This window comes from Cetorhinus maximus, chromosome 8 (genome assembly GCF_964194155.1).
Source record: "Cetorhinus maximus chromosome 8, sCetMax3.hap1.1, whole genome shotgun sequence".
Taxonomy (NCBI): Eukaryota; Metazoa; Chordata; class Chondrichthyes; order Lamniformes; family Cetorhinidae; genus Cetorhinus; species Cetorhinus maximus.
Window position 1 is genome coordinate 4,625,290 of NC_135886.1, and position 72,089 is coordinate 4,697,378.

Below are 72,089 nucleotides of genomic sequence, written 5' to 3' on the forward strand. Positions count from 1 at the left end.
CCTACTGTCTGTCTTAAGCACCAATTATTCAAGAAGGTGCAATAGGCACCTCAAGCATCACCACAAAGGGAATTCGCTGAAAAGCTGAGTTGCATGGAGGGTGGCTCATCTTTCGGGCCATCTGCCATAGAGTTTGTGATTAAAAGCCAATCATTAGGAATTATTAGATAGAGTGCTAATTTGCCTTCCCCCTTTACCATTTAATTTGTGCCTAGCAGTGGAACATGGAGAAGAATATTGAAGGAGAGTGCTGCATGCAGAAGGAAAGTCAGACAGCTTCAAAGGTGGGCCTGCCACCCTCACCACCTGTTGAAACTCTTTCGAGTTACCAACAGTCACAGATTGCAACTCTTTCGAGTACAATCACAGTTCTTGGTTTCCGGGAGTGGGACATGAACCCACAACCCTCTGATTCAAAGGCGAGGGTGCTATGAACTGAGCCACAGCTGACACCTCCACCACCTGTTGAAACATGGACGGATCAAGATAGTTAGTGATTGGATTCATTACAGTTCAAAGACAGCTGAAAGACAAGCCCAGGCATGAAATAAAATGACTGGAGGGGAAGGCCCATATGAGGTCATGTGCCAAAAAGGAAACCAATAGGCGAGAACAAGAAACTTGGGAGAAATTTGTGTGTAAAGAGACTGTGATGTCTAGCCTTTAGTATTACAATACCCAAAGAGTAGCCTGGTTTAACACCTAGAGGGTACCCAAATCTGAAGAGTGAGTGACCAATTGATTGCACTCTTCTAGTGTAACTTCTCTTCACGCCCAGCTTAATAAAGGCAAAACAGGAAAACTGCCGGCACCTGAAGCTCACACTTAATTCAACGTCACGATTAGCAAATAATTTTTCCTCTTTTCGATTTTCCCAGGTGTGCTTCATGCCCACATAGCACCACGACCTACGACCTACATTCTGAACTTTGTCAGATTCCATTTTAAGTCCAGCTAGCTCCTAACTCTATGAAGTAAAACATGGAAATGGCTTTTCTTCATCGTGTCCCCCTCCTGTCCCCTCCCAGCTATTGAATCGCATGAGATCGCTGGGCTGTTTTAAGTGGAAGCCAATAAGAGTGAAGGAGAAAAGAACAGAAACAAGGGAACTGAGCGGAACAGGAAGCAAAACATTGTCTGCAGTTTTGGCTTGTTATCTGAGACCAAGGAGACGGTAATTTTATCCCTGTACACAAAGGACAAGTCAGTGTCAATCAGAAAGAACGCAGCATGACCGCTGTAGAAATGCTTAGCAGGGGAGAAGGGGAATGAATGGCTGTCGTATCTTAAACTTCTTCTGCCTAATTAGTCCTTTGATTATTGGCAACCGGAGGTACTTGATTCAGAAAAATATAACATCTGTGTGCATTACTGTATAACTCTATTATTTTATATGAGCAATGATGCATTTGCATGTAATTTAGTTAACTGGACAATACTTAGTTCATTGAATGTCGAAGTAGGATTTTAATTTTGATAGAATGTCAACACGATGGTACCAATATAGATACAACAGCTTTACAAACCATTTATAAAGGGGAAATTTTAAGCGGAAATTGGAAAATACAGTTACTGTAATTACATCAGTGATGATATTAACATTTGTCCTGTGATCTGTACATGATCCTCTGAATACAGCATACAGAACATCAATGAAGACATCCCACTAAGCATTACAAACGTAAGTACAGCCACTCCACTGGCTAATATGAAACAACAAAATTCTAGCCAAGGATAGGATGTTTGTGGATCTGAGTGAAGAAGTAATGATCATTGATGTGTACCACAGTCTGGGCGGGATGCTGACCGAGAGTCCTTGACCAGAGATTATGAATAGTTTGCTTTTCAATTCCCTGGACCACGGACATCTTACAATGGACCAGCTATTTGGTAATTGTTTAAGAGACATAAAGGTGAGAGTGACTGCCCTTGATATCGAGGCAGCATTTGACTGAGTGTGGCATCAAGGAGCCCGAGCAAAACTGGAGTCAATGGGAATCAGGGGAAAACTCTCCGCTGGTTGGAGTCATAACTAGCATAAAGGAAGATGGTTCTGGTTGTTGGAGGTCAATCATCTCTGTTCCAGGACATCACTGCAGGAGTTCCTCAGGGTAGTGTCCTAGGCCCAACCATCTTCAGCTGCTTCCTCAATGGCTTTCCTTCCATCATAAGGTCAGAAGTGGGGATGTTCACTGATGATTTCACAATGTTCAGCACCATTCACAACGACTCATACACTGAAGTAGTCCATGCCCAAATGCAACAAGACCTGGAAAATATCCAGGCTTGGGCTGACAAGTGGCAAGTAACATTTGCACCACATGAGTGCCAGGCAATGAACATCTCCAACAATAGAATCTAACCACCGCCCCTTGACATTCAATGGCATTACCATCACTGAATTCTCCCACTATCAACACCCTGGGGGTTACCATTGACCGGAAACTGAACTGGACTAGCCATATAAATATTGTGGCTACAAGAGCAGGTCAGAGGCTAGGAATCCTGCGGTGAATAACTCACCTCCTGACTCCCCAAAGCCTGTCCACCATCTACAAGGCACAAGTCAGGAGTGTGATGGAATACTCCCCACTTTCCAGAATGAGTGCAGCTCCAACAATACTCAAGAAGCTTGACATCATCCAGAGCAAAGCAGTCTGCTTGATTGGCACCCCATCCACAAACATTCCCTCATCCCACCACCGACGCACAGTGGCAGCAGTGTGTACCATCTACAAGATGCACTGCAGGATCTCACTAAGCCTCCTTTGACAGCACCTTCCAAACCCATGACCATTACCACCTAGAAGGACAAGGGCAACAGACACATAGGAACACCACCACCTGGAAGTTCCCCTCCAAGCCACTCACCATCCTGACTTGGAACTATATCACCGTTCTTTCACTGTTGCTGGGTCAAAATCCTGGAACTCCCTCCTTAACAGCGCTGCGGGTGTACCTACACCACATAGACTGCAGTGGTTCAAGAAGGCAGGATTGCAGAGCTTAGATCTGATCTGTTGGTTGTGGAATTGCTTAGCTCTGTCTATCACTTGCTGTTTATGCTATTTGGCACGCAAGTAGTCCTGTGCTGTAGCTTCACCAGATTGACACCTCGTTGTTAGGTATGCCTGGTGCTGCTCCTGGTATGCCCACCTGCACTCTTCATTGAACCAGGGTTGATCCCCTGGCTTGATGGTGATGGTAGAGTGGGGGACATGCTGGGCCTTCAGGTTACAGATTGTAGTTGACTACAATTCTTCTGCTGCTGATGGCCCGCAGTACCTCGGATGCCCAACCTTGAGTTTCTAGATCTGTTCAAAATGTATCCCGTCTAGCATGGTGGTAGTGTTACACTACACAATGGAGGGTAACCTCAAGGGAAGATGGGACTTTGTCTCCACAAGGAATCTGTGGTGGTCACTCCTACCAATACTGTCGTGGACAGGTGCATCTGCAGCAGGCAAATTGAAGATTGGTCAAGTATGATTTTCCCTCTTGTTGGTTGCCTCATAACCTGCCACAGACCACAGTCTAGCAGCTATGTCCTTTAGCACTTGGCCAACTCAGTCAGTAGTGGTGCTACTGAGCCACTCTTGGTAATGACATTGAAGTCCTCCACTCAGGGTACATTCTGCACTCTTGCCACCCTCAGTGCAACACTTGGGCCAGGATTTCCCGGTTGGCGAGTGGGGGGAGGGGGGGCGATGCCCGCTCGCTGATGCGTAAAATGAACTCCCGACATCATCGCGCCCCATTTAAATTTTCAGGTAGGCGGGGGCTCAGCAGAATCAGCTGCGCACCCGCCGATCTGTCAATGGCCAATTGAGGCCATTGACAGAGTCATTGAAGTAATTAATGGACCTGCCCACCCAACCTTAAGGCTGGCGGGAGGCCAGGAACCCTGGCAGGCATTAGAAAAAGCATAAAACCTCATCCACCGGCGGGCTGAGGTTTCATGTAGGTTTTAAAAAATGTAATTAAACTGAATTTATAAATGATGGACATGTCCCAACTCATGTGTCACATGACGGAACATGTCAGGGAAATTTTTTTTTCTATTTTTAATATTTTTGACGGTAGAGCCAATCTCCCTGAGGCTGCACTTAGCCTCAGAGAGATGAGTGCACTCTTTTGTGCGCATGCGCGAAAGATGCACTCTCGGGTTTAGGGATTCCCCCTCACCCGCACAGGGAGCGGATAGCACTTCTGTGCGGACGTCACACTGGGTGGGCCTTAATTAGCCCGCTCACATAAAATGGCGGAGCACCTCCAATTGGGGGCACCGATCAGAGGCGCGCCTCCGCGTTCCCGCTCTTCAACTTCCTCCCCCCCAAATGGGGGGGGGAAATTCTGCCCTTGGAGGAGTACTGATCCATCAGCTGACCTGGGGGTTGGGAGGCGGTGGGTAATCAGCAGGAAGTTTCCCTGCCCATGTTTGACCTGATGCCATGAGACTTCATGGGTTCCGGAGTCGATGTTGAGGACACCCAGGGCAACTCCCTCATGACCGTATACCACTTAGCTGCCCTATCTGCTGCCTCTGTCCAGTCGGTGGGACAGGACATACTCAGGGATGGCGATCGTGCTGTCTGGGACATTATCTCTAAGGTATGATTCCGTGAGGATGACTATGTCAGGCTGTTGCTTGACTAGTCTGTGGGACAGCTCTCCCAATTTTGGCTCAAGCCCCCGGATGTTAATAAGAAGGACTTTGCAGGATCGACAGGGCTGAGATTGCTGTTGTCATGGTAGCTCTTGTCTGCCATATCAGATGGTGGAATTTGAATTCAATAAAAATATGGAATTAAAGGTCTAATGATGACCATGAAACAATTGTTGATTGTTTAGGGAAGGGAATCTGCTGTCCCCACCTGGTCTGGCCTACATGTGACTCCAGACCCACAGCAATGTGGTTGACTTTTAAATGCCCTCTGAACTAGGGCAACTAGGGATGGGTAATAAATGCTGGCCTGGCCAATAACACCCACATCACATGAACGAATAAAAAAAAAATTGTCTTAGACAAGTTCAACAGAACCTCCTTGCTCTTGGACTCTGTGTCCCTATTAGTAAAATCTAGGATAGTGTAAGATTTATTAACCGGTCCTACCACCCTCAATGATTTATGTACATGTACACCCAGGTCCCTCTGCTCCTGCGCACCCTTTACAGTTGTGCCCTTTATTTTATATTGTCCCTCATCAAGAATGAGAGGGCACAGATTTGAAGTGATTTGCAAAAGAAGCAAATGTGACGTGAGAAAAAACTTTTTCATACGGTAAGTAGTTTGGGTCTGGAATGCACTGCTTGGAAGTGTGGTGGAGACAGGTTCAATCGAGGCATTCAAGAGAGTATTAGATGATTATTTGAATAGAAACAATGTGCACGGGTATGGGGAAGAGGCAGAGCAATGGCTCTAGGTCATAATGCATTTTTGGAGAGCCGGTGCAGACACGATGGGCCGAATGGCCTCCTTCTGTGCTGTTAAGCTTCTATGATTCTATGTTCTACCTACCAAAATGGATCTCTTCACATTTCTCTGCATTGAACTTCATCTGCCACCTGTCCACCCATTCCACCAGCTTGTCTAGTTCTTTTGAAGTACTATACTATCCCCTTCACAATTCACAATACTCCCAAGTTTCGTATCATCCGCAAATTTTGAAATTGTGACCTGTACACCAAGGTCTATGTCATTAATATGTATCAGAAAAAGCAAGGGTCTCAACACTGGCCTCTGGAGAACTCCACTACAAACCTTCCTCCAGTCCAAAAATCAACCATTAACCACTACTCTCTGTTTCCTGTCATTCAGCCAGTTTTGTATCCATGTTGCTACTGTCCCTTCTATTTCATGAGCTATAACTTTTCTCACAAGTCTGTTGTGCAGCACTGTATCGAATGCCTTTTGAAAGTTCATGTACACCACATCAACAGCATTACCCTCATCAGTCCTCTCTCTTACCTCTTCAAAATACTCCAGCAAGTTTGTTAAACATGATTTTCACTTAAGAAATCCATTGCTGGCTTTCCTTAATTAACCTGCATTTGTCCATGTGGCTATTAATTTTGCCCCAAATTATCGTTTCTAGAAATTTCCCCACCACCAAACTTAAAATAACTGGCTTGAAGTTGCTTCACACCCTTTTTTGGACAAGAGTGTAACCTTTGCAATTCTTCAGTCCTCTGGCTCTCTTACATCTAAGGAAGACTGAAAAATTATGGCCAGTGCCTCTGCAATTTCTACTCTCACTTCTCTTAGTATCCTTGGATGCATCTCATCCAGCTCTGGTGCCTTGTCTACTTTAAGTACAGACAGCATATCCAATACTTCCTCCTTATCAATTTTAAAACCCTTCTAGTGTCCAAATAACCTCCTCTTTCACCGTAGCCTGGGTAGCATCTTCTTCCTTGGTAAAGACAAATGCAAAGTAATCAATTCATACCTCAGCTATGCCCTCTTCCTCCATGAAGACCACTAGCCTTCCCCTCAATTATTTTAATATCCTTTCAATGCCAGCATGCGGCAGGAGGTTGTGAAGTGGCTGCCTGATGGTATACAGTCAGGATCCTGGGGGTTTGAATTGATATATGTCCTCAACATTAAAAGAAAGTGAGTGCACCCTGCATCCCATCATGTGGAAAGTAACCCAAACTTTTGAAGGCATTTTTTAAGGTGGGGTGGAAGGGGTTGGGATGATATCCATTGCCAAGGCCTCCTCTCTCCATGGACCAAAGAAGTGGGCCTTCCTTATGCTAACAAGACAGTAGCACCTCAGTTGAAGAGTCTTAAAATGTGGGTTTGTTGCCCTGAGACCAGCTCTGAGTTCTTGCTGTGTGCAGCAGCTGCATTGACCGTTTTTACTGCCGTAGCAGAGCTGGATGTCCCTCCCCTCCCCCTGCAGGAGCAGACTGCCTGCAGAGTTTGCTAATAGCATCAAATATCTACCACCAATATGTAAGCTTTTTGTACACTGAGGAGAATTGGCTAACTCCATAAGGAGTTATGCTGACCGGTAAATGCGTAATTTTGGTGCAATTTTGACATTAAATCCACAACACACAGGGCAAGTGTCAGCAAGACTCTGTTTTGTAAAGTTATTTGCATCAACGTGTACAGCAGTGGAAGATGGTATCATAAAGTTGGACCATCAGATATCTGCACTGCAGTCTTCCATTATACCTACAGCAACCATAGGGATTCAGCAGCTATGACTGCTGCAATATGTGGCCTAGTGGTAATGTCACTGGGCTAGGAATCCAGAGACCCAGACTAATGCAGAGACCCAGACTAAGAACCCAGACATGGGTTCAAATTCCATCATAGCAGTTGGTAGAATTTGAATTCAGTTAATAACTCTGGAATATAGAGCTAGGCTCAATAACGGTGACCATGAAACTATCTCCGATTGTTGCAAATGCCCATCTGGTTCACTAATGTCCTTTAGGGAAGGAAATCTGCCGTCCTTACCTGGTCTGGCCTGCATGTGACTCCAGACCCATAGTAATGTGGTTGACTGTTAACTGCCCTCTGAAATGACCTAGCAAGGTTAGTTCAAAAGTAATTAGGGATGAGCAACAAATGCTGGCCTTGTCAGTGATGCCCACATCCCATGAAAAAATAAAAAAACAGAAGATAGATGCAGTAGAAATGTTTCCAGTAGGTGCTTTCATGTCTGCTGTGGAGACATCAGCAATCTAACTCTAAAAGCAGTCATGGTTTTAACGTATTTAAATGGTTACAGGCAATCATGTGAAAGTGATTTGGAGACACAGAACAGTGGACATCATCAGGAAATAGCCTTCGGTGATGACATACAACTAAAGAGCAGTCACTTGCCATTGATGGCATTTGGAATTATGTGCCATCGTATTCCTCCTGCATTACCTTAAAAGTTAGAGTCCACAGGAACCTTAGTAATGGAGACCCGAGCCTCGGATCACTGTTGTAATGTAGGAAGTGGACTAACCAGTTTGCACACAGCAAGGTCCCACACCAGTAATAAGATAATGACCAGATCATTTATTTTAGTGTTATTGGCCAAGGGGTAAATATTAGCCAGGGCACTGGAGAGTACTCTCCTGCTCTGCTTCAAAATAGCACCATGAGCATAATGACATACAACCAAGAGCAGTCAGTTGTCATTCACTGGAGAGGCTAGACAGTACAGCAATCTCTTAGCACTGTGCTAGACTGTCAGTCTTGGTTTTGTGATCCAATCTCTCAACTTGGCCTTGACTCAACAACATTCTGACTCTGAGGCGAGAGTGCTACCAACTGAGCTACACCTGACAGTCATCTAGTGACAACGCACAGGTATACAAGGTGAAAATGCAACAAGACCACTAGTCCATCAGCAGATTTTGTTACAGGTGCACGCTTGCTAACATGAGCCTCCTTTTCCGAGGAAAAACTATTAAATGAAGAGAAATATAACCCTAAGAAATCTGAAGTAGAGTCCTCCAAGATGTGTGAGCCTGGGATTGAATAACGTCTCCTGCCAACATGATTCAGACACTCCAGTCTCCTGCCAGCTTCTGGTGGTTCTAATTCCACTGTGTAACATTTCTTGAAATGTGGCACTAACAGTTATTTACTTGATAGGCTTGTTCAAGTTGGCTTCGGGTCGTATAATGTGTTGAATGGAAATCTCAGCTGCTGCATTAAGGGCTGCTCTTCCTAAATTGATGCCGAGGTCTATTATTGAATTATGGATGGGGTGGGGTGGGGTGGGGGAAGAGAATGTAATGTATCACAATCACCAAGGGCTGGGGACTTGCTCAAATCTGCCCCCCTTGCAGTGTGTCTGTGGATGCATATTGTTTGGCATTTTATGCATCGACTGGCTGAAGAGTTCAATTAATGTAAAAGGAACTTGTGCAAATTGTTTATGGCAGTTTCTTTATTATCAGGAGTTTTCAGTGTGTATATATAGTCCGATTGCTGTAGTCACTAAGCACACTTTACAGCAGTGTGGGGTTGGTCCACTACAGTAATATGAGGTGATGCAGTGCATTGCCAGCATTGCGAGCCTCTACATCATCGATCTAAAATAAATAGACGTCAAATTAAAAAACACTATACTTTCCAGAAATGCGCTTTCTATTTTTTATTTTAACCTCGAGAGTCAGCTTCTAAATGTCAAAAGCCAACATGTATGACATCACTGGATGCATTAGAAGCGAAACCTATTGGCCACCAAGTTTATGCACCAATATAATGACTGCGTTAAAGGTGTTTTATTTAATATTCTCTTTGGATTTTGTGTGTGTCAGCAGTACTTTAACCAGGCTCCAAAAATAAAGAGAGCACTGACAGACTTCAGACTGAAAATCTAGAAGCTCGGTTATTTTTAGTGCATCAATTCCTCACCCACGTGTTGGTTTAAGTTGATTAGAATGTTTCACCAGGCGACTCTCGACTGGACCTGGCCAGTTGTTCTCCTCGGCCTCCTGACTGGGATAGCCTCCTCGGCTCCAATAGCAACGAAAGCGAGGGGGAGCTTGGAAGGGAGATGGGAGACTCTCCTCTCCAGGTCCTTGTATCCGATCTCTGGGAGGAAATTAGACCTCGGCTGGGACAGGGACTATTTCACTGGAATCAAGAGAGTGAGGAGGCTTTATTGCAATGTTGGCATCGGGTTTCACCTTCAAATCACGGCTGATGGACAAATTAATGGAGCACACACTGAAAACCAGTACAGTAGGTAGTCAGCAGCTCTTTTTGGATTCTAATCCAGTTACTGTTAACCAAATTGAATTCTTTGCAACTTTGTTAGACGAGCATCTATGGGCAAGTGCTGCACTGCACAGAGTTAATAAATGTACCTTGTGCAGGATTAAAAGAAACATCACCTCTCTTTGTTAGCTTACCTGGAAGGTGATAGAAAGTCATCCCAAATCATGCGGAATCTTATCCTGATTGAAGCGCCCCAATCTTTCAACAAGGAGTAATTTCTTTGAAAAATGCCAGTCTGAACCGGTGTTTTAACAGTCTGTAAGATAGGCATGATGGCATTACTACGACACAATTGCTTCCTTGTTTGATAACGCCACTTGAATGCCTCAGATCTTCGGGCAGTATATGTAATGTATATTTTTATATGTTGCTTATCTTTTGCTTTAAGATTTTGAATATTTAAATGCATTCAAGTGCCTGACTAGCCTTCAGCAGCTCTTGGAGTCTGTGCAAATAATGTTTCTTAACTACTAGAAATTGAATCAGAATTGCACTTAACAAATTTGCAATGTTAAACATCGTAAAGACAGTGAGGGAAACCTGCAGAAACAGTGTACTTGTTAACGTGTATTTTTTGAATACTTCTGCTACCCAATTGCTACACAGACCTTAAGTGGTTAAATACATGTTGTGGACAAAAAGGATTCCTTAAAAATAGAGAACGGAGCATGCCAGTTTGGCATTCCCCTTCTTGTTTCCGGGTAGACCTATTATTCTTGCATTTACTGAGAATAATTGTACACCCCCAACTTTTAAATTATCCATACATCTTGCAATGAAGACAGGTAATTAATGGAAATTGAAGAACTTTGGACAGGGGCTGACTTTCAAATAAAGCTTATTGTGTCTTGGCTGAAGTACAAGATCAGGTCAGCTGATGTTAAAAGGAATCAGGAACAGCAGTCAGTTTATTTGTGCTGCATTGCAGGCTCTCTTTTATTTAGACCAGCACCCCCCCTCCACCACTCCTCCAACCCCCAAACTCCCCATCCCCCAAGATGCTTAGTTAAAATTAGATTACATGTGCCATAGCATGACAGTAAGTCAGGTTACAGTTTGTGTGTGTGTATGTATGGGGAGGGGTGCTCTTTGCAAAAGACCTTACTTTCCTCTAGACAGTGAGGTAGAATAGTTCAACTTCTGCCAGTCATTGCGCATTTTATTTTCATGTTTCGCCAACAACCTGCGTTAATACAGATTCCTTTATTGATGCATTGAAATCTCCTAAAATAATTTTGGACTTTGGTATTTGTAGCATTTCAACAATTTTTAGCTTAGGGTTTTTTTTGTCAAAACAGCAGGAATCATTCCTGGTCTCCGACTGTAGTCGTATGTATGTATGAAATACTGACAATCCTGCAAAATGCATGGGCCTCCTAAGAAACACAGACATAGTGAGGCTGAAACAAATTTGCAGCTTGTGACAATTTGATTTAACTTTTGACATCTCACCTGATAAACACTGAACATAAATGCTTGTCATTTGTTTATTTATCATCTCTGCTCAGAATTTATTAGTGCTCACTCCTAGCAATACAAAAGCGGATGCTACTTTTAAAGTAGCATCAAGCAATGTTTGCATGATTACAGTAACATCGTGTTTATGCTACTGGATGAGTAACACTGAGGTTTGCACTGATAACCTTTTGAGCTCAAATCCATCTGCGGCAATTTGAGAATGTGATTTTTTAAAAAATCTGGAAATAAAGAGCTGGTGTCGGTAAAAGTGACCATGAGACTACCGGGTTCTCAGGGCAAAACCGAACTAGTTCACTAATGTCCTCTAGGGATGGAAGCCTGCCATCCTTGCTTGGTCTGGCCAACATGTGACTTCAATCCCATACCAACATGATGGACTCTATCTGTTCTCTAAAATACCCTAGCAAGCCACTTGGTTGTACCAAGCATCATGGAGGAATCTCAATAGCATCTTCTCAAGAAAGCTAGAGATTGGCAATAAATGTTGGCATTGGCAGTGGTGTCCACATCTCAAAGATGAACTTAAAAAATAGAGACACCACCTTGGCCCTACTCTTGAGCCTTTGCCTACTAAGCACATTACTTGGCCTAATTTTTAAAAAAAATCTCACTACAGCTGGCTGTCCAATTAAATGAGGCCGTCATCTTGACAAGGCTTGGCATACATTATTCAAAAAGTTGTCCTAGTTGAGCAGTAAACAATGGGTGATACTGAGTGCAGGGATTTGGTGATCGTGAACAATGTTTCATGGCTCTTCCATTGGAAGTGCTAAGAATATGATTGTTCCTGTTGAATGATCTCAGCATGAAATCCAAAAATTAATTAATTTACAGGTCAGTGGTTAGGAATTCTGCAGCGGGTAACTCACCTCCTGACTCTCCAAAGTTTGTTGACCATCTCCAAGACACAAGTGAGAAATGTGATGGAATACTCCCCACTTGCCTGGATGAGTGCAACTCCAACAACACTCAAGAAGCCTGACACTATCCAGGACAAAGCAGCCTGCTTGAGTGGCACCTCATCAACCACCTTAAACATTCACTCCCTCCACCACTGACACTCAGTGGCAGCAGTGTATACCATCTACAAGATGTACTGCAGCAACTCACCAAGGCTCCTGAGACAGCACCTTCCAAACCTGCGACCGCTACCAACTTGAAGGACAAGAGCAGCAGATGCAAGGGAACACCACCACCTACAAAGTCCCCTCCAATTCACACATCATTCTGACTTGGGAATATATCGCCGTTCCTTCACTGTTGCTGGGTCAAAATCCTGGAATTCCCTTCCTAACAGCACTGTGGGTGTACCTGTACCACTTGGACTGCAGCAGTTCAAGAAGGCAGCTCACCACCACCTTCTTGAGGGAAATTAGGGATGGGCAATAAATGCTGGCCTACCAACTGACACCCACACCTCACGAACAAAAAAAAAACTGTTTCGTGAATGAACTTTAATTGTGAGTTTGGCCAGCTATTTGACATCATACTGGGAAGCCACAAACATAGTCTCCAACAGGATTGTGGATAGTGGTCAACATCTTGTAGATGGTCCCGAACCTGCCCCATTAGGGAAACAATCACTCATTAGGATTTTGACCGGAGCATCCACTTAATTGGAATGGAGAAGGTTACGCACCCAATTAAGGGTGGCAAACAGGGCCTCAAAGCTGGAATGCCAATCGGAAGCCTTCAGCTTGCGAGGAGAAAAAATGTGCTGTAAAGGGTAAGTAAGTGAGAGGGCACTTCAACATGCAGATATCTTCTAAACCAACTTTTTTAAAAATTCAAATGAAAAAAAAGAAAAGGCAGCCAGGCCAGCACTGTGGGAATCCCAGTCAGACTCCTCTACCCCTGGTGAACAGGAGTCTTAATGAGACTAATTGGCTACCTGCCTCATGGGGACGGGTAGCTCTGCCAGGCCCCAAACCCACCTCATTAAAAATGGCTGGAAAGCGGGAATGGTCAGGAAACCGGCAGGCCAGCACTTTCAGTTCCCGTCTGCCTCTTCCCAACCTCAGCAGGGCCCAAGAATTCTGCCCTTTAATGTTTTCTTTGTTTAAGGAGAGCTGAGGGTGGCTGCTGAACTCCCACAGCTACCCCACCTGAGACTGGCTTGCTCAGCACAGGTTGGCTATGTGTGACTCAGTCCCACACTGGTCAATGCTTTGTCGCACTGAATCATCAGGAGAGGAGGTGATGTAATTTGCAAACAGTTCAGGATGGCAGATAGTCACAGATGGCAAACTGAAGAGTTCCTTTAAATGACAATCAGCAGTTATGCATTAGAACAAAAATATAAGGGCAATTTGGTGAGTGAAGCATGTCCTTCAGCCTAACCAGCATCTTATTGAATTTTGAAATGCTCCATCACCTTTGCCTTATCTGGTAGACCATTCCAAATATTTGTCACTCTGCCCAACTGATTTGATTTAAACTTGAGCAATATTTTGGGTTCACCTTATTGATAATTAGTGTGCCTCAATAAAGTGCCTCCCCTCAATCAACCACTGAAGCTTAAGCTTCTCTGATCTTCCTTCATAACTCAACCTGCTACAATTCTTGTCGCCCTACTCTATGTCCTTTCCAAAATCCATATCTAATGTGTCCTGACCAAAGCCATAGACAGGCCAGTGCTTTCAAATCTTTGATTAAAACACATCAAGAGAATAGCTGATACAAGTAGACAGGCAGGCATCTTATCAAGGCATTTGGCACCACGGATTACATGGGTTTACTCAGCATTATGACCCATTATGTAACTCATGGTGGTGGCTGCAGTGAGTTTTATGACAGGCACTGAACATCAAGATATAGAGGAAGGATTAGCAATAATAATGTAATTATTGAATAACTAGAGAAGGATAATCCACAGTTGATTATTGGGTAGTAACAGCACTGGAATGGGTTGAATAGCAAGCACTGGAGGTCTCAGCAATCTGAAGCCAGGGAACTATGGAATAACCTAAGAATGGGTAGTTCACCTTTGCATTTTTTTACCTTGTGCCAATTGCTTGACATTATGTTCATTCCCAATGGAGGTACATTTGACTTTGAGCCAGATCCAATATCATCCTTTTACACTAAAGCCCAGATTCAAAATTACTCCCAACGTGTTGGGTGGCACATCTTCGTACTGGAGACCCTGTGAGATATCGTATGGCCAGGATATTTTCACAAATAATGATAGGACGTAAAGATTTATCCAACCAAAAGTACAAACCTACATTATTACTTTTATAAACGATTCTTTTGCTCAGCCACCTCGCTTAGCGTGAAATTCTGAAATCAGAAAAAGGTTCCAAGGTAAAGAAAGCACTGCTGATATATTGTAGCTCCTCTCCTCGGGGTAAATATCTGAATTCAGAAGCTGGGTGGTAATTTAGTGGACCGGGCCAGTTGCTTGTTGTAGAACCCATCTGCTCTTTATTGGAATCAACGGAATGAAAACCTGGCATGTTTATTAAAAGACCGGTGATCTGCTCTGCCAGACTGCTACCCAGACGGAGAAATCTTTCTTTATCGCACTCTCTCTTTCCCTGTTGCGCACACATCGCAAATTCTCTGAATCATTTGTTTCCTGCAGAGATATTTTCTCTTGCTCACTCACTTTATCTGTTTCACTTCACATTCCTTTTCTGATGGTTTGATTTCGTTTTTTTTTCTCTATTCTTAAGTTGTGTTGCTTCCTGTCTCTGTTGCTTTATCAGGCTGAGGCTCTTTCTTCTGGGGAAGTGAAGGCTGAGCAGTGCCCGTCTTTAAAATTATGAGGACATTCAATAATCTGGACATGAAGACATTGCTTCCATTTGTTGTGGGAGGAAGCCGTTAATACAAGATGGTCACATCAGCTTTTTTACTCAGAGTGGTTAGAATGTGGAACTTTTTTTTAAAAATGATGTGGGCATCACTGACAAAACCAACATTCATTGCTCATCCCTGATTGCCCTTGAACTGAATGGCTCGTGAGGTCACTTCAGTGGTTAAGTTAGGAATCAACCACATTGCTGTGAGTCTGAAGTCATATATAAGGCCATTAGTAAACTAGATAGGCTTTTACAACAATCAATGATAGTTCCATGGTCACCATTGCTGAAACAAGCTTTATAGACCAGATTTATTAATTGATTGAATTTAAATTCCACCAGCTGCCATGGTGGGATTTGAACCCATGTCCCAGGCCTTTAGATCACTAGTGCAGTGATATTACCACTACACTACCATCTCCCCATCTCTTCCAACTTGCTACCACGTAGGACAATTGAGGCAAATAGCACAGATCACAGTATCTTTATAGTGCAGAAGGAGGCCATTTGGCCCATCGAGTCTGCACTGGCTCTCTGAAAGAGCATTCCACCTAGTCCCACTCCCCTGCCTTATCCCCGTAACCTTGCACATTCTGTCTCTTCAGGTAGCAATCTGTGGTAGCAATTCCCTTTTGAATACCTCAATCGAATCTGCCTCCACCACCCTTTCAGGAAGTTTGTTCCAGACTCCAACCACCCTCTGGGTGAAAAAATTTTCCTCACATCACATTTACTCCTTTTGCCAATTATTTTGAATCTGTGCCCTCTAGTTCTTGATGTTCCCTTGAGTGGGAACAGTTTCTCACTATTACCCTGTCCATACCCCTCAGGATTTTGAATACCTCCATCAAGTCTCCTCTCAGCCGCTTTTTCTCCAAGGAAAACAGTCCCAATCTTTCCAGTCTATCCTTATAGCCACAGTTCTTCATCCCTGGAATCATTCTTGTGAATCTCCCCTGTACTCTCTCCAATGCCGTCACATCCTTCCTCAAGTATGGCATCCAGAACTGGACACAGTACTCCAGATGTGGCCTAACTAGTGTCTTATACAAGTTCGATATGACCTCCTTACTCTTGTAGTCAAGGCCTCTATTAATAAAGCTTAAGATACTTTGTGCTTTATTAACTGCTCTCTCAACATGCTCTGCCATCCTCAATGACCTATGTATATATACACCAAGGTCCCTCTGTTCCTGCACCTCCTTTAGAGGCTCTCCCTTTATTATAGATGCAGGTAAGGGGAAGATTGATAAGTCCATGAGGGATAAAGGTATAGAAGGATAGGGTGACATGAAGTAATGTGAGAAGGGGCTCGTGTGGAGCATAAACACCAATAGGTACAATGAAAGGCCTGTTTCTGTGTGAAAAAATATTATGTCATTCTTTTCTCTCATAAGATGAAAGATCCCATAACATTATCTGGCAGAGAGTAGAGGAGCTCTCGCATTCAGTTAGGAAGCAGCACAGGCAGAATCCCAAAGGTGGGGAACTGTCTGGCCCTTTAGGCAGATGTAGGGAAGGCACTGGTAGTAAATGAAAATCAGGGCACTCAGTAGAAGATGAGCGAATGCGGAGATCATCCCGTGAGTGTGAAGGCCATGACGAGTTTGATTTTTCTCCTCTCCCCCTCCCCCACCCCTCACCATGGTGGTAAATCGGACAATGCGGATTTTGCAGTCACCTGATTTACCTCCATTGATCCTGGCTGTTTGGCTGGGTTCAGCTGATGTCTGTGTGTTGCATGAGTAGCAGGTGGTAACACTGCCTTTGGACTTGGCGCTCACTCCAAATAGGGTCAGGAAATTGTGTGTCTCTAAAGCACTAGTGACATGCTGTCCAAGCAGAACTTTACCCTAGTTGGCTTATTGTCAAAAACATTAATCAAATCATCTCACCAAGAAATTGCAGACATGAACGTACGAGCTAAATGCAAGTTGTTAGCTGCCTTTTATGCAGATCTTCAATCCAAGGGTGCAGCCTCACAATTCCTGATGCTGGCTTAATAATCTTCAAGGACAGTGTCTGTCCAATTTTAGAGAAGCTTAAAGGATGTATTCTTGCGTGGGGAAAAGCCTGGTCATGTAAATAAACAGAAGCATTGGCATCAGGTATTACTTCAAGCACTTGTTTGAAGGCAAAAATGTATCTTTAAACCAGTTAAGGGCCAGAAATTAATGTTGGAATGAACTATAGCTATACTGGGATAATCACTGTTGCTATATGAGCTGTTTTCAGGGTCTGACAAAGTTGTCCCATGGGGTAATACCATTCTATGAAGAGCCAAAATCTTGATTAATGGAGTTGGAGAGCAGCTAACAAATCTGTATGTAATTTGTCATTACAGCAATGTCAAATACGAGAGACGTGTTAATATTTTTGCAATGAATGGCACCAGGATTATGAATCATATCAGTTGTTGCCGTGCTAGGGAAACAGACCCTGATTTGAAAAATAATCACCTTTCCTGAAATCACTGTTACATTTTATTTGTGTATATTTGAATAATACTCGTATCAGGTAACTCCTGTTGCCTAATTGATACAAGGAGTGTGCCATCTTTGCCTTCTCCAGAGCTGTCCTTTGCATCACCATTCGTCTTAACGATATGGAGAGGTGGGGGGGAGGGGTGGAACTATGGTACCATACACCGCGTCTGAACCCAGAATGCCATGGAATGGTGAGATGCCAGAACATGCCCACAATCCTCCACATAGCTAACGGCCGGATTTTTGCTCCAGAGTCGGAAATGCAGAGTCGGGAAAAGTCCCGACTCCACAAGCAAGACTTGGAAGGAAGTGCCCCAAATCTTTGGATTTTCATCCTGGGGGATGGAGGCAGGAGTTGGGCTCACCGACCCCAGAAAGAGTTTGGAGGCAGCCACAAGGTCTACTGAGTGCGGAGGTGGCCTGTTGAAAAGGCCCACCTCAGTTACAATAAATACAGCAAAACAAAAAACAATCCTCTAGCCCTCACTGTTCATACTCACTCACATTCCCTCACACTCGCCATGCCCCATCCATGCCAACTCATGCCACCTCATGCCCCCATCCCTCCCCAGAGCCTCTCCTACCCTCCATGAGAACTTACTCCCCTCTACCCACTGTCATGGCCTCTCATCCTCTCTATATCAATCTATGCCCCTACCCACCCCCCCAAGACCCTTCATCGTCCTTGCCAACCCATGCCCTCACTTATCCCAATGGCCCTTTATGGCCCCATGCTAACTTAGTGCCATCTCATACCAACCCATGCCCTGACCCTCCACCCTCCAATCCTTGCCAACTCACCCAGTATCCGCCATGGGCATACCTCAGGAGCCATAGTGAGATGAAATAAAGTACTAAGTATCTATTGCAGACTTCACTATAAAAAAATACTCATTCATAAAAACCCATTCAATACATTTAAATTCCTTCAAGTTCTCAATCCATTATAAAAACAAACATTTCATTCAAGTCCTCAATCCCTTATGAAAACATACATTTCCTTCAAGTACTTAATAATGAAAACATACTTGTATTCATAGCTCCACATCAAAGACAGCTTATTCCTTTATAACCACTTGGAACTGTCAATCAAACTGTGAATTTACAGGTCCCCCACTATGATATTGATAGGTTGTGGAATCAGTCATGCAGCACTAATCCTATAATGATAACCCTAAGGCTTATGTCAACAGACATGTTGTGAAATTGTATTGGCTGCTTTAAAAAAAAATTAAAGGGTGTGGGGATTTGAATGACAACTGTCTGACAGTTTCACTCTATTTTTTTCCTTAGTTCTGTTGAAGAGTCAAACGGACTTGAAATGTTAACTATGTTCCTCTCCGCAGATGCTGTCAGACCTGCTGAGTTTTTCCAGGTATTTTTGTTTTTGTTTTGGATTTCCAGCATCCACAGTTTTTTGCTTTTATCACTCTATTTATCCACTTTCTACGCAGACTAATGACTACTCTTACCTCTCCCAAAGGGGCATCAGACCTAGAATCATAGTGTTTTACAGCACGGAAAGAGGCCCTTCAGCCCATTGTGTCCACGCTGGTCATAATCCCATTTTCCAGCACTACGCCCGTAGCTTTCTATACCATGGCATTTCAAGTGTTCATCTAAATACTTCTTAAATGTTGTGAGGGATCCCGCCTCTATCACCCTTTCAGGCAGTGAATTCCAAATACCCCCCACCCCCGGGTGAAAAAAGTTTTCCTCAAATCCCCTCTAAACCTCCTGCCCCTTACTTTAAATCTATGCCCCCTAGTTATTGACCCCTCCACTAAGGGAAAAAAGTTTCTTCCTATCTATGCCCTTAATAATATTGTATACCTCAATCAGGTCCTCCCTCAGCCTTCTCTGCTCAAAGGAAAACAAACCCAGTCTACCTAGTCTCTCTTCATAGCTGAAACACTCCAGCCCAGGTAACATCCTGGTGAATTTCCTCCACACCCTCTCCAGTGCAATCACATCCTTCCTATAGCGTGGTGACCAGAACTGTACACAGTACTCCAGATGTTTCCTAACTAACATTTTATACAGCTCCTACATAACCTCCCTGCTCTTGTGTTCAATGCCTCGACTAATAAAGGCAGGTATCCCATATGCCTTCTTAACCACCTTATCTACCTGTCCTGCTGCCTTCAAGGATCTATGGACATGCACACCAAGGTCGCTCTGATCCTCTGTACTTCCTAAGGTCCTACCTATAGTGAAGGCCCTTGCCTTGTTAGTCTTCCCAAAATGCATCACCTCACACTTTTCAGTGTTAAATTCCATTTGCCACTGTTCTGTCGATCTGACCAGCCCGTCTATATCGTCCTGTAGTCTAAGGCTTTCCTCGCTATTTACCACACCACCAATTTTCATGTCATCTGCAAACTTACTCATACCTCCGAGATTCATGTCAAAATCATTAATGTACATTACAAACAGCAAGGGACCCAGCACCAAACCCTGTGGTACACCACTGGACACAGGCTTCCAGTCACAAAAACAACCTTCGACCATCACCCTCTGCCTCCTGCCACTAAGCCAATTTTGGATCCAATTTGCCAAGTTGCCCTGGATCCCATGGGCTCTTACCTTCTTGACCAGTCTCCCATTCAGGACCTTGTCAAACGCCTTACTGAAGTCTATGTCGACTATATCAACTGCACACCTTCATCAACACATCTAGTCACCCCCCCTGAAAGATTCAATCAAATTTGTTAGGCATGATCTCCCCCGACAAAGCCATGCTGACTATCCTTGATTAATCCTTGCCTCTCCAAGTGGAGATTAATTCTGTCTCTCAGAATTTTTTTCCAAAAGTTTCCCTACCACTGATGTTAGACTCACTGGCCTACAGTTCCCTGGTTTATCCTTACCACCCTTCTTGAATAATGGTGCCACATGAGTTGTCCTTCAGTCCTCTGGCACCCCTCCTATGGTCAGAGAGGATTTGAAAATTAATGTCCTTGCCCCCTTGCCTCCCATAGCAGCCTGGGATACATCTCATCTGGGCCTGGGGATGTACCCATTTTTAAGCTCGCTAAAGTCGCTAATACCTCCTCCTTCTCAATGCTAATTTGTTCAAGTATATCACAGTCCTCCTCCTTGATTTCTACACCCACATCGTCCTTCTCTATAGTGAATACAGGTGCAAAGTATTCATTTAAAACCTCACCTATGTCTTCTGGATCCTCACACAGATTGCCACTTTGGTCCCTAATGGGCCCTACCCTTTCCTTGGTTATCCCCTTGCCCCTAATATACTTATAAAATGCCTTTGGATTTTCCTTTATTTTATCCGCCAGTGTTTTTTCATGCCCCCTCTTTGCTCTTCTAATTTTTAAGTAACCCCCTGCACTCTCTATACTCCTCTAGGGCTTCCACTGTTTTGAGCCCTTGATATCTACCATAAGCTTCCCTTTTTTGCCTTATCCAATCCTGCACATTCCTTGACATCCAGGGTTCTCTGGACTTGCTGGCCCCACCCTTCACCTTTACGGGAACATGTTGGCCCTGCTTCCTCACTATTTCCTTTGTGAATGATGCCCACTGCTCTGATGTAGATTTTCCTACAAGTAGCTGCTCCAAGTCCACTTTGGCCAGATCCTGCCTTATCATATTAAAATCGGCCTTCCCCCAATTCAGAACCTTTATTCCCAGTCCATCTTTGTCCTTTGTCGTTGGTACCAATGTGAACCACGATCTCTGACTGTTCACCCTCCCCCTTCAGAATGCCCTGCAGCCGTTCAGTGACACCCTTGACCCTAGCCCCAGGGTCAACACACCATCCTGAGTCACATCTTTGGCTGCAGAAATGCCTGTCTATACTCCTCACTATTGAGTCTCCTACTATTAAAATTGCTCTTCCTCTCTTTCTACTCCCCCCTTGTGCAGCTGGGTTCTGACTACACTCCCCAGAGGAACCGTCACTCTCCCTGTTTTCCAACACAGAAAAACTGTTCTTGAGTGAGATGTACTCTGGGGCTTACCTGGCTACCTGCCTGCCTCCCTTCTTCTGACTGGTGGTCACCCATTCCTACTCTGACTGCACTTCCTTAAGCTGTGGGGTGACTACACCTAAAAACATGCCACCCATGTAACTCTCAGCCTCACGGATGCATCGCTGTGCCTCCAGCCAACACTCAAGCTCCGAAACCCGGCGCTCAAGCTGGTCAAACCGGTGACACTTGCTGCAGGTGTGGTCATCCAGATTGCCAGGAATGTCTAAGGCTTCCCACATTCCGCAGGCCATGCAACACACGGGACTGAGCTCCTCTGCCATACCTTCAGTTAAAATACTCTTACCCTAAATTTAAACCAAGTAGAAAATTGTTTAAGTTTCTTTCTTTTTTTAAAAAAAGCTACCTCTCCCAAAGAGGCACCTGGACCTTTCCCAAAATGCACCCTACATCTCCAAATAGCTCTGGCATGTTTAGACCTTTTCCTCAAATGTCTAAAACCCACAAGTCATGTTTTGGACATTCCAGTCATGAAAATTGCATCTGTCTGAAGGCAGCTGCACTTTTACATGTGCAGCTGCGTACATGAACCACGAAGGCGCAAACTACAACCCGCCCCCACTTCTACCCCCGGCAAAATGGTGGGTGCCAGGTTCAGGGGCAGGACTTCCAGATCTGGGCTCCGCTACCACTTTGGCTAAGGCACAAGGCCCTTCTGGCTTTGTGAAAATTTGGGCTTAAGTGTCTATTTCAGACTTCACTCAATTTAAAAAAAAACTCCCATTGATAGCATTTAAATCCCTTCAAATACTTAATCCGTTATAAAAACAAACATTTCCTTCAAGTATTTAATCCTTTATTAAAACTTAGATTTGTATTCAGAGCCCCACATCAAAGACAGCTTACCTCTTTATAACCACTTGGAGCTGTCAATCAAACAGAATTTATAGGCCTCCAACTATCACACTGATAGCTTGTGGGAGCAGTCAAGTAGCACTAATCCTTATGTCAACAAGCAGTGAAATAGCAGGCACTGGTTTTTTTTCAACTGCAGGTTGGATGGGGTTTTTTTCAAAAATTGAAAGGGCTTGGGAATTTAAATGACTTGACAGTTCCACAGAGCTTATCCGCTTTCAACGCACATTCATGTCTGTTCTTAACAATTCCAAAGGAGTATCTGACCTCTGCCAAAGGGGTATCTCTCCAAATGAGTCCGGCAGCTTTAGACATTTTTCTCAAATGTCGTGTTTTTGAAATCCCAGTGATGAAGATTGGATCCATTTGAAGGCAGTTGCACCTTTACATGTGCAACCATCTCCATGAACCACGAGTGTGTAGAGTGCAACCCACGCCCACCCCACCGCCCCCCATTTCCTCCCCACAACAGACACACCTCCCCCACCCCCACCCCCAAAGTGAAAATGGTACGTGCCGGGTTTGGGGGCAGAACTTCCAGGTTTGGGGCTCCGGTGTCTTTTTGGCTAATGCACAGAGCCCTTCTGACTCCGCGAAGGTTCAGGCCCGAGTTTCCGTTCTGGGCAATGCCTCCATGGCAAGATATGAAGTAAATCCCCAGGTACTTTCCAAAATAGAGGAAGGCAAACTGGCAGAGACTGTCATTTGGGATGAAATCACGCACTTCCGTGGAGATGGTTTCTGAGTGACACTTACGGAAATTTTTCCACAAAGTATGAAGGAAACTCTTTGATTTCTTTTGAGATGAGTTTTAAACAAATAAGTTTGCTTCACCAGGCCTAAATTCAAATTTTCTGCTTTTCTGAAAATAAAACCTTGGTCTGGATTAAGTTGGCTCAACGGGGGTCTCACCTGCAGTTTGGAAAATCAGCAGGGAACCCTCATCAGTTCCGTGGGACAGGCCGCTTGGTACCAAATGCTCTCAGGCATTTAAATGGCCACCATCGGGCCTTCCCTGGGATTGGGGCCCCATCTGCTGAGGGACCCCAGTGAGGGCGGGATGGGGATCGCGGGGTGGGGGGTCGTAGGAGACAGAGTGGGGGAGAGAGAATTTGGGGGATGGGGGTCGGCTTTCGGCATTCCAACACCCCACCCCCACCCCCACCCCACCCCCACCATTTTCCCAATGCCAGGTCCCCTGATCAGGCACAAAGTGAGCTGAATCGATTCCCAACGCCAGCAGCTGGGAATCCCGCGCCTGCCCCTTCTGCCCTCCCACTTAATCGGGAAGGTGTGCCACCATTTGGACAATTGATCTGTGAACCTCTCCCACAATTAAGTGGGCCCGGCCACAATGAGCTGCATTAAATCCAGCCCCTTGTCTTTTCTTTTTTTAAGAAGAAACTCTCTTAAGATTGTCCTATTTTCTTCAAGAGACATTAAAACGTTGCAGAAGTTTTTCATTGCCCCTGGTGGTCAAGAAACCATCACATTGACTGCCACGATCCTGACAGAAAACAAATGGCAGGACAATGAAGGAAGGTAGAAGTCTATTGACCCATAAAGCTGGATGTGTCTGAATGGGTTGCCTGGAGACATATACATTGGTGAAGCATTGACCAAAGCATTGAGTGTAGATCTTCTAATAAAGCATCCCAATGAGTTGATCAAAGGGTGAAACCACTGTGTGTGCAGGGTAACTGATGCATTGTGCTTGAGTTGACTGGACCATCCCAGGGAAAGCTATCACGCAGAAAAAGTCTGGACAAAAAAAGCTAAATACTCCTGAGGAGCCTGCATTAGGAAGTTCCCTTGGAGGAAGCTCTAGATAAAGAAAGAAATAAGCCTATTTTCACAACTGGCATTCACTTCAGATCCAGGATGGTGGGAGAATGCAGCAAACGTGCTTTAAAAATCCAGCCCTAAAATTAACAGCTAAAGAATCCTTTTCAGAACATAGCGGGTGTTGGGATGTATTTGAAATGATGCATTTTGACATTCAGTGTGTTAGCTTTAGGCTGCCGTGCTTTTGTTGAAATCAACCTATAAACTTGGACATATCTTCCGATGACAATTACAGACCTAAGATGGAAGAAATTGTAGCAATAGCATTTCAGGAAATAGTGTAATATTTATTCCAGGATGGATGAAGAAAGAGAAAACGGCACCATATTAATGTTCAGAAACTTGAACAAGGCAGTGGACTTAGGCTACAAAATATCAAACAGGTTTATATGGAATAAATGGCTAAGTGAACAGAAACTGTAGAGCTACAATGCATACTGCTGAATTATTCCTTTTTCGTATCATTGCATCAGTGGCACTAAAATTCAGTGTAAGCTAGATGTGACACCAAAGAAACAACTTTTAACTGGTGTTTCTGACAGCAGTAGTTATGAATAATGTCCTTGCTATATTTTGAATTCTTACTATAGATGATTTTTTTCCCCCTCAGACTGAGTGGACGGAATCGTCCCAGATTTGCACAAAGTGTTGGCAGCGGGCGGGGAAAACAATGTTTTACCCACCGACCTCAATGGCGGCTTCTCACGCCGTTTCGTCCCGAACGCGCCACATTAATGATACATTCCCAGGAAACGCGCCGTTTCCATGGCGAGCAGGCTCCGATTCACCTGCCAAGCCGTCACCTCGCTGCTTCATCACGCAAGGCACCACTTTTAAATCACACCTCTCAGTGCTTCCAGCCCAGGACTGCTTCAAATAAGACATGGCCCCGAAAGGCAAGAAGACTGCAGCCCCCGGGTTTAATGATGTGTCTTTCAAGCACCTTTTGGACACTGGGGAGGCTCGCCATGATGTCCTCTACCCCCGCTCCGGCCGCAGGAGGGGCAGCAACATCACCACTCCAGCTTGGTAGGCAATGGCAGTGGCGATAGGTTCCAATGCTGCACACAAGAGGTTGGCCATTTAATGCAGAAAGAGGTTAGATGATCTCATTCGTGCCGCCAGGGTAAGGAAACCATTTCATCACTCTAAACTCACACACTCAAGCCCATCACACATTCACTGGCATCTCACTCACTGCCAGCTCAAGGGACATCACCACTCACTCTCCCACACACACCCTCACATCTCCATTTGGCCTCATCTCCTCTGGAGACTGCCTCCTCAGCCCTCACCATCTTGAGGCCACCTGCACAGATCAACATGTGCCCCCACACACACCCTGGGATACCCCCCTTCCCCAGTGCAGCCCTCACCCTGCAGCCTCTTCCCTTGCCTTCGGCTACTTCTCCCCCTTCCCCAACCAAGCCCTAGCCCTGCAGCTGTACAAAGACACCCCCACCTTATGGCTGGTCTGAGACCTGCCCGTTAGTCCCCCTGAAAGTGATGTGGTGCTGCCTGTGAATCCTGGCGCTGATGAGTGCGAGTGCTGAATGAAGCAAGGTCGGCAAACAAACCTCGAAGTCCCGAGCTGCTCGCCAGGTGCACGTCACTTATGTGCAGTTGTGAAACACGCCGACGTTGGTGTACGGTTCAGGGTAGGGGGGTGATTCCGGCCGGCTAGCCTTACAATGATGCGCAGATTTAATTAGAATGAGGTTCCCGACATCTGATGGTGGGAAACGCAGCCCACCATCGACGCGCTGAGCGGACGATTGTAAGCTGGTTTAACGATATCGTGAAACCAATTTTTGGCCTTCTCGCCATATTGTCCACTCACGCCGCAAAGCACACCCGACACCAGAAATCCACCCAGTATCTCAGATCATTCTTCTATTCAAACCCTCATTCCTTCACTTCAGGGACTTGAGCACAAAATCAAGGCTGACGTTCCCACTCCACTGGCCATGATGGCCAGCGGTACAGTTTTTTAGGTGAGACATTGAACTGAGGCGGCATCTACTCACCCAGTTCAAAGCAAAAGATCCCATTGCACTATTCAAAGAAGAGCCAGGGAGATTTAGCTCTGATAAACGGTCATGATGTCCTGAAACATTAACTCTGTTCCTCTCCACAGCTTCTGTCTGTCCTGCTGAGTATTTCCAGCATTTTTTGTTTTGATGAAGAGCAGGGGAGTCATAGCCAATACTTATTCTTCAACAAACAACTAAACACTGATGATCTGACCATTGTCACATTCCTGAGTTGAATTTGGCTGGCAAGTTTCCTACAGTGTTACAGTTCACTCAGGGAGTCCGAGTTGCTGTGGTAACATGCCGGGTGCATGATGATGGTAGAGGATCCAAAGCTCTTTCCATCACATGGCTGACCAGGAATCTCTCCTGCTCTTACCTTCAGCTATTGATGTACGCTGTGAGGATTTGCAGGTTGATAATCAGCTTGTTTGGCCACATTATGAACATGCCTTCCTTGGGCTCCTGGGGTGGGTCTTGAACCTGGGACTTCTGGCTCAAAGGCAGGGACACTAAGCACTGCACCACAAATCCTCCATTCTAACAGCGACTACACTTCAAAGTGGTACTACAATGACTGTAAAGCACTTTGGGATGTGCACTTTATGAGCAGAATTTTGCTCTCGTTGGGCAGAGGGGGATGAGCGGGAGTGGTTGGGAAGCTAACCGCAACCCTTGATCTGGCTGTGACCCTGACTTCACACTGGCCGGCCAATTAAGGACCGCCCAGCATGAAACGCGCACTGGAGCGCTAAACGCTGTCTGCGTGGGAGGGCGGGAGGAGGGCGAGCGCGCAGGTGTGCGCGCAGGAAAAGCCCCCTGAGGCACAGAGCTGCCTCAGGGAGCTGAAGAAATAAAAAAATCAAAAATAAAGAATTTAAAAATGTTAAAAAAACATGTCCCTGCTCATGTGGCCCTGTCACATGAGCAGGGATATGTTATTAATGAAAAGTTAAAATTTTTATTTTATTTTTATTTGCTGTCGGAAACCTCACCCCGCCCGTGGATGAGGTTTCCTGAAAAATGCAAAGAGTGCTTGGCCTTTTCACCTGCACGCCAACCTTAAGGTTGGACGGGCAGCGAAAAATTATCTTTAATTGGTACTTTAATGGCCTTAATAGGCCTGTTAATTGTCGGGAGGCGCACTGCCTTCTCCCACGCACGCCCGCTGGCCGAAATATCGCGATGACAGCAGGACATTCGCCCGACATCATTTTACGCTCGTTTGGGTCGGGTGTGCACCCGCCCGACGGGGTAAAAACTCTGGCCTATAGGTGCAAGGCTTTGTTTTTTCTTTTTATGCCTGATAGCAAGTACAGGAAAATCATTATTACTACATTTCAACATAATAGCTATTCAGATGCCTTCACATGACTCCTTTGACTTCAGAAGGCGGTGGACTTAGGCTACATTATATCAAGCAGATTTATATGGAATAAATGGCTAAGTGAACAGAAACAATGACAAACTGTGGAGTTACAATGCATGCTGCTGAACCATTCCTTTTCTTAAGATCAAATCATTGCACCAATGGCACTAAAATGCAATGTAAACTGGATGTGACACCAAAGGGATGACTTTTAACTGGTGCCCACTATTTATCACATAAAAGAACAGCAGACCAGCAGTAGACAATTGGGACGAAGGACTTTGGCCTGGATGCCCAAGACCCATCTGATACGATTTTAAGGCAGATCTGTAAGTAGGCCCATCCATTTGGGGGCCGAGAGGATGTTTAAAAATGTAAATTGGGGTCAAACGCTGTTGAAAGACCTTTGGTTGTAATGTTGATGTACAAGTGGGCAGATTGTGCACCGCACAAACTCCACCCATTTGTGTCAGGTGGTGAATGGCCTAATCAGGAGTCCTTAAAGGCACTTCCGGATGCCAGGTCAGAAACTTTCCAAACCTCTTTTTATTTTATTTTTCTTGGGGCAGAAAGAGCTGGAATGTTCCCTCTGGCTCCACAAGAATATTGTTACCAGCTTGTCGACACCTCCCCTCACCCCAGGTTCACCCCCACCACCACCCCGCCCACTCCATAAACCCCTCGCAGGCTGCAGACACATAGAAACACCATCACTTTCAAGCTCCCCTCAAAACCACAGACCATCCTGACTTGGAACTATATTGCCGTTCCTTCACCTGCAAGTTCCCCTCAAAGCCACACACCGCCATTCCTTCGCTGTCGCTGGAACAAAAACCTGGAACCCCCTCCCTAACAGCACTGTGGGTGTACCTACACCAGATGGACTGCAGCGGTTCAAGAAGGTGGTTCGCCACCACCTTCTCAAGGGGCAATTAGGGATCGGCAATAAATGCTGGCCCAGCCAGTGATTCCCACATCTCCTGGAAGAGTAAAACAAAAAGCACTTTGGGACATCCAGTGGTCATGAAAAGCGCTATATAAATGCAAGTCTTTCTTTTCTTGACTTCAGGTGAACAATTCCATTTTGCAAGACCCCGCCTGTGAAATGGTTCTCAAAAATTGCCTGCGACAAAGTCAATTTAAATAGACACATCTTAAAAAAAAGTTACCAGTCAGACACAGGTGTCAATAGAACAGACAAAATGCTTGGATTTGAACTAGAGCTTGTCTCCTTCCTCAGGCAGGAGGCCAATAAAGTCTGGCTATGCATCAAAACAAGTTGGATATTTTCTGACTGCGCCTAGTTTTTAACCCCTTCAGGAAACAGTACAGTTCATCAGAGGCAAAGATAATTCTTTTTTGTGACAAAAAAAATAGACCTTTATTGTAAGTGTAACCGTTTTATTCCTTACTTGGCCAGAATAAGCCTGAAGAATTAAACACATTTGTTTTAATATTGGTTGCATGTGTTTAGTTTTTTTTTAACTTCCAATAGATTCTGATCCAGAAAAACAAACATTTAATTAGACCTTTCAAATAACGAACACTTTTGGTTTCCTTAATTCATCCTCTCTCACCTCCAATAACCCAAATTAATTTGAAATACATTAACTCGACATCCATTCATTTGTTGCTTGTTGGAACATGCTGTGTGCAAATTGACAGCTAACATGAGGGTGACTGCAATTAACAGTAATTGATTGGTTGTAAATTTTTGGGTAAACATTGAGGGCCTGATTAGACACTATAATAAATGCAAGTTTATGCATTTATATCAAGATCATAAATTATCTGAATTCTAACAGTTTTGGTGCAATTGCCAGTTTGATATTTAAGTGATCAGTTTCAAGGCTCAGAACTAGAACTGGAGGAAAAAGTACCATTATTTTTGATTTAATTTCAAGCCTGAGATGAGCTTTACTCTGCACACCATGAAGGAGAAATCATGAAGGAAATACCACTCATACAGTACTGAATGTGGGAATGCTCAGCACTGTCTCTGTTGGTATGAATTAGTTCATTCTACTACCTTTCACATCATAGCAAATAAAAAAAGTGCAAAGGATTCATTGTGTTACTGAGAATAATGTCTATCCATTACTTTTTTCTTTATTTAGGTCTCTTAATGATTTCTACAGTAGAGTTGGGAGTTGTCAGCCTCTATGGAGTGAAAACTCACGCCTTCATTGCAATGAATAGCAGAGGCCGACTGTACGCAACAGTAAGTGAACCTAAAACATTCTGTAACAAAATCTTCATTAGTATTATCAGCTTTGGTAACCTCTTTCCACTCTTAATCACTCACTTTGCAAGTTGCTCCCTAGTGAATGAGGGAGTGAATATTTGAAGTGGCCCTTTATTTGTCGCAGGGTAAATATTCAGTTTGAAAACATAGAAATAGGAACAGGAGTAGATCATTCAGCCCTTCGAGCTTGCTCTACCATTCAATATTATCATGGCTGATCCTCTATCTCAACGCCATACTCCCACTCTCTCCCCATACCCCTTGATGGCTTTAGAGTCCAGAAATCTATCTATTTCCTTCTTAAATATATTCAGTGACTTGGCCTCCACAGCCTCTGTGGTAGAGAATTCCATAGCTTCACCAACCTCTGAGTCAAGAAGTTTCTCCTCATCTCAGTCCTAAATGGAATGGCCTACCTCATATTCTGAGACTGTGACCCCTTGTTCTACACCCCTAGCCAGAGGAAACATCATTCCTGCATCCAGTCTGTCCAGCCCTGTTAGAATTTTATATGTTTCAATGAGATCCCATCTCATTCTTCTAAACTCCAGTGAATACAAGCCTAGTCGGCCCGATCTCTTCTCATACCACAATCCTGCCATCCCAGGAATCAGTCTGGTGAACTTTCCTTGTACTCCGTCTATGGCAAGTTTATCCTTTCTTAGGTAAGGAGATCAAAACTGCACACAATACTCTAGATGTGGTCTCACCAAGGCTCTACACAGCTGCATTAAGGCATCCTTGCTCCTGCACTCAAGTCTTCTTGCAATGAAGGCCAACATCCCATTTTCCTTCTTAACTGCTTGTTGCACCGATATGCTTGCTTTCAGTGATTGCTGTACAAAGACACCCAGGTCCTGCTGTACGTCAACATTTCCCAATCTATCACCATTTAAATAATACTCTGCCATTCTGTTTTTCCTACTGACGTGGATAGCTTCACATTTCTCCACGTTATACTGTATTATCCATGTTACACTGCATTTCAGAATCTTCAGAATCACAGAATCTTAACAGCACAGAGGAGGCCATTTGGCCCATCATATCTGCACCAGCTCTCCAAATGAGCATTATGACCTAGTGCAATTGCCCTGCCTTTTCCCTATACCCATGCGTATTGTTTCTATTCAAATAATCATCTAATGTCCTCTTGAATGCATCGATTGAGCCTGCCTCCACTACACTTCCAGGCAGTGCATTCCAGACCCGAACCACTCGTTATGTGAAAAAGTTTTTTCTCATGTCACACTTTTGTAAATCACTTTCAATTTGTGCCCTCTCCTTCTTGATCCTTTTATGAGTGGGAACAGCCACCTCATGATTTTGAACATCTTTATCAAATCTTCTCTCAGCCTTCTTCTCTCCAAGGAGAACAGCCTCAGCCTCTCCAATCTATCCTCATAGCTGAAGTTTCTCATCCCTGGAACCATTCTTGTAAACCTCTTCTGCATTCTCTCCAATATGTTCACACCCTTTCTATAATATGGTGCCCAGAACTGTACACAATATTCCAGCTGAGGACTAATGACTATATTATATAAATTCAGCATAACTTCCCTGCTCTTGTACTCTATGCCCCTATTAATAAAGCCCAGGATACTATATGCTTTATTAACTGCTCTCTTCACCTACCCTGCCACCTTCAGTGATCTATGCACATATACACCCAAGTCTTTCTGCTCCTGCACTTGGGACCATTAAATTTTACTAGATGTTGATATCAAATACAATCGACTTAACTGAACAATTCTGAAGAGACATGTTTCCAATAAATTTGAAAATAGTTGAAAAAAATGACAATCAACAACAGAGTAAATAACATCGAACAACTATAAATGTCTTGAAACTCCAAAGCAATTTCATTACATGAGTTGTTTGATAACTCAGATAAACACAAAGGTGTTTGCCTCTTCAATTCTGAAGACTATATTGCCACACTAGAAGGTCATCAATTGGAGTGGGAAATGAAGGGACGGGAATAAACAAGTTAACACATTCTGCTGTGCTACTGGCTCCTTGCTAATGTCCAGGTGACTTTCTCAAGGGAAAGTACCTTGCCTCTCCTCAGAATCTCCCATTGATGGCGTGGGTGAGATTGATGCTCAGTGTGCACCATGAGCACTTATTCCAAAATGTAGCTGTACTGTGCATTGCTCTACTATTCTATCAATACAATCCTTAAATTACACACAGCGATATAGGCTGATGTCAAAATCATTGTCAAGTTCAGCTCTGTACAGATGTGGTGCAGTGAGCAAGGAGGAGCACTACTCATACTATGATGGAGCTTTTGAGTATTTGTTCTCCACTTTGCAGAGTGAGAAAGGTTCTGTTTGGGGAGTTCAGGCAAGATAAGACAGTTGGATTTTTTTTTTTTAAATGAACACCATTGCAGACACAATAAATATGAATGATTATCAACTGACAAATTTATCCCTGAAAAAATTCTCTTTCAGGCGGACTTCAATAATGAATGCAAATTCAGAGAAAGACTCTTGCCGAATCGCTACAACGTGTATGAATCAAAAACATACCCAGGGATGTACATCGCATTGAGCAAACATGGAAGAGCAAAACGAGGAAGCAAAGTTTCACCCATCCTGAGAGTTACTCATTTTTTGCCTAGATTGTAAAGAAATGAGACAAATGGATACCCGAAGTATCACAAGACATAATTTTCATAGAAATAGGATTGCAGAAGAGTATACCATGTACAGGACATTCATAGATTAATATTAACTTATTAACTTATATGGGAACGGCATAACATGTAAATATGTAATACTTTTTATAGTTATTTTGACACAAGTGAGTTACTTCAGTAATGCTGCTTTAAAAAAAAAATGTATGGTGGTGGACGTACAAAAAGGTCACTCGCCTTATTAATCAGATTGTATTGTCAGCCCTAGAACAGCCAGTTAATGACGAGACCAGTTATCAGTTGCAAAAGGAAATGGTGTAGCTTATCACCTAATTTCCTAGATTAAGGAGAGCCACATGGGGAGAGCCTCACACCAAAGTGGCCTTTAAACTAGCTGAGTGAAGATAGGTGAAGCACATTGAAGTCATTGTTGGGCTTACTGGGCATATTGGGAGTTTGGTGTAATTCTTTTTCCGTCGTTTTTTTTTTGTCAGTTTTCACCTGTTTACTCTTCATCTCCTGAAGATTTTGACATCTTTCTAGTCCATGGATCTATGGGCTCCTCAGTACCTCCAAGGGTTTCTGGCTTCATCGGGTGGAAATTGGGTATGGCCTGGTTTTGAGAGTGTAACCATTGGTGCACAGACAGCGTGCATTCTAAACAGGAAGTGCGAGGTTCCTCAAAAACTGGGCCTAATTTCAATGATTTGAGTGAGCTGCTGCTGCCTGTCGTGCTTCAAGTTAGAGCTTGCTCAGTGACTAATGATCAAATTCGGCTCCGCTGCCTTGTTAGCAATGGCACTCAGATAAATCTGGGGATGAGGATTGACAGGAGATGAAAACAAACCACCTTCCCCTCCCCTGTTCCCACCCCACCAACCATCACCCACCAACCATCCCCCACCACCTGGGGAAATTGCAGAGGCATCAGAGATGATTCTATGGCTCCCCTAGCTTCACACCAAATTTAAAATAAATTAGCTTACCTTTTTGGTGCCTACCACTTGCAAGGCTGCAACTATGCCAGAAAAGACTGAGCAGAGCCGCCCCGGTGCCTGTTCAGGACAGTCCAATTTCTCCGAGGGATCTTATAAATAGGCATTAGGTCTCACATTATACTGAAGGGGCCTTGTGCCTGTTTTAGGCAGATGACCACATGCCTGTAAATTTCCCAAGTTCAATATGGTCATTTTTGTCACTGCTTTCTGTCTGAAGAAACAGCACAACAAGGACCAACATCTACCCCTTGCTGTCCAGCCAGCACTCTCAGGAAATATGCATTAGGCGAGGATGAATTCAACTTCAGTCCTGATGCTGCCTTCAGTGGCTGGATTGCCTGCCAGCAGACATTTGAAGCCTGACTTGAAGACACTCTGGCTAGGCACTGGGAAATGCCAGATAGAACCAAATGTCAGCAATGTGTCAGCGTCTTCAGTAGAAGAAAGGAACCGAAAATATTGGCAGGGAAATAAAATGGGCAGTTTTGTGTGCTGACAATGTCTCTTTTCAGAGCTAGACACAAACTGACAACATTAGTCAGCGATTTGCATAGATTACCAACATCTTTAGTGAGGTTTTAAGGCATGGCTGCCCTCATGCCCAAACAGTTGGGCAGGTGCCATTGGTTATGCCATAGGTTTTCCCGTAGTACTCGTTTAATGCCACTTCTGTCTTTAAACAGCCGGGGGCATTCCTGAGCTGTAATTTATGGACCTTTTCATCATTTTTTCTCTCTTTCTTTAACAGTTAGAAAATTGGATTGGCTACTTGCAGCAGATGAGCCTCAGGCACTTTCAAAGATGGAAAGAGGAGGAATATGTCTAAGAACTAGAGAAAGAAATGGCTATAGGAGATTCTTGTGTTTTAGCAATTCATTTTCAAGATAAACAAGTTAAATATTAAATGATTTTTATACTCTATGCACATATATATATATATAAATATTGAATTTGATGTGGTGGTGCTGATTGGACAGCTCCAGTCCTTTGTTTACTGGGATTTGCTGCCCTAGGAATAGGGGGATCTGAAACCAGTAAACAGCTACAAATCTATAAGATCTCGAGGAGACTTGACAGGGTGGATGTGGAGAGGATGTTTCCTCTTGTGGAAGAATCTAGAATGAAGGGTCACTGTTTAAAAACAAGGGGTCGCCCATTTAAGATGAAGATGAGGCAAAAACTCTTCACTCAGAGGGTCGTGAGTCTTTGGAGCTCTCTTCACGAAAAGGTGGTGGAAGCAGAGCCTTTGAATATTTTTAAAGCAGAGGTGGATAGATTCTTGGTAAGCAAGGGGGTGATAGGTTATCGGCGATAGGTGGGATGCAGATTTCAGGTTACTATCAGATCAGCCATGATCTTATTAAATGGCGGAGCAGGCTAGAGGGGCTGAATGGCCTATTCCTTCTCCTTGTTCATATGTTTGTACGCATGTTCGTATGTAAAAGTAATAAGCATCATACCTGGACAATAGTGCCCACAGTACGGTGGTTATGGAAAGGAGGCCTTTGAGTATACTTGAAAACTTATCTGCAGATAGCAGTACACTTTGCAATTTTAAGGCACAGTGAGGTACTATGCCGTTATTTCACAAATACAATAAGTAATGTGCATTTTGGTCAATTGCATTAAGTGGGAGAATTTCCACTGTGAGCTGTTGTGATCTGGAAGGCATCACCTGAAAAGCTGGTGGAAACATATTTAACTTTCAAAAGGGAATAGGTTAAATATTTGAAAAGAAGGCATTTCCAAGGCTGTAGAGAAAGGGCGGGGGAAAGGGGTGAAATAGATGGCTCTTTCAAAGAGCCAGTACATACATAATGGGCCAAATGGCCTCTTTCTGTTCTGCTTGATTCAACGACTTCCTCTGTTATTTGTAGAGATCATAAATATGGTTATAAAATAACACAATAACAATTTTATGAAAGTAAAATACTGTGGATGCTGGAGATCTGGAAAAAAAAACAAAGTGCTGAAATATTCAGCATGCCTAGCAGCATCTGTAGAGAGAGATAAATGTAGAGAGAGCTAATGTTTTGAGTCGCATATGACTCCTCTTCAGATCTCAGTCCTGAAGAAGGGTCATATTTGACTCAGTGTTAACTCTGTTTCTCTCTCCACACATTAACAATGTTGCTATGCATAGCAAAGAAAACAGATCTTCCTACTAAAATGTTCTTAAAATAATTTAGAAGCTTAATTATGTTTTAGCGATAGACTACTGACAGATTTCCTTAATTACTAACTCATTAGGACACAGTTGTTGGACAGTTAAAATTGCTTTGTCCATTGCTGCTCCATACTGTTTAAATATGGTGAGCACAGTGGCTTTTGTTACAATGCCCTTCTGTGTCCATGTGAGTGAGTGAATGAATGTTGGGTAAGGAATGGAGTTAAGCTATGGTCAAATATCTTGCTGCCATTCAGCCCGTGATTTTCCTTCTATTTGCTTTAATGGGCAGGGAGATCGAGAACTTGCTGAGTGCAGGAGCAGAATACATAGGCCTCATGGTTTAGGCTAAGACATGGGCCTGAATTTTCAGCTCGGTGGGTGGGCACGATTGGCAGGATCAAGACCGGTCGGGAAACAGACCGCTGACCGCGATCGGCCCCCAACCACGATTTCACACTGGCTAGCCAATTAGCAGCCAGCGAGCGTAAAACACTCGTGGAAATGCTCAGCGCTGCCAGGGAGGGGGCGGGAGGAGGGGGGACAATGACATTAGCAAGGAAACAACATGGGCAAGGAAACCTCCTGCTGATTACCATGTACCGCCCTCCCTCAGCTGATGAATCAGTGCTCCTCCATGTTGAACACTGCTTGGAGGAAGCGTTGAGAGTGGCAAGGGCACACAATGTACTCTGGATTGGGGGACTTCAATGTCCATCACCAAGAGTGGCTCGGTAGTACCACTACTGACCGAGCTGGCCGAGTCCTAAATGACATAGCTGCTAGACTGGGTCTGCAGCAGGTGGTGAGGGAACCAACAAGAGGGAAAACATACTTGACCCCATCCTCAACAACCTGCCTGCCATAGATGCATCTGTCCATGACAGTAACATTAGGAGTGACCACCGCACAGTCGTTGTGGAGACAAAGTCCCACCTTCAAATTGAGGATACCCTCTATCGTGTTGCGTGGCACTACCACGTGCTAAATGGGGTAGATTCCAAACAGATCTAGCAGCTCAAGACTGGGCATCCATGAGGTGCTGTGGGCCATCAGCAGCAGCAGAATTGTACTCAAACACAATCTGTAACCTCATGGCCCAGCATATCCCCCACTCTACCATTACCATCAAGCTAAGGGATCAACCCTGGTTCAATGAAGAGTGCAGGAGGGTATGCCAGGAGCAGAACCAGGCATACCTAAAAATAAGGTGTCACCCTGGTGAGGCTATAACACAGGATTACTTGTGTGCCAAACAGCATAAGCAGCAAGTGATAGACAGAGCTAAGCAACTCCACAACCAACGTATCAGATCCTGCCACATCCGGTGGTGAATGGTGGTGGATAATTAATCAACTCACTGGAGGAGGAGGCTCCACAAATATCCCCATCTTCAATGATGGAGGAGCCCAGCACATCAGTGCAAAAGATAAGGCTGAAGCATTTGCTACAATCTTCAACCAGAAATGCCAAGTGAATGATCCATCTCTGCCTCCTCTGGAGGTCCCCAGCATCACAGGTGCCAGTCTTCTGCCAATTCAATTCACTCCATGTGATATCAAGAAATGGCTGAAGGCACTGGATACTGCAAAGGCTATGGGCCCTGACAATATTCCGGCAATAGTACTGAAGACTTCTAGCCGCGCCCCTAGCCAAGCTGTTCCGGTACAGCTACAACACTGACATCTACCCGGCTATGTGGAAAATCGCCCAGGTATGTCCTGTACACAAAAAGCAGGACAAATCCAACCCGGCCAATTACTGCTCCAACAGTCTACTCTCGATCATCAGTAAAGTAATGGAAGAGATCATCAACAGTGCTATCAAGCGGCACTTGCTTGGCCATAACCTGCTCCCTGACACCCAGTTTGAGTTCCGCCAGGGCCACTCAGCTCTTGACCTCGTTACAGCTTTGGTTCAAACATGGACAAAAGAGCTGAACTCCCAAAGTGAGGTGAGAGTGACTAACCTTGACATCAAGGCTGTGTTTGACCGAGTGTGGCATCAAGGAGCCCAAGCAAAACTGGAATCAGTGGTAATCAGGGGAAAAACTCTCTGCTGGTTGGAGTCATGCCTAGCACAAAGGAAGATGTTTGTGGTTGTTGGAGGTCAGTCATCTCAGCTCCAGGACATCGCTGCAGGAGTTCCTCAGGGTAGTGTCCTGGGCCCAACAACCTTTGGCTGCTTCATCAATGACCTTCCTTCCATCATAAGCTTGACACCATCCAGGACAAAGCAGCCCACTTGATTGACACCACATCCACAAACATTCACTCCCTCCACCACTGATGCACAGTAGCCGCAGTGTGTACCATCTACAAGAAGCGCTGCAGGAATTCACCAAGGCTCCTTAGACAGCACCTTCCAAACCCATGACCACTACCATCTAGAAGGACACAGCAGCAGATGGATGGGAACACCACCACCTGGAAGTTCCCCTCCAAGTCACTCATCATCCTGACTTGGAAATATATCGCCGTTCCTTCACTGTCACTGAGTCAAAATCCTGGAACTCACTTCCTAACAGCACTGTGGGTGTACCTACACCACAGGGACTGCAGCGGTTCAAGAAGACAGCTCACCATCACCTTCTCAAGGGCAATTTAGGGATGGGCAACAAATGCTGGCCCAGCCAACAAAGCCCACGTCCTATGAATGAATTTTTAAAAATTCTGCGGGCGCGGGCAAGCACTGAGAGAAAGCTCCCCGAAGGTAGAGAGCTGCCTCAGGGAGCTGCAGACCCGAAAACCATCAAACAAAGTTTTGAAAATCAGGAAAAAAAAATGTCCAAGTATCACAATCAGGCACCTGAACATATAGATGATTAAAATGCTGTCCATAGGTTTTTATTTTTTATTTTGCTTAATCACAGAAACCTCATCCCGCCCTTGGATGAGGTTTTATGAAAAATGCAAAGGCCGCCTGGCCAATTTGTCCATCTGCCAACTGTAAGGTTGGAACAGGCCACGAAAAATCAAAATCAATTGCGCTTTTAATGGGCTCCATTGCCTTCTTAATTGTCGGCGGGTGCGCTTCTGACTTTTGCGCATGCCTGCCGAGCGGAATATTGCACGAGCGCGGGATGATGTCGGGATGCCTTGCCCGGCATCTTCTCGCATGATTTTATGCTCAATCAGGTCGGGCGCGCGCCCACCCATGAGACTTAAAATTCTAGCCGTGATGGGGTGGCTAACTGGGTGAGGTGCTGGAGGAGAGCTGGCATTCACCCAGTAAAGAGTCAGTGCTTTCAAGAGAGGAGCGGGAAAAATTGGGGAAGCAAGATAAGTTTGCCAAACGCTTTTAGCTGAAGATTCAAAAGGTGCTCAAGCTATTTTAAGAATGCCCAGTGTAATATTATTGGATGCTGATTTCTAGTTTTATTGCACTGTGTGACCAGTCATTAGTCTTATTTTCAATTATTCCCTCTCCAAATACAAATCTTAGCTAGTAACAAAAACCCTGAAGAAATGCATTGAATCTTGATGTCAACTTTCTTACTGAATTGGGATGGCATACACTCAATTTACAATTAATCTGAACTTCAAAAAAAATTAAGCAAACCCTGTATAAATTAGCATATGTTTTCATGTAGATTTGATATTAGGGTGGTTTTGAGAGTCACCTATGTAGGCTGATAAATTGGTTTTGACATTTGCTAATGTAGTATTATCATGTATTACCTAAATATTAACAATGTTTGAAAAGGCACACAATAATTACTACTGTAATTTTGGGATTAAATGCAATTTATCAACAAAACTCTACAGAGCAGCGTAAACTGCTGGAACTTACACTGCTTTGAAGTTGAAACATTGCAACGCATATAGTTGTAATTTATGTAACTTTCTGTGAATTGTGTTTAAAATCTATTACTTGTAAAAGTGTATCTTTTGAAATGGTGCTTCTGTTTTTAAATGAAACTGTTTTAATTCTTTTACCTACTTTTACAGCTGCTTTGGGACAGAATGCTGGCACTGGTTCCATAGTGAGCTGGATTCGTTTGGGTGTTAGAGGGAAGGGTGGTAATGGGCATCAGCACTTTTTGCTATCCAGAATTAATTGTCATTCATTAATCATGTACAATGATTTTAATAGGATAGAGCGTATTCCCAGTGGAATTTTATGGACAATGATGGACAAATGAAAGTGAATACAAGGCGATCAATTGTTTGAATCAGTCAAAGGATTCTGTTTGCCTTAGGGTCATAGTGTTATACAGCACAGAAACAGGCCTTTTGGCCCATCGTGTCTGTGCTGGCCATCAAACACCTATCTATTCTAATCCCATTTTCCAGCACTTTGCCCGTAGCCTTGCCTTCTGGATGGCAAAAGGAAAGCCCAAAAAAATGACAATCAATGGGTGATCCCTTCAATTAACCACTGCCTGGTGTTCACTCCAAATGCACGTGTTATGGTAAAAGCATATACTGTTAATTTGGTAGACCAGTTCTGTTCAGTTTGGACGCTATGCTTGAGCTGCTGGTGGTTGTCAGTGCAGACTGTCTCTGTGAGAAATAGTTAGTAGTTAATTACCTGAAATACTTGGATTTATATAGTGCCTTTCTATATGACAACACCTCAAGGTGCTTCACCCAGTGTAACATGTCTGGAGTACAAATAGAGCAGACATTCTGCATCGAGAACATCCCATAAACAATTATGAGAGTAACGGCTATTTCTTTAGTGGTATTAGGTTGCAGGATACTTGGCAGGGAAAATTCCTGCCCTTCTTCAATGTAATGCCATGGGATCATTAAATTGGACCTGTACAGCCCTAGTGGGATCTCAGTTTAATGCATTGTCTGAAGGACAGAGCAAGCTGCAAAATTCAGTGGGCAGATGGAATATATGGAGGACACACATGGGTTAGTGTGGCTTATAAAGATAAAACGTTGTGTAGCACAATCGAATGCAACTTACAAATGTTACAATTTCAAGTGAATGACCTGAATCACGAATGGTTAATTTCCATATCTATCTAAATATAGGATTTATTTGCACATGTCTTAGTATCTTTTACTTAAAGATTAAGGTTAGTTGCTTTTTATTTGCATTTTGATGTATTTTGTGGTGTCCTAGGTTAGAAAAGTGATCACAATGAGCTTAAGTAACAGGTTCATGCTTGAGTAAAATAAAAGTGAGGTAAAAGCAGGAAACACATACAGAAAGCCAAAGAAAGTGACTGTCCAGAAGGAAAAATAGACAGGTTTAGGGAGAGGAATGAGTAGGGAAAGTACAGTATGAAGAGGAAGAATGTGAGTAATTGTCAGTTGGTGGGCAAGAGGAAGAGAGCATATAGAAGAATAATTCCAACAGCAGTGCTCAAGACCCATAAATCATTATCATGCACCCAATACTCTCGGTATAAGTTATAAAATAACCGGCTGTCACAGTAGTTTGCACATAACCTTTTCTGAGGATTTTCACAGATTTGATATTGTTGAGTCCAGTATTTCTGAGCACAATGAAGCGATAGTGTATGCTTTCTGATGAACAGGGCTCTTAGGAAATGCTCACATGCAAGATGGTGAGTTAAAATGGAAGCAGATTGCATGATAGGCGGATTGTAATGAAAGTAAATGAGGTGAAATGGAGCATTTGGCTCCCACAATGGCTAAGACAGTGAGTTAATAAATGGTATATACACTAGGAGGTCGAAGGTTCAATTCCCAGTCTATGCTCAGCTGATCCCAGGTAAGGCAGGAGTAGGGGCAATTTAGTTGGTCTCTATAGCCCTTGCTTAGGGAGGTGAGCATTGAACAGTTTTCCGCCCTCGTGATTACCGTCCAACGAACCTTGCTTGGTTTGTAGAAATATTAGATGACGATAGGTTTGAACGGTGGTATCCGATGGACAAAAAACCTCCGGACGGTCGAAGCTCATACATGTATAGTTTTCACTTGTGTGAGATAGAAATGGAGAGCTGAGTTTGAACCATAGCTCGATAAAGAGTCAACACCTTTAGCAGAGGAAGAGAGGGGAGAAAATTTGTGAGGAAGAAAAAGGGGCAAAAAAATGTGATGATATCAGATGAAAAGTGCTTGGACGTAACATGGTTAGGTTTTAACTAATTCATTTAGAAGGATTTCAGTATGTTGTATTGTAACATTATCCAATATTGTTGGACCATATACCTGTGACATAAATGAAGGATGCTGAACTCCAACTCTAAATGCCTTCTATTGCATTAATGAAATTTCATTTTAGGGTTCATGTTGGAAAGTGCTACTGGTGCCATGATTCTTACCTGATTGGGAGCTTGGGTCAGAGATAGGTCTATAATATTGTAGGCCAATTCTGTAACCCATGGACTTGCCTAGTGATGTACCATACCTTCAGCAAAGCTTCGTGAGATCAACCTTATAACTCATGAATAATAGAGGCGCTTTCAGTGCAAAACCTCATCCCAAGTGGTATCATTGGAGAATGGGGAGCTTAAAGATTAGTTGAATTCCCGACAGACTGAACAGGGTTGCACATCCAGGTAGTTTTTAGGGGACCTGATTGACTCCTAGTCGATACATAACTGGATAGAGAAAGCAAATCTGCCACAATACTTTCAGATGCAGAAGGACAGCAGGGCAAGGGGACAAAAGGTTGGAGTTGGAGGGAAACTTAGGACAGATTCCAAGATGCTTTTGTTGACAACAGTTATATGGCTGATTGTGGGATTTTGGATTAGGACTGTGAAGCCATTTGGATTAGGACTGTTGTAGCAGGAGAACAGTTGGGTTTGCATTCTGGAAAAATGAAATCAAATGGGCCAAAGGGGCTTCTTTATCTTACAAACATTTCTTGGGATGTTGTGAACTGAATCCTGGGAAGCTATTCCATATGGGTGAAAGGGTTGATATTATGCTTTTTCAAATCCTCCAGTGTCCAAGAAAACCACAGAAAATGGTCCCCACACTTGGGACTGAAATGAAGCATCCCGGAAATTTGTCCATCAAGGCTGTTATGAAGAAAGTAATACTTAAAAAAGTAAAATCTGCACTGGGATCACTTTTTTTTCCCCTTGTAATACTTTCTGTGATTGAAATGCTTCATTGTACAATGTCTGTATTTATGTATATGATATGTATGGTGTCAGCGCACAGTCCAAATAGGATGCAGGCAATATAGAATGGTGATTTTCATTTTGGAAGCACCATTGCTTTCTGTAGGTCTCTCTTAGAAAAGCAGGACAAACATGTCTAAAACTATATTAATGCTGCTCTCCATTTTAACTGAGGACTGTAATCTCAGACTCATGTTGGTATGGTGTGATAATCCAAGATACCTCGTATACTGCATGAACAACTAGGAAACTGTACAGTACAGTTGCATAAATTATGGTTTGTGCAGCAAAAAATGTAGAAACCTCTTTAGTCTTTATTTTCTTTTGTACTGTTGTGTATGTGCCGTGCACAAGACCATTTAAACCTATATATGAAGTTATTTATTAAAATTATTTTATCAAGAAGTTAAATATGTTTCATGGGTTTCTATTTGAGCTACGCTGTTTTTTCACTTTATCTCGTGACCATATTCCAATAATTTGTGTCGCATTTTTATGTGAGCCTGCCCAATTGGTTTGGGAAGTCAAGTGTGGTGCTGAGGAATACAGACCAGGAAGATCCCAGAGTCAATCAATTTTGTGTGTAATCAACTGATTCCAGGTTGGAAGCAGGGGTGCTACAAAGAGTCAACAATGGTTTCAGTGGGGAAAACAATCAGCCAGAATTTCCATTTCTGATCATGAGCCGTGCTGGGTCCTGGTCACTGGTTTAGTTGGACTAATGGATCCGGGTTGCATGCTTGTTTCTGGATGGCCGACTTGGTACCATAGGCAGAGCAGATCAGCAGACAGTTCTCATGTAGAACACATTCTATTTATTTACAAAAGGAACTCAGCAGCTACACTTGTGTGTTTACAACTCAAACCCTGTCTCTACGTTACAGACTCTAACTCTAGGCTACTCACTTCTGACTACTGAGGTAGCCCGCGCTACTCTGCTATTGGATACTAAGATCATGTGATCTTCCACTATAACATTCTTCTTAAAGGTATATTACACATCAGATTACCAAATCCCTCCCCCTTTTCTCAGAAATAAGTTTTACAGTTACAATTACAATTTTTCTCAGAATATCAAATTATTTAATAATAATAATTATTATAGATAATTATTATAGATAATTAATTAACAGATAAGTAATTTACAAATTCAGTCTTTCTGGGGGTTTCCTTATACATGTAGAATGTCTCAGCTCTACATCTTCAGATGCTTTGTCAGGAACCTCCTTTTCTGGTGTTGCCCAAACATCAGGTTCTTCAGTGGGTATCTGCAAATCTGTTTCCTCATCTCTTGCAGCTACAGCCGATCCTTCAAACACGTCTGTACTCAGTTGAATTCTTCAACAGGAGATGTTGACGCAGTCGTGAACACTGGAGGAATCATTTCCTGACAATTTGTTTCTCTCCTCCTTATATGATCTATATGTCTCTGTCTGACTCCGTCTTCCACTTTCACATGATGAGAAACAGTCCAGTCACTGCACTTATTTCACCTGATAACCACTTGGGTCCTTCTCCAAAATTTTTCACATATACCGTCTCCCCTATGGTAAACTTGCTGTCATGACTATGCCAGTCATGCCCAGTTTTCTGACTTCGCTGACTCCTTTTCACTTTGCCCCCTAAATTTGGCATAATTAAGCTCAATCTCGTTCTGAGACCACATTTCATCAACAACTCTGCAGGTGTGACACCTGTTGTCGTGTGAGGGGTGGTCCTATAATGGAAAAGAAAATGTGCTAGCTTGGTCACTATGGACAATTTCTTCATGTCTGCTTTGAATGTTTGAACCGCTCTCTCAGCCAGTCCGTTTAAGGAAGAGTGGGACAGTGCAGTTTGTACACAAGTGATACCATTGAGGCAGATAAACCGTTGAAACTCAGCACCCATAAATGCCGTGTTGTTATCTGATACAACCACTTCAGGTAGTCTGTTGATGGCGAAACTTTGACGTAGCTTGTCAATCGTAGCAGAAGACGTAGGTGACTTCGCCTCCTATATGTCCACCCATTTTGAGTGAGCATCAACAATGAGGAGAAACATTGTTCCCACAAAAGGTCCCACATAGTCTATATGTAATCGCACCCATGGCCTTCCTGGCCACTCCCACAGGTGTAAGGAATCTGTAGGAGGTAACTTTTGCATTTGCTGACACTGCATATCACTAACCTCAACATTTCTCCATCCACCCCAGGCCACCACAGGCAGCTGCAATACTATGGTCTTCATTCAGGAAATCCTTGGATGTGCACTATGTAGTTCAGTTCCTCCTTTTGGAGGAACAATCACTCGAGCTCCCCAAAATAAGATACCATCCTGGCTGTTATTTCATATCTTCTGTGAAAATACGGTTTCATTTCGTCAGATCCCTGTTCTCATGACCAACCATGAAGAACTTGTTCTTGTACTTTGGATAAGACTGGGTCTTGCCTTGTCCAATCCCTGATCTGTTTAACACATACAGATGATGAATCTAAGAAGTTCAAAAATAAAACGAGTTCTTGAGGAACTGGAACATCCTCAACATTTTCTTTCAAAGACAAATGACTAAGTACATCAGCGTTTGCAATATGAGTTCCAGGCCTGTGGATGAAAGTATACTCATACGCGGCCAGAATCAATGCCAATCTCTATATTCTTGCTGAGGCTATGGGTGATATAGCCTTGTCCTCGCTGAACAATCCTAGCAAAGGCTTGTGATCCGAAACGATAGTAAAATGACGACCGTGTACATACTGGTGAAATTTCTTGACACCAAAGATGATTGACAAATCTTTTTCTGTCTGTGAGCATCCCTTTTCTGCCATGTTGAGCATTGATACATATGCAATAGACCCTTCTGAGCCATTGTCCATTCGATAGGAGAGCACTGCTCCCACTCCATAGGGAGATGTGTCACATGTTAAAACTAACTCTTTTCTTTGGTCAAAATGTACTAATAGGGTGGATGAGTGTAACATAAAAGCAAAATACTGCGGATGCTGGAAATCTGAAACAAAAACAAAAATAGCTGGAAAAACTCAGCAGGTCTGACAGCATCTGTGGAGAGGAAGACAGAGTTAACGTTTCGAGTCCGTATGACTCTTCAGTCAGATGATTGAGCTCGGAGGCGCTGGTGCCTCTCTAATGGCTCTCACTTTTTCCTCAGCTGGATGGAGTCCCTTTCTACCTTTAAATTATACAATGAATAAATAACTGAATCTGTTACTTCAGGCTCTTCTATGTTATGGATCTCACGGAGATTTTTCTTTTGATTGAAAATCTGCCTGGTTCTATCCTTGCAACGTCTCATGAGGTGTCCATTTCGATGACAGTAAAAACAATTGATTTTTTTAAACTTCCATTCATTACAAGGCTGTCAGCTTCTACCTCTGTTACCGTTATTCCATGTTTTCACTGCTAAGTCATTTCTTTTCATTTGTCTGCAAGCGATGGCTGCTTCCTGCTTCTCATCAGAACTGTGCATCTTCACATCCTTTTTGGCTGGGGCTCCCTGCCCAATGTGGAGGACGGCGCCGCTTTGTGCTCCCTGTATGGCTTACGAGTCCCTCATTGCACTTTCCACGGCTAGTGCCTTCTGAAAATCCAAATTTGTTTCGGACAGTAACCTCTTCTGAATCGAATCTTCATTTATACCGCACACCAAACGGTCTCTAAGCATACCATTTATAGATGTACCAAACTCGCAATATTCTGTTAATTGTTTCAGATATGCCACATAACAAGCTACTGTCTCCCCTGTGGTTATATTCCTTGAGTTAAATTTGAACCGTTGCATTGTTAATGAGGGCTTGGGCTGGTAATGACTCTTCACAAGTTTCACTAAGTCATCAAAATATTTCAAATCCGGGGCACTGGGTGCCGTCAAACTTCAAATCAATCCATAGGTCTTACTCCTACACGTGGATAAGAGGATCGCTCGCCTCTCCTCCTCCCCCCGCAATGTCGTTATCTTGGAAAAAGAACGCGAGGCGTTCAACATAATGAGACCAATCGTCTGCAGTTGGGTCAAAAGAATCAACTCTTCCAAACTGCAGCAGGCTTCGAGGGGACTGCTTCAACAATGAGGATGGAAATTCTACTGACAATTATCATGCGAGGTCCGGCCCGATTTTGGTTCACTTGATTTCCTTCCTCGCTTTCCTTTGCTTTGTCTCATCCTTCCTTGCTTTTTCTTACTTATTCCTCGTCACCAGTTTGTTGGCTCCTGGTCACTAGCTTAGTTGGACTAATGGATCTGGGTTGCATGCTTGTTTCAGGATGGCAGATTTGGTATCATAGACAGAGCAGATCAGCCAACAGTTCTTATGTATTTACTTATTTACAAGGGAACTCAGCAGCTACACTTGTGCGCTTACAACTCAAACCCTGTCTCTACATTACAGACTCTAACTATCAACTATCCTACTGACTACTGAGGTAGCCCATGCTACTCTGCTATCGGACACTAAGATCATGTGATCTTCGATTATAACATTCTTCTTAAAGGTATATTACACATCAGGTTACCGCAAGCCAATAATTCTCACCTTTCCTCTCTCCCACCATCATGTTTTCACTGGAAAGTCTATATGCATGGATGTGATTTGAGGAAAGATTTGAAGCTTGGTTGTAACGCACCCTTGTGGTTGAAAATATGTTGGCATCCACTGTCTGAACTTCCACAGAAAAGAACGTCCATTTGCCCCAGACATTAGAGAGTGCAGCTCTACTAGAGTCAACCCATTCAACAACAACAACAAAGCACTTTTACATAATACCTTTAACATCATAAAGTGTCCCAAGGCACTTTAGAGGAGAGTTGAATCACAAACCACTGGACTAGCTGTGTTGCTCTTCCAGGGAGCCAGTAGAGACATGAGGGGCTGAATGACCTTCTTTAGAGCTGTAACCATACTATGATTCACTGAATCTTGTGTGTGAGATGTATTTAAATACAATGATGTGAAAGCTATATTAGAATGAATTTAGGCTCAACTCTGCAATGCTTTTTCAGTGGATGTGTGGAGCCTCAACTTGTCTGTATAAAGTAGCCAATGAAGAACAAGCACATCCTGGGATTCCAGAAAATGAGTATTTAAAGATGTATCATTTGATTTTTCATCGCTTGCAAGCTAATTTCTTAAAATGGGCATTGGATTGAGTATTCCCATATGAGTTATTTTGCGGGTAGAAGATGAGGGATGTGAGACCAGAGTGGATTGACCACACTTGCCCTTGCCCAAGTTGGCATGTCCCCTGACCCAGAAACACCCGCCATGGAAATCTGCTGTGACAGGCTCTGCTTCATCAGAGAGTCAGTGCTGGCATTGTGCAGTCTGCTTGGAGCCTTTGCTCTCAACTATTTCCATCACAGATTCCTCACTGTCACTGGCTGTCAAGGTCACTACAGCCTGAGCTTTTATACCCTTAGCTCATTTCATGTTACTTCTGGAAACATCAGTCAATCATTTGAGATGTTTCCACTTGTGGGAAGGATGAAAACCGGGGGTCATAAATAGAAGGTAGTCACTAATAAATCCCATAGGGAATTCATGAAAAACATTTTACCTAAAGGGTGATTTAATGTGGACTCACTATGACAAACAGTAGTTGTGTCGAATAGTATAGATGCATTTAAGGGGGAGCTAGACAAGTACATGAGGGAGGAACAAATAGAAGGTTATGCTGATAGGGTTAGATGAAGGATCAGAAGATGCTCATGTGGAGCATAAACACCTGCATGGGCTAATTTATCCAAATGGGCCTGTTTCTAAACTGTCCTTTCTATGTAATCTGCAGTGCATCCAGCAAGTCATTGATGTATTACTCACCAGGATTAACCCTATGCAAATCAGCTGCAGAATGAGGGTACACTGTTTCTTCCCAATTCATGGTTCCCCAATGTCCAGAGTGTTGTTGACAGCACCCCTGTGGCAAATCTTGAGCCTTCATGTAATCTCATTGCCTTCCAGAACCAAGGGGAGTTGAATTTCGTCAATATCCATGTGTTCATTGACCAGGAACACAGAATCATGCAGGTCAATGGTCACTGCTCAGGCATTTCCTCATTGCGAGACAATCCTCAGTTCTTGGGTTATTTGAAGGGGAAAGCAGACTGGAAGGAAAGCTTCAAGCAGTAAAAATCCTTCCCTTTCACTCTAGCTCATGACAGCTTGAAACGCTAGGTACATGCAGTTACAATTAGACAGATGTAGCCACCAAGATTTTTATTGGGTATACATCCTACTCACCCATCACTCCTGCCCTTATATTGGCTCCTGGGTCTCTAATGGCTCAATTTTAACACTCTCCACCTCCTGTTTAATTCCCTTCATGGCCTTGCCCCTCCCTATCTCTGTAATCATCCCCGGCACGATACCCACCCTAAACTCTGTGTTCCTTCACTCTAGCTTCCTGTGCATTCCTCCTTTGTCCTCATCATTCACCATCCTGTCTGTAGCCACATAGACTCCACATTCTCGAATTCCCTCAACTTCTCCTTCTCTCTCTCCCCCTTCAAGACCTCCCTTCAAACACATCTCTTTGCCCAAAACCATTGGTCACTTCACCTCCTAGTCTGTTTCGTGATCACTGAATATTTTAAAATGATTATGCCTCTGTGAGGTGGGCTTGGGATTTTTCTCTGTGTGAAACATGCTATCTAAATGCAAGTTATTGTTGCATAAGAATTGGAAGCAATTCCAATTGGATTGACCAGGGATTGGATCAAGCTACAGCCCATTAAAGTTTCCAAAATCATAGTGGTCTGTTGCAGTGACATATCTTGGCCAGTGGGCAGGATCTGACCATGGAGCAGGAAGCTGAGGACACAAACAATGACCCTGAAGGAATCCCCGCAGAAATACTTTTGAAAGCAACAAGAGTAAAACACTAGTCCCTCATAGAACAGATCTTCACTTTAAGTCTCTGAGCAGACTGTTGCACTGGATCATAGGCATCACATTGTGGCCTAACAAACCCTTCACTAACATTGTCCTCTGCAGTACCTCAGGTATCGTAGGTGCCCATCCTTTGATCTGCAACTCTTCCCAAGAGGCTGAAGTAAAGAGTGACCAAATGGAATGCTGGAAAAGTGTTGTGTCTGTTTTTGAATGTTTAACCCTTGTGCCTCCCCTTGATGACATTTTGTTGTTTGTCTTCTCCATATTTTGTGTGACTTTTAGAGGCTTTACAAAAAAATGAGAAAATGGGTGAATGTGAACATTCTGCCTCTTTGTCCCTCATGCTTCGTAGGATGACTCTGGAATTGGTGCTGTACTATCGAGTGTCTGGCTGGTCTGGTAGAGGTTGCGGTTTTGGAAGGTGCTGTCGAAGGAGCCTTGGTGAGTTGTTGCAATGCATCTTGTAGATGGTACACACTGATACCGCTGTGCGACGATGGTGGAGGGAGTGAATGTTTAAGATGTTGGATGGGGTGCCAGTCAAGCAGGCTGCTTTGTCCTAGATGGTGTCAAGTTTTTTGAGTGTTGTTGGAGCTGCACTCACTCAGGCAAGTGGAGAGTATTACATCACACTCCTGACTTGTGCCTTGTAGATGGTGGACAAGCTTTGGGGAGTCAGGAGGTGAGTTACTTACCGCAGAATTCCTAGCCTCTGACCTGCTCTTGTAGCCACAGTATTTACAGGGCTCGTCCAGTTCAGTTTCTGGTCAATGGTAACCCCCATGACGTTGGTAATGGAGGATTCAGCGATGGTAATGCCATGGAATGTCAAGGAGAGTTGGTTGGATTCTCCCTTGTTGGAAGTGGTCTTTGTTTAACACTTGTATGGCGTGAATATTACTTGCCATTTATCAGCCCAAGCCTGAATGTTGTCCAAGTCTTGTTACACATGGACACAAACTGCTTCAATAGCCAAGCAGTCATGAATAGTGCTGAACATTGTGCAATCATCAGCGAACATCCCCACTTCTGACCTTCTGATGGAAGGAAGGTCATTGATGAAGCAGCTGAAGATGGTTGGGCTGGGGACACTACCCTGAGGAACCTCTGCAGCAATGTCCTGGGATTGAGATGACTGACCTCCAACAACCACAACCATTTCCCTCTGATTCTCATTGACTCCAGTTTTGCTAGGGCTCCTTGATGCCACACTCAATCAAATGCTGTCTTGATGTCCAGGGCAGTCACTCTCAGTCGGCAGCTTGCCCTCTGACAACCAAAAGGCCTACTAAGGCCATTGAAAAAGTGATTAAAGGAAATTTTTCACTGCCCGTCCAACCTTAAGGTTGACGGGCAGGCGAAATGGCCAAGTGGCTTTAGCATTTTTTTGGCAACCTTATCCACGGGCGAGCTGAGGTTTCCAACAGCAAATAAAAATAAAACAAAAATATTAACATTTAATTAATAACATGTCACTGCTCATGTGACAGAGTCGCATGAGGGCACATGTTTTATAACATTTTTAAAATGCAGCTCTGTGCCTCAGGGAGATTTACAAGTGAACACCCGCGCGCATGCGCAGAGTTTCCGCTAACCCTGCTCCGCCCCTTAATTGGCCCCCCCAGCGTGAAATCGCGGTCCGGCCCCGATCGCAGGCGGCGGTCGGCTTCCCTACCAGCCCCACCCACCCCTGCCGTGCCTGCCCGCCGAGGGGAAAATTCTGCCGCGTGAGTGAGACTACGTCAGGTTGCTGCTTGACCAGTCTGTCAGACAGCTCTCCCAATTTTGGCACAAGTCCTCCGATGCCAGTGAGGCAGACTTTGCAGGGTCAATAGGGCTTGGTTTACCGTCGTTGTTTCTGGTGCCTCGGTGAATGCCAGGTGATTCCATTTGGTTTCATTCCTTTTAGACCTCGTAGCAGTTCGATAAAACTGAGTAGCTTGCTAGGCCATTTAAGAGGGCAATGGGTCTACTGTGAGTCTGAAGTCACATGTAGGCCAGAACAGGTAAGGATGGCAGATTTCCTTCCCTAAAAGACATTGGTGAACCATTTGGGTGTTTTATGCCAATCAACCATGGTTTCGTGGTCACTATTACCAAGACTAGCTTTTAATTCCAGAATTAATTGAATTTGAATTAATAAGCATATATAATATATATAGTATATATAATAGTATATATGGTGTATATAATGGCCCTGGAGCTTGACACTCTCTTGTCATGTCCATTGATCTGTAGGACACCTATCATATAAATACCTAACACACTGCCACCTACTGGAGTAACAGCTAATAAGAATAATTTCAATGAAACACGTGCCCCAGAAATTGAATTTTATATATAATCGATAGTTGAAGGCACTAGGTAAATTTAATTTTTAAGTTGACTTAAAAAAGGTTAGCAAGGGTTGAACTAGGGACTCAAGAATGATACTTTGGCTGTTATATTAATATTTTGTGTGAGCTTGTGGAATTTGCAAGACCTTTCTGTCATTCTACAGCTGAGACTCATTAATTGATGCATCACATCCAGACAGACTGGTAAAGCTGGCCCACTCATACAGGCAGTCAGCCCTACATGATACTTGCATCGCTCCTTTAGTAGGGGGCTGTTACAGTTGTGTACGTGCACACACCGTTCTTCCTTGTAATTGAAGTGTGGCGGTCCATTGCAGTAAGATTCAGCTTGGAATACACTGCAGTGAATGGGAAGCGGAGGCATATGTTGACCAGTCAGTTGAGATTCAGGCCATGCTGCCAGAGGGTTCACACATGTCCAAGTCAACAATTAAACGCCTGCTACTGAGGGCCGTCCATATTCACAAAATTGCCAATTCCAACCGTGCACTTGTAGGTAAGCTAATTTGTAAGTGCCATGTGCATTATTGAATGGATTGAATATTATATCTGATGAAAAAAATGGTAGAACTCTGATAATTTGTAAGATATTTCGCTAATGGTGGTGAGATTTTGCACAGGTGAATTGCAATGGCTATTTAATTGTTTTGAAAAATTTCCTACATCACAACAGTGACCAGGCTTCAAAAAGCACATCTTTGCTGTAAAATGGTTTTGGAAGTCCTTATATCAGGAAAGGTGCTACATAAATGCAAATCTTCCTTTAAAAAGAGAAGAATTGGTTGAGCATCAGATGATTAAGCTAAGGGATATCCACACTAGGATATGGGAACATTTTCTTCTTTTCACCCACTGTATCAGCATCAAACGTTCCCAGTATATTTTACATACAAACCTACTGTATGGTAAGCCTCCTAAAATTGTGCCTTCACAATGGTGTTCTAATCCCAAACTCAGAAGAAGGCTACCATTACCCCAGCGGTACACTACCATATTCCACAGGGGCCACTTTCATGACCTTTTTAATTGAGACTAGCAATATAACGCTTACAAGAATCAAGTTATTGTCGGCACTATGGAAGTGCGTCCGCAAGAAACTACTCTGAAAATGCTCAAACTTTTTTTTTCATAGGACAGCTAAAACTAACGGAGTGTTGGGGCAGAGGAGGGGAGCTTTAGTTCCATTAGCCTGGGCTGGACTGAACCCCCACATTTTGGGCAAAAAGACAATATTCTTACCACTGTGCCACTCAGTCCCAAGACGAAGCACTTTAATGAATTGAAGAATGCTTGGAACTCTCTGAGACTGGTGAGATATTCTGTTTACTCTATTAGTAGAACCTTAAACGTTTCTTTAAATGGACTCTGGAAGAACGCATGCTGTTGTTGAATGTTGTTTTACATGTGCAAGTTATCAGGTTTGATTTTCTTACACGTGTTAAACGCTATTCTCTTGAGTAATAATAATATCACCAGTCACCATGGAGAATAGGCAATTATAAACTCAAAGTTTAAACTCAAGAGACTCAAACATTTATTTCCAATTCTACATTCACAGGTCTTGTAATTGAACACGGATTTTTTTGTATATATATATAGTATATACACACACACACACATACTGCTAGCATGGGGACATTCTAAACCAATAATGTGAAATGGAGATATTGTCAGAAACATTCCAGAAATGCTGTGTAACTCACTGCTATTCCAGAATCATTACATCACTTTACTCATTACACCATTAGCCCACAAGAGGCCCCAAGTGCTGAGCTTATCTGCTAGTTTGCAATGCACAGGGAGCTGAAGAATTTACAAGAATTAAATTTGATGTCTAGTTTGGTACGGAATAAAACAAAATGACTTGGATCAAAGCTGAAAATGATGTTGGAGTGTGGCTGATGCCAGTAATGTCCAAGTCAGAATGGTGGGCAACTCAGAGGGTAGATTAGACGTGAAGGTGTCTCCACAATCCTGATGGTCGTGATCGCAAGGAATAGAGGGGCTCATGCAGTAACTCCAACGCAAGCTGCAGCTGAAACCTACTGCAGCCACGAGGGCTGGTCATGAATATTTAACCGAGCGACAGGGATGTTAATAGTAACTATGTTTCTCCTACAAGGAGCAAAGGGCTGTTGGATGCATCGTAAAGTAGAAGGCACAAGTTAATAAACATCAATTGATTGATGTAATAAGGACTTCTTTGAAAAATATTCCTGTGTACTTGCATTTCTCAGTACGATTTCTATTGTCATCTTCTGTCATTCTAGGAACCTTGCCTTGCCTAGGTGAAGGACTTCAAGACATGCTCCAGCATTAATTATACATTTTTCAGAAAATTATGTACAATACCTGGTCACATTTCTGATGCGCACTCCTATTGGGTGAAACTCCATGCTGGAAACATAGGATTGGAAAACTAGCCTAAATGTGGTGCTTGCTTTGCTGTAAGAAATTTATTTGTTCTCCAAAAAAGTTAGATAATACTCTGGAGCATTAGAAGCAGGAGACCTATTTACCTCATGTCAAGGACATACTATTTATTTTTTCTTGGACTTTGGCTTTAAGATTGGACTCTGGCTTTAAAAACTACCATGGCTGCAGTTTAAAAGAGCTGTTCATTGGAGCAGGAAGAAGAAAATCTGCAATGTTGCTATCTCTTGGAACAGTGTGTGCCAGGCTGGACAGAATGGTGCTGGAAAGGAGACCTGGTTTAAGAGGGAACTGCCTAGCAATGGTGTTTCGATTGGCTCCTGACCAAGTGGCCAGGTTCTGTGTGAGGATAGTGCAGTAGATCAGCTCCTAGCCTGAAAAGAGGGAAGACCTGAAACCTCTCTCTGCTGTGTTTTATAAGACTCCAGTAATCCTGCCATAGTAGCTAGCTGGCTATTCCTCTCATCGCTGTATCCCTGTCAGGGGGAAAAGGGGAAAAATCACCAGTCAAGACATTAAAAGCAAGTTTCAGCCAGAGAACCACAGACTGCAAGTACTGGGAGACCACCTCCTGTCAGCCACAACAACCTGCAAGGAAGTTGGAAGAAAGCAATCAAAGTCAACCCATCTAATCCTGAACTCCGGATTGATGCTCTAGAACTATTTTAGTTCATACTTCTTTCTTTTGCCACTGGTCACAGGCAATTTGTTTAATAAACAGTTATTTACTTGTTAAGTTTACAAACCTGGTGCTTGTATTCTGTTAACCTGAGTTAAACAGTTAGGTAGAATTGGGACAATTTGGTGGTCTAATCAAACTTTTCATATTTTTCATCCCAGCTCGGGGAGCAGTGGGGCTTGATACTACAGCGCACTATCCCTAGTGAGCTGTGACACTCAACAACATTAGCTGTAGACCTTTAATCAAAGGTAACACAAGATGGGTGCACAAGAAGGAGGCCATTCTGCTCTTCTTTGCTCATTCGTCCAGCCAATATGCACACATTACCCCATTCACCTCATCTAACTGGCTTTTGAATGAGTCCAGGTCCTACCTGCCCTGTTCTAACCATTCCAAGTTTCGATCTCTACTTTCGTGAAGAAATTATCCAAGAATTATCCTCAGCCTTCCTCTCATCAGTTTTAGCCTATGTTCTTTGTTCTAGTCCACCGGCATACCTTGAATTAGGGATAAGAATTGCTCTTATCTCTGCAGTTTAACACCCTGCATACTTCTATAAGCTGCCATCTTGGTTCCTACTCTCCAATCTAAAAAGCTGCACTTGTAGGGATCAACCTTGTGACCCTTCTCTGTACCAGTCCCACTGCTTAAATGTTTCCCTTCAATGTTGGTGACCCAAAATTAACTACTTTACTCCGGGTCTGTCTGACCAAGGCATCATTTTGTTTAATCAGGACATTTTCCAATTTATACTCAACTGACCTAACATTATAATTTAGTATTTATTTGCTTTTCGTGTTGCTCTCCACAGTAATTTAGCATGTTAGGTATTGAATCTATTATCTTGCACAATACCCTTCCTGCTTTGCCTTTACTATTTTTACACCACTATAGTTTACTTTGGGCATTCATTTTCCTGCCATAGTGTTCTATCTTCCATTTATCTCTATTGAATTTCATTTGCTACTAATTGGCTCAAGTGCAGATTTTGTTTTTGTAGGTCCTTGACTGGTTCGATATCTCAACTACCTTCTTGAGGCTCAGTTTGGTATTGTCCATGAACTTGACTGCTTTACATCCAACTGATTCATTTATTTTTGGAACACAAAAGCTCCAGTCCGAACCTTGTGCCTGTCCCTACCCTGACATCACTGCCTAACAAGTACCTGTTCTGTTCTTCCCTTGACCCCAATGATTTATCAGTACCCAAGGTTTCTGAATTCCCATTGTTTTCAGTCTTTCGTGGAGAACATGAAGGGAATGGTGTGATTTTCATTGACTTCAGCTTTTTCAGCAGCTTGTCATGAGAACTTTATGGGGCATCCACCTCAACTGGTTTTCCATTGTTCACCTGGGGTGTAATTTCCTCACTCAAAAAATAAGTCAAGAAGGTCCATCAGGCTGGATCTTCTTCATCTAAAGTCATCTTGACTTGCCTTTATTAGTTTAATCTCAGAAGGGCATTTCTTAAATCAATCCCGTTACCTTACCAGGTATTGATGTTGGACTGATGGGTCTATGGTTGCCTGATCCAGCACTGATCCCTTTCTTAAATAGTGGAACCTCCCAACATTTATTGATTCTTTTGTGATAATGTTTAGCACTTCACTGAACAGAGTTTATTAATCAGACGTTTGCAGTAAAGGCTTTGAGAGCTTTTACTTATTGTGAGCCTGGTATCAGAAGTTTTCAAAATATGCTTGATTGGTTGGAAAAGAATTTTCTGTTGTTGACTTTTGCTGCATCTTGCGCTTGACAGTGGGTTCACAAAGTTCAGATTTTGAATGAGAAAAGTTTGTCAACTTTTATGTTAAGCCAATGGTCTTAATCAACCCAATTTTCTCAGCGGGTGATTGCAAAATATGAGATGGAATTGAGTCGGACAACTACAGGAAGGCTCCTTGTTTGATCAATGGTAGATGCTGAGTTCACTGACCTCAGCTGGAGTTGCAATGCTTGGTTTCAGCAATCCTTAGGCTGACAGAGAAAGCCAGTAAGAACTCCCCCTCCGTTTTATCCAATAAAACAGATTCATCAAGAGGCAGCAATGTGTTTAATAATTCACTTTTATTGACAAAACATTAATTGTAAACAACCATTCAGAGTAACAATTACCCCGCATCCAAATTTTACTCTGCACGGATTTAATGAGAACCTGAAAATGGCTTCTCCAAGCCTGTCAACTCCACAGGGTCTTAAAGATCTTTCTTTCTAACTAAGGAAAAACATGGTATCTCTTTCATACTATTTTCTTTTATAGCTTTCTTCCTTTCGCGTGCAGCCCTATCTGAACCTTTATGATGACCCAATTGGTCAAACCAATTGCCAAAGGGAGGTGAGAGGCCCCAAGCCTTTTCACACCACATCATTACATCTGACTGTTGCTTACCCCAAGCCATGGATTATTTGTATGTATACACCTAGCCTTACAATATCCTTGAACCTGAAATTCATCCTTTTCTCATATTTTCAGCATCACTGAGGGGAAAAGGCAGGCTCTTGGAGAACCCAGCTTAAGTCAACTCTCTCTGCATTAGTGGTTTGTCTTTGTTAGAAACAATATGAATGAAAAAACGTACCAGTATTCTTACACTCCCCGTGCTTCTATTGATAGCATTTGAATGGGGGGGGTGAGGTCTGCTTACATTTCTCCTCTCACAATCTTCATCCAGGTTCATAATTAAAAAACAGCCTCTGGGTGAGATACTATAGCTGCTGTTGGTGGGACCTGCAGAGGACACCCCCTATAGCAGAGGAGGTGGAGAATAATTTGAGTGCGCTGAGATGCCGGATTTTATGGGCCCTTTTCTCCACTTTTTTGTGCCTTTCTCCACTATGTTGCTTTTCTCAAAACTGAACACAACTCCGAATAAACATTAATCTATTTTGTAATTAAGATGGTTAAAAAAAAAGGTCATTTACCTATTAATTAATACATTTTTTATATGCTGTAGATTGGCTGACTTTACTGTTTAATCACGTGGTCAATTATTTATGGAAATATCTAATGCACTTTCGGAACAACTACAAAACAAACTATTAATTTTACAAATAATCAATTAGGATTTTTTTTAAAATTAAGGCTTTGCTTTGTGGAAACATTACTTTGCCTGTGTTTTTGTGTCATGATAACTGGCCTTTTATCCAACAGAGGGCGCCAAGAGACTGTGAGATTGAATTGAAATGAACTTTTCTGTTGACTTTCATCAGAGAGAAGTGACTTCTAACACAAACCTAATGATTGCAGCCTAAATGTTGACAGAATGGAAGGCGGCCAAGGATAGATCCTTGGGGGACACGAAAGGTAATGGCGTGGAAGAGAAGGCGTTGCAGGTGATTCTCCGACTATGATTAGATAGATGAGAACGGAACACGGCAAGTGAAGTCCCAACCAGCTGCACAATGGTGGTGGGGCATTGGAGGAGGATGGTGCGGTGAGCCATATAAAATGCTGCAGACAGGTCATGAAGGATGAGAGGGATAGTTTACCTCTGTCGCCGCTCTTTCCTTGAGGCATCCTTTGAATTCTCTCCTAAAATCTTTTTGCAGCCTTGCTCATCTTCAAAAATGTCCTACAATCCTTTCTCGACAACCATGCTTTCAACCCCTTTTCCTCCGGTTTCTCTCTGCCGGAATGAAGAGCTTTGTTAGCTGTTCCAAGAAGGATTTTCCCAATCAAAATGTAAGGTGCAGTTGTCTGGAAAAAGTGTCTGGCAAGCCTTTGTCTGATAATTCTGACAAAAAATGGTGCTTTGTTATTCTCCCTCTCCAAACAACAAGATTTTCCTCATGAGGATGGTGTCTTTTTTTATATTGTTCTTCCCCCACTGTTGGTAAATTGTCAGACTGCTTATCCAACACCCAGAAACTGGATGGGCAGCGATTTCCTCCAAATAAACATTGGGAAGCTTTTGTCTTTGGTCCCCATCAACAAACTCTATTTCCCTGCGACCGATTCCATCTCTCTTGCTAGCAACTGTCTACTCATATTTTTTATTCATGTGATGTAGGCGTCACTGGCTAGGCCAGCATTTATTGCCCATCCCTAATTGCCCTTCTTCAGAGGGCATTTAAGAGTCAACCACGTTGCTGTGGGTCTGGAGTCACATGTAGGCCAGACCAGGTGAGGAGAGCAGATTTCCTTCCCTAAAGGACATTAATGAACCAGATGGGTTTTTTTTAAACGACAATCAACACTGGTTTCATAGTCGCCATCAGACTTTTAATTCCGGATTTTTTTTATTGAATTCAAATTTCACCATCTGCCGTGGTGGGATTCCAACCCTGGTGCCCGGAGTATTACCCTGGGTCTCTGGAACGCCAGTGAGTGACAATACCACTATGCCACCGTCTACCCCAGACGTTGAACCAGACTGCACAGCTTTGGTGTCGCAGTTGACCCGGAAGTTAATAGGATCCAAGCCAGCTGGTGAAGCACCAAGACACAGAGCTTTTCTTTATTGAGAGAGTTCATCCACCGATGCTGCCAGACCTGCTGAGTTTTTCCAGGTAATTCTGTTTGAGTTCATTCACTTGTTGAGTGTCACAACTCTCCTCTCACTCCACCCAGCCATCTCCTTTTTATATGTGCTTAAAGGCAATTAATTTCCATCACCTGTTTCCCTTAACCTTAGCAACGTAATTGACATTAACAAATCTTAACAATGTAATTGATAAGACATTAACACCTGAGGTGAGCTTCCAACCACATGTCCATGACATCACTAAAACACCATTGTTCCACCTCCATAACATTCATGACTTTGCCCCTGTCTCAGCTGAAACCTTCATCCTTGCCTTTGTTAACTCTAGGCTTGACTATTCCAACTCATTCCTCGTTAGCTTCCTACATTCTACCCTCTGTAACACACGATTCCATTCTAAACATGTTATGGGACCATGTATTTTTTAATCGACGAGTTGAAATGAATAAAATGATGAAAGGTTGCCCATTAATCAGCTGGGAAACTTGAGAACAATGAATCCCTGCTTAAAGTTTACGATACTTCCGTGTACATACCCTGCTGGTGGCATCAAGCCCGCTGCACAGAAGGTTGTAAACTTGCCTGTTTGTAGGCACAGTGCCATTAAGCAATGACGCATTTATGTATTTCTTTTTCTTAATCAGTTTTTCATCCTAGAAGAATACAAACAATGCGTGGCAAACATTTGTTGGAACAATCCAATTGTTCAGAACCGCAACCGCTTCCTTTTAAGTGTTCTTCTGATATTTCCGTTGTCAGTGCTATGATTAGTAGCAATGGCGTCGGTGTTTGATCCATTTCCTGTAAGATCAGATCCTGTTTATGTTTTTGCCTGCGGCTTTGCATCTCTATAAGTCAAACATTTGCAGTCTAGCTGTGTTAACTCTACAATTTCACAATGCTCTTCCCCTTTAATGTAAAGGCCCTGAGGCCTGTTTATTAGAATCGCTGCAAAGTTTCCCCTCTGTTTCCAGCAGCAGGGTTCAACTTTTTTTTTTCCACTGCATATTAGAAACCACGTTTACAGTTTAATTTTGGCATTTAGCCCCTGAATCTAAGATGAAGGGTGAAAGCAGATGAAGTAGTTGAAAATAGTATTTTAAGAAATACAGCGGTTAATATTTTTAGTAGTCATTGGGTCTGTTTTCAGGAGGTGGTTAATGTATGATTACTCATTTGAAACAATATTAAAAACAGATGTATACCACAGATCAAACCTCAGGACACGTCAGTTGTTGCCAAGTTTTCTCGCAGTGCATCATCAGTGTCTATCCTGATTAAGAATGACTTCAGTTTTGCCAATTGGTATTTTTCACATTAATGTCCTGTGAGGTGCTGACTGTATTATTTCATACAACTTCAAACACATCATTTTTGAGAAATTAGAAATGAAAGGCTATTAAAAGATTCCTTTATCTATCTCCTGTTTCCTACATTGCTGCCCACAGTGTCCCCATTTTACCATTTCTCAGTCAATCAGGGGTCCTTCCTTTATCTCCAATCCTCACATACCCCTCCCCCAATAAGCTCTCGCTTTTACATTCTCCCCTGAACTGTTAAATCTTTGATGGCCTCTTCATTCTCTGTGTCCTTCTCTCCACCCTTTGCCCCTTCTTGGAGTATTTTTGGGCTCCATGTTACCTTGTGGTTGGGTAGCAGGGGTACCTGAATGACCCCCAGGGTGTGGTTGATCTTTTGCAAGCCCCAGGTCCATCTCCCTTGGCTGGTAGTATCAGAAAAGGTCCTCGTGCTCAGGGTTATGAGAGGTGGCCAATGGTGGATCTGATGGATTCTGAGGCAGTGAAGGGAGAGGAGCTACGACCTTGGAAGACAGCGGCTGGCTAATGCCAGGTGAGGAGTCTCTGGGAAGAGGGTCTGTGCTCCTTTCAAACACCCATGAGGAAGGCAACAAGAAACCACCTCCAGCAAGTAATTAAGAAGGCTAATGGAATGCTATCCTTTATTATGAGAGGAATTGAACATAAAAATAAGGATGTTATGCTTCAATTAAAGAAGGCATTGGTGAGATCACATCTAAAATACTGTGTGCAGTTTGGTCTCCTTATTTAAGGAAGGATGTAAATGCGTTGGAGGAGGTTCAGATGAGGTTTACTAGATTAATACCTGGAATAAGCGGGTTGGCTTATGAGGAAAGATTGGACGGACTGGGTTTATCTCCACTGCAGTTTAGAAGGGTGAGGGGTGACCTGATTGAAGTATATAAGATCCTGAACAGTCTCCACAAGGTGGACGTGGAAAGGGTGTTTCCTCTTGTGGGTGAGTCCAGAACTAGGGGGCACTGTTTTAAAAGTAGGGGTTGTCCTTTTGGGACAGAGATGAGGAGGAATTTTCTCTCTCAGAGGGTTTGTGACTTTGGAACTCTTTGCTTTGGAAGACAGTGGAGGTGGGGGTCATTGAATATTTTTAAGGCAGAGGTAGACAGATTCTTGTTAGACAAGGGAATCAAAGGTTATCAGGGTGGATGGGAATGTGGAATTCAAAACACAAACAGATCAGACATGATCTTGAATGGTGGAGCAAGCTCAAGGGGCTGAATGGCCTACTCCTGCTCCAGTCCATATGTTCGTATGTTCTAACAGGATAAGGGCAGCTGATGCATGGAAACACCACCACCTGAAAGTTCCCATCCAAGCCACATATCTTCCTGACTTGGAACAATGTGGCTGGGTCAAAGTCCTGGAACACCCTTCCTAACAGCACTACGTGTGTAGCTCCACCACATGGACTGCAGTGATTCAAGAAGACGGTTCACCAACACCTTCTCAAGGGCAATAAATAATGGCTGAGCCAGTGATACCCATATCCTGTGAAAGAATTTTAAAAAGTGAATGTCAGATAAGGACAGAATTAGTTTTGTCCGTAATTCCCATTGTGGTCAAATAGGCTGCCAACTATGATTTTCAAACCTCAAACCATGGAATATTGGCAAACAGGGACACTTGCATAATTTTAGCCCAGCAAAGCTCAATTTGTTTTCCCTCACTCTTTGGCTTGATCATTTTTTACATCACAAATTGCTGGAATTGTGAATTGATAATGGTGTGACAAAGTCAATGGGCCTTCTGGGACTTTGGGGAAAGATTGGACCAATAGTCTATCTCTCTAACCAATGGACATATGAACATATGAATTAGGAGCAGGAGTAGGTCACTTGGCTACTTTAGCCTGCTCTGCCATTCAATAAGATCATGGCTGATCTGGTTGTAACCTCAACTCTACATTCCCGCCTAACCCCAATAACCTTTCACCCCCTTGCTTATCAAAAATCTATCCAGCTCTGCCTTAAAAATATTCAAAGGCTCCACTTCCAATCCCTTTTGAGGAAAAGAATTCCAAAGATTCACGACCCTCTGAGAGAAAAAAATTCTCCTTATCTCTGTCTTAAAATGAGCAACCCCTTATTTTTAAACAGTGACCCCTAGTTCTAGATTCTCCCACAAGAGGAAACATTCTCTCCACATCCATCCTGTCAAGGCCCCTCAGGATCCTAGAGGTTGCCTCTTACTCTTCTAAACTCCAGTGGATACAAGACTAGCCTGTTCAACCTTTCCTCATAAGACAACCCGCTCATTCCAGGTATTGATCTGGTAAACCTTCTCTGAACTGCTTCTAATGTATTTACATCCTTCCTTAAATAAGGAGACAAATACTGTGCACAGTACTCAGATGTGGTCTCACCAGTACCCTGTACAACTGAAGCATAACCTCCCTACTTCTGTATTAAATTCCCCTCACAATAAATGATAACATTCTATTACCTTTCATAATTACTTGCTGTACCTGCACAGTAGCCTTTTGTGATTCATGCACTAGGACACCCAGATCCCTCCGCATCTCAGAGCTCTGCAATCTCTCACCATTTAGATAATATGCTTCTTTTTTATTCTTCCTGCCAAAATGGACAATTTCACACTTGCCCACATTATACTGTTTGCCAGATCTTTGTCCACTCACCTAACCTATCTATATCCCTTTGTAGCCGCCTTGTGTCCTCTTCACAACTTACTTTCCAGCCTATATTTGTGTCATCAGCAAATTTAGCTACCATACCTTCAGTCCCTTCACCCACATCATATATATAAATTGTAAAAACTTGAGGTCCCAGCACTGATTCCTGTGGGACACTACTTGTTACACCCTGCCAACCAGGAAAGACCCATTTATGCCAAATCTCTGTTTCCTGTTAGCTAGCCAATCTTCTATCCACGCCAATGTGTTACCCCTACACCATGAGATTTTTTTCTGCAATAACTTTTGATGTGGCACCTTATCAAATGCCTTCTGGAAATCTAAGTACAACACATTCACCAGTTCCCCTTTATCCACAGCACAAGTGACTCCTTCAAAGAACTCCAATAAATTGGTTATACATGATTTCCCTTTCACAAAACCATGTTGACTCAGCCTGATTCCCTTGAATTTTTCTAATGCCCTGCCAAAAGATCTTTAATAGTAGCTTCTAAGATTTTCCTTATGACAGATGTTAGGCTAACTGACCTGTAGTTTCCTGTTTTCTGTCTCCCTCCCTTTTTGAATGAAGGAGCTCAATTTGTCATTTTCCAATCTAATGGAGCCTTCCCCGAATCTAGGGAATTTTGGAAAATTAAAACCAAAACTATCTCACTAGCCACTTGATTTGAGATTTAAACATAAAGTAACAGAAGGAATGGCAGAGAAGAAATAGGATGAATCGGGGCAAATTGGGTATAGAAAGAGAAATAGAGAGGGAAAGAAAGATTGGATGAAAAGAGAAAAAAAAGAGACAGGAAGGAAATATAAGAATTTTAAAAAAGATTTTTGAGGGTCATTCATTGTTCTCTCTCTCTCTCTCTCTCTCCCTCTCTGAGCCACCAAAGTTGAGTGGCATGCAGGAACATAGATCTCAGAAGGTGCTTACATCATTAAGTACTCGCCCTAACTTCCTATGATGAGCTTAATTTGTTTTAACAGCACAATGCTGCCAATTTCTTGAAATTTATGTAGGCGTTTTTGTGAGGGTCTCACAACAGAGCTGCACAAATTGCCCAGCAATTTATAGCAATCTGCAACCCGCAGGGTCTACCCTCCATGTCACCAATTACTGATAACCCTAAGAATGGCCTACATGTTAAACTTGCTGTGATCTTTCCAGCAAATTCTGGGCTTCAGGAGTAGATGGAGAAAATTATGAGATCTCATTGTTGTAAAAATACATAATAGAATGAATATCTAAAAACTTAATCCTGGGTTCTCAAAGCTGTAGCATGGCTGAAAGTGAAAATAAACTGAAAACCTTTTACCCCTTATGAATGTTTGTGAACTAAGGTACCTGTCTCTGTCTTAGCATGAAACCACATTGCTTATCTATCAATCTTAAACTAAAATGTTCCTCCACAAACAGCGAGACCAGTGTCGCAGATTAGATTCTGCTACAGGATGTGCACTTTGCTGTTACTTAAACCTGCCCTGGTCTGAAGTAAATTACATCTTCAATTGATGTGGCTGGGCAGTAACACTGTGGTTATTTCTTTGGCATACAATCGAACCATGATTACAATTATGTAATTACTATTTGAAGAGAGGGGTTTTGCACTGTTTGAACAGGACATACCTGTGATGAGAAGGTTCTCCCAGCTGTTCTCAGCTTTACAACAAAGTAGGTGTTCTTAAAATTAGAAAACAGTGCTCAATCTCCCTTATTTGTTTTTTAACATTGAAAATCATGATGGGTTTTGATACGGTTTTGAAATAAGGAGAAACTGTTTCTAGTGGCAGAAGAGTAGGCAAGTAAAGGGCACACATTTAATGTGATTGGCGAAAGGACCAGAGGACAGTGGGAGCAGATTCAATAGCAACATTCAAAAGAGAATTGTATACATGTTTCAAAGGAAGAATACGGGACGAAAAGAGCGGGAGAACTGGGTTTATTCAATATCTCTGCCGTAAAGCTGGCACAGGCATTATGGGTTGAATGGCTTTCTTCATTGGCGCTGTATCATTCTATGGGTGGAATACTGTTGAGGTGTCGGGGGGGGTCTCATCCGGACAGCCAGCAAGAGATCCACACTGCCTTTTTTCGGGAAGGCCCGCCAAACCACACACCAATCAGGCAGGGGCAAGGCCAGCGGTGGGCCTCCTCCTTCTGAGGAATCAAGGACCCAGAGGCAAGAGTCTCACCCATATACCGAGAGCTGCTTGTCAACCAGAGACCCGCAGCAGTGCCACTGGCGAGCCCGTGGTTGCTGCCAGAAGGACAGGCACCAGATTCCCAGGATCACGGAGTGACCCAGGCAACAGGTAAGTAATGTTGGGGAGGAGGGGAGTGGTTCATGGAGTGGGGATCGTGGGGAGAGGGGTGCAGGGCAGTTAGCAGCATAGGACTCTCAGCGGCCCCCACCACCCAACTTTCGGATATCCAGTCCCTCGATCAGGCACTGAGCGCCTTGGTACCCTCTGACCTCCTGACAAGCTGGCTGCACAGTTTTACCTGTCGTACACACTACATTGCAACAGACTCACTCACCACTGGGTTAATACCAGCGGTGGCAGGATAAGGACTTTAAGTGGTCATTAATTGGACACTCAAAGGCCCCAATTGCGGTGGGAAGGTCGACCATGGGTTTTCCCACCCAGAACTTAATTCTGATGGATGGGAGAAGGTGGTGGAGTTCTGGTACGACACCATCCAGCCTAAGTAAATACCCTGCATGCCTCGTAGCTTGCCACCAGTGGAAGCATAAGATTCCAGCCTATGAATCTATGATTTAATGCAAAAAAAGGAAAAACAATTAAGATTGAGTGGGAAGGGTGCTGTGCTCAGAGAAAGAATAGCAGTCATGCAGTATAACTGACATGTCTCAGGTTATCTGACTACTTGACACAAAGTATCAATGCAATTACAGTACTTGATACAGTATCAGTGCAATTACTATACTTGATACAAAGTTTCGGTGCAGTTGCTGTACTTCATACAGTATCAATACAATCACTATACATGATACAAAGTATCAGTGTAATTGCTGTACTTGTCACAAAAGTATCAGTGTAATTGCTGTACTTGTCACAAAAGTATCAGTGTAATTACTGTACTTGATACAGTATCAGTGCAATTACTGTACTTGACACAAAGTATCAGTGTAATTACTGTACTTGATACAGTATCAGTGCAATTACTGTACTTGATACAGTATCAGTGCAATTACTGTACTTGACACCAAGTATCAGTGCATTACTGTACTTGACACAATGTATGTGCAATTACAGTGCTTGATACAGTATCAGTGCAATCACTATACATTATACAAAGTTTCAGTGCAATCATTGCACTTGATACAGTAACAGTGCAATTACTGTACTTGACACAAGGTATAAATGCAACTACTGTACTTGATCCTGCTCTCCAACCAGAATTTAGTTCTCAATACTGGTGAGAGTGATGATTTATCTAGACATTGCAGCAAAGCCAAATCCATGGCATCATGGATGGTTCCACTGTACTGGGGCTGGGGGTAGGAAGAAGATTAGGAAAGTGATAGCTATGGTGATTCTAGAGTTTGAGGAACAGACTAGGGGTTTCTGCAGCTGAAAAAGTGAATTCGTGCTGGTATGTTGCCTCTCCGGTGCCAGGGTCAAGGATGTCACAGTGGCTGCAGAGCACTCAGGTGGGTTGTGGAAGTTGGTGAACACCCATCAATCAAAACCCATATTGTAACCAACAGCATAGGTAGAAAGTGGGATGTAAGCCCTGCAGCCAGGTATAAGGAAGCTGGGAAGGAGACTAGCAAGCAGTACCACAAAGGTAATACTGTCCGGCCAGCTACCACATGCTAGTGAGTATAGAAATAGGAGAATGCAGATGAATGTGTGGCTGAAGTGATGATGCAAGAGGGAAGGCTTTAGATTCCTAAGATATTTGGACCAGTTCTGGGGGGAGGGTTGCACTTCAGCAGGGCTGGGACCAATGTCCTGGTCGGGCTGTTTGCTAGTGCTACTGGAGAGAGTTTAAAACCAACCTGTCAGGAGGATGGGAATCAAGATGTAACATTAGAAAGGAAAAAGAGGGTGCACAAAGGAAAAACAGATGACACGAGAGTACTAAGTGAGATCAAATTAAGAGGGAATGCAATAAGATCCAAATGGTTTACTGTGTATGTATGTGAATGCACAGAGCATAGCAAGTAAGACTGCAGGCACAGATATCCATGTAGGAATATGATGTTAAGGTGATAATGGAGACCTGTATCAAAAAAGTACATTCTTGGATACAAGCTGTTCAGGAAAGGTATGGAAGGAAAGAAAATAGGAGGGGTAGCAGTATTGATTAAGGGGAATATTACAGTACTGGAGAGAGATGATGTCCTGGAAGGTTCAAGACAGAATCTATTTTGTTAGAGCTGAGGAATAACAGAGGTACCATTACACTGCTGGGTGTTACCTATAGGCCACCAATTGGTGAGAAAGATATAGAGGAAGACATTTGCAAGTAAGTTACATAGAGGTGCAAAAACGATAGAGTAGTTATAACGGGGACTTTAATTACCCAAATATAGACTGGGATAATAGTGTAAAAGGGGAGGGGGTTGTGGTGCAGGGTGCAGGGAGAAGAGTTTCTGAAGTGCATTCAGGATAATTTTCTGATCAATTTGTTTCTGTCCTATCGAGGAAGGAGGCATTGCTGGATCTGGTACTGGGGAATGAGGTGGATGAGATGGTCAAGTGTCAGTAGGAGAACATTTAGGGGACACTGATCATAATATCATAAGTTTTAGGATAACTATGAAAAAGGGCGAAGAGCAATCTAGAGTAAAAAAGATTAACTGGGGAAAGGCCAACTTCAATAGGATCTGGTCTAGGTAAAAGGGGAATCAAAGATTGGCAGGCAAAACTGTAATGAAACAATGGGCTGCCTTTAAAGAGGAGATGATTTGAGTACAGTCAAGGTACATTCCCACAAGGGGGAAAGGTAGGACAAATAAAGCTAGAGTTCCCTGGTTGATGAAAGAGAGAGACAATAGGATGAAGCAGAAAAATTACAAATGTCAGCTTGATAATACAAGTGAGAACCAGGTTGAATGTATAAAGATCAGAGGGAAAGTAAAAAAATCAATTAAGAGAAGCAAAGAGAGAGTATGAGAAGAGACTGGCAGCTAACATAAAAGGGAATCCTAAAGTCTTCTATAGGCATATAAATAGTAAAAGGTTGTAAAGAGTGGCATGGGGTCAATTAGAGTCCTAAAAGGGGTTGGAGGCAGAGGGCATGGCTGAGGTACTAAGTGAGTACTTTACGTCTGTCTTTACCAAGGAAGAAGATTCTGCCAAAGGCATAGTGAAAGAGGAAGCGGTTAAGGCAGCGGATGGACTAAAAATACTTTTTAAAAAAGTATTAGAAAGTTTGGCCTTCCTTAAAGTTGATAAGTTATCAGGACTGGATGAGTTGAATCTGCGGATACTGAGGGAAGTAGGGTGGAAATTGCGGAGGCAAAGGCCATAATCTTCCAGTCCACCTTAAATAGAGGTGTGGTGCTAGAGGACTAGAGAATTGCAAATGTTACACACTTGTTCAAAGGAGGGTATAAGAATAAGACCAGCCACTACAGGTCAGTCAGTTTAACTTCAGTGGTGGAAAAGCTTTTAGAAATGTTAATCTAGGACAAAATGAACAGTCACTTGGCCAAATGTGGATTAATTAAGGAAAGCCAGCACGGAAGTATTAAAGGCAAATCATGTTCAATTAAATTGATTGAGCATTTTGATAAGGTAACAGGGAGGGTTGATGAGGATAATGAGGTTGATGTGGTTTATAGGGTCTTCCAAAAATGCCACATAACAGGTTTGTCAGCAAAGATAAAGGTCATGGAATAAAAGGGACAACTGCAGCATGGATATGAAGTTGCTGAGGAACAGGAAGCAGAGATTAGTGGTGAATGGTTGCTTTTCGGACTGGAGGAAGGTATACAGTGGGGTTACCTGGGCTCAGTACTAGGACCACTACTTTTCTTGATCTGTACTGACGTTCTAGACCTGGGTGTGCAGGGCACATTTTGAAATATCTGAGAGTGGGTGGAGGCAGAATTAACCCTGGGCTGGGTTCTCTGGTCCTGCCCAACGTTGGACTGGAAATTCCCACCTGAAGTCAACTGATCTTTGGCTGGACCCTCAAATTATCCGTCCCACCTTCCCACCTGCGACTATTCCTGCCATGGGCAGGACCATCATGAACCAGCATGAACACGATGGCCAAATGGTCTCCTTCTGTGATGTAACCTTTGGATCATTCTATTTCGATGACTTATACCAAGTACTTGCTAATACTCGACACAAAGTATCAGTGCAAATACTGCACTCGACACAAAGTATCAGTGCAAATACTGCACTCGATATAAAGTATCAGTGTAGTTGATGCAATACACTGACACATTGTATCACTGCAGCGTTTGGAGGGGGCGGGGAGGTGGCTGGAGAAATGATTGACAGAGGACCAGAGCACGCTCCGCCCCTCCTCCCTCCCTCCTCCTCCTCCTCCTCCTCCCTCCCCAACCCCAGACGAGCCTCCTTCCCGCCGACCAATGAGCTGGAGAGATCCGGGCGAGCCTCTGGCACGTGACGCGGGGCGCTGCCAGCATGGAAGGAGCGAGCGCGTGACAGCGGGGGAGACAGAGCGCGCGGAGCGGAGTCAGATCCCCCCGCCCCCCCCCCCCACCACCACCACCACCCCTCTGAGCTGAGCTGAGCAGCGCAGCGCCCAGACCTTAAAACAACAACAACCAAAAAAATAAGAAGTCAAATTTGCAAAATATCATAACAGTGCAACGACAGCGGGGACGGCAGATGTTTCCTACGGCTGCATTGCATTCCCTATGGAAATTCAGGTCAGAGAGCGTAATTTCAAAAAATAACAATACTGCACGCCAAATGCCTATTAAACTAGTAAAACTAATGGTTACCATTGCAGCAATGTTTCTTTTCCGCAGGAGTTTGGAATTGTTCTAATTCTTCTGTGGTTTCCTTTTAAATGCTTTAAACCACGTCATGGAAACGTTTGAACAATAAAGAAATCTCGTGTTTGATTCTACTTAAAATGTAACTTTCCTTCAACTTGTCGCAAAAGGCGAGTTTTTAATATTTTTTTTTTCGTTGCCAGGCGGAAGAAGGAAATTTTTTTGCAACTTTTTGTTACCTTATCCCCACCCCCCATCCCCAAACTCTCTCTCTCCTCCCCCCCCCCCCCCATCCCCACCACATGTAAGGCAGACGTCGATTGCTATGACTGGCAGCTGCCATGACCAATGGGGAGTTGGCAATCTGCTGTTGTCGTTCCAGGTTGGCGCCGGCTCCCAACAGGCAACCAATGGGCGCTGACTGGAGGCGGGGCCCTGGGACTGAGTGGCTGATGCAATGTAAACCTCGAGCTGTCACAAGGCACTAACTTTTCCTGAGGCAAAGGGGACTCTACTGTGTTGACACAGCCACCTTTTTAAGCAAGGGAAAGGGAGAGGGGGGTAAAAAGGCACTTCCGTTTGGCCCTGTGAATTTAAATAACCCAAGAAAATTATTTTATCCATTCGAATGGTCTCCTTGTTGTTCCATGACTGGAACATTTTCAGTGCTATTTTATAAGGAGAGGTGGGGAGACTTTCAGCACACGCTCAAGTCAAAATAAAGCCCAGTAACTTTCAGTGAAACTTGTTCAACATCAGGAAATAGGCTCAACTGACCTCAGGAGTGTCCTTTTTTGCAGTAGCTAAACTCTACAGCCTTACTGGGGTGTGGGGGAGTCAGTTAGCTCGATTGGCTGGTTTGTGGTGCAGAGTGATGCCAACAGCATAGGTTCAATTCCTGTACTGGCTGAGGTCATCCGTGTCTTCTCAACCTTGCCCCCTTGCCTGCGATGTGGTGACCTTCAGGTTAAACTCACCCCCAGTCATCTCTCTTTAATGAGAGAGCAGCCTATGGTCCTCTGGGACTACAGTGACTTTCATAGGTGATGCCAGAGTTTGCAGCTTCATCCCAAAAGGATATGTTTTGCATTACGTGATTGCTTCTGTCCTTATGGAAGAGTTATTTACTCAGAAATTGCTGGAACTCTGCAAAAAATGTCCAGGTACTATCTTAAAAAGTGCAAAGCTGGAGACTTGGTGTCATAATTAGAATTTTTATGTATTTCCAGAATTTTAAAAATTTATTTACTTGTCTTTTATGTAATTTAATCTGATCCTGAAGACACAGACAGAGAGGCTTCTTCCAGTGCTGCTGTGTAACCAGTTTTCTAGGTTTGTGTGTGCACCCCGGGTTGTTTTTCCTCTTTCTCTCTTCTCCACCTGAATGTTTTGCCTAGTCTCATTTTTATATCCTCTTTCCTGCCCACCAGAAAGTTTACTTTTTGCTCCGAGGCTCCTCCAATGATCAGTGCGTGAGAGCTTGAGGTATCGGGAGAAGTGTATTGTTAAAACCCAAAGTGGCATTAGGGTTTTTAATAGGAGATATTTTCTTGGGGCCAGCACAGCCAAATAGATT

General features: G+C 43.4%; 2 protein-coding genes across 2 annotated transcripts in view; both read left to right on the forward strand.

The window, feature by feature from the left end:
• Positions 1-224: 224 nt before the first annotated feature.
• Positions 225-32,932, forward strand: LOC144684055 (fibroblast growth factor 4A-like). The gene is made up of 4 exons (XM_078547770.1): positions 225-284; positions 9,394-9,706; positions 29,746-29,849; positions 32,330-32,932. Exons 1-4 carry the CDS (start codon positions 225-227, stop codon positions 32,504-32,506), a joined length of 654 nt encoding a protein of 217 aa, XP_078403896.1. The 3' UTR covers positions 32,507-32,932.
• Positions 32,933-70,341: 37,409 nt separating this feature from the next.
• LOC144683387 (Krueppel-like factor 15) overlaps positions 70,342-72,089 on the forward strand; it is a 25,442-nt gene continuing 23,694 nt past the window's right edge. The window contains exon 1 of the mRNA XM_078546346.1: positions 70,342-70,444. The gene's annotated coding sequence lies outside the window, so the exon portion shown is untranslated. The remainder of the gene's footprint in view (positions 70,445-72,089) is intronic.

Coding starts and splice junctions, on each gene's coding strand:
- LOC144684055 (XM_078547770.1), top strand. CDS start 225: ATGGAGAAGAATATTGAAGGAGAGTGCTGCATGCAGAAGGAAAGTCAG. Junction 9,707..29,745: donor ACACACTGAAAACCAGTACA/GTAGGTAGTCAG, acceptor TTCTTTATTTAG/GTCTCTTAATGATTTCTACA. Junction 29,850..32,329: donor GAGGCCGACTGTACGCAACA/GTAAGTGAACCT, acceptor ATTCTCTTTCAG/GCGGACTTCAATAATGAATG.